The following is a 72,089-nucleotide window of genomic DNA, read 5'->3' on the forward strand; positions in this document are numbered from 1 at the left end:
GAAAAAATTCATCTTAGTGGTCGTGGATTATTTTTCCAAGTTGGTGGAAGAGGATGCATTAGGAAAGATAACCAAATAAAAGGTCATCAAGTTCCTATGGTAGAACATCATATGTCAGTTAGGAATTTCCTACAAGCTCGTCTCATATAATAGAAGGCTATTCTAAGGCTAAAAAAATTAGGAAGTTGTGCCCAAGTTATGACATCTTACAAGTTTTTACCTCCATGGCTCATCCTTAGAGTAACGGTTAGGCGAAAGTCACCAATCAGGAAATCCTTAGAGGACTCAAAACCAAGCTAGACCACGTTGGAGGAAGTTGGGTGGATGAGCTGCCTAGTGTATTATTGGCTTATCACACTATGTCTCGAGAGGCTATATGTGTAACTCCTTTTCATTTGGTTTATGGTAGAGAAGTAGTCATCCCGGTGGAGGTTGTCGTGGATTCTGAACGGAGGTAATTGTACGACAAAGACAATGTCGGTAGATGCCTCATGGAGTTTGATCTGGTGGACGAGGTCAGAGACAAAGTAGCAGCCCGCCTAATAACGTACCATCAATGGATAAAGAAAAACTATAATCTGAGAGTTTGTAGGATCAAAAATTACACTAGAGGGGGGGGGTGTGAATAGCGTTTGTCCCTTTTTTAAATATCACAAGAATACACAGCGAAAGATAAACGAAGAAAAGAAAAACACAAAGAGAATCACTAACATGACTCTTTTTAACTTGCTTCGAAGCCTTCAACAACTTTTACTCCAAGTCTCACACTCGTGAAGTGCTTTTGTTGGGCAATCACTATCAGTTCGAAATTTTTTACAAAGTTTATGTAGAAGAGCTATTAAATTTAAAAATACCAACAACAGAAGAAGAAATTTCTTGTGTGTTGATTGTCGGAGTAGCCTTTCGTTGTTATCGGAGTCTTATCGGAGCAGCATGTGAGTCTGAAAGTTAGAGTGAATGATATATCGAGGTTGCTTTTTGAAGCTTCTTTTATAGCCAACTCGGGATGCTTGGACCACCCCTAGGTGCTTGGACTGCTGACGACGTGGCTGCGCCTCGACAAAACTTAATCTCTTAAATTTCATCCATCTTTAGGCGCTTGGACCGGTCCATGCGCTTGGACCTTGACGTGTGTTGTCCACTCAGTGTCTGCCATATCAGTTGGTCGCTTGCTGACTTCACCCCTTGCCCGGGCGCCTGGACCACCTCGGAGCACCCAGACCTCCAAGCGCCTAGACAAAGTCCAGGTGTTTGGAACCTTTTTTTCAGCCTTTTGATTTCCTGTATCATAATGTTAGTATAACAAGCAATAATATGAAAATGAGCAATATATTTGACAATCTCTAGACTATTGAGTCCTGACTTTGAGTTTCTTTAAAACCCTAGGTTGGATTGACGCTTACTGTTCTCTCAACTAGGAACGCGTTGTCATTGGATCTCTCCTCCAGTTGCTTACCTCCACTTACTAATCGTAAATTTCCTTAAGGTCAGGTCCCTTGACCCATCAAAACTTCCTTCCAGATCTCAACCAATATGAACTTCAGCTAGTTGTCAATCCAACTGGACTTCCTCTTGTCAAATCTCAACCAATCTAGACTTTGTGCCAGCTATTAACCTAGTTGGACTTCAGCTTGGTGTTTCAGTCCTCTAAACCCATCAAATTCATATCCTTCACACTTGGTAAAAGAATTATATCACAACATAATCTAACTTTAACTTTTTATTATATATTAAAATCTGAGTTTGATCATTAGTGTAATCTGAACTAACAATTTATCTCTTTTTTATGTAATGGCAACCTAGATTAAAGTTAGGAAAATAAAGCCCTTTTTGGCTAAGTTAAAAGACTATGCATTAAGTCCAAAAAAATATGCATTAAGTCCTAAACCCGAAGTAAAAGATGATGTGTTAAGTCTAAGAAATATGTAATTTGATTTTTTTTAACTTTAACCCTTATTCTTACTCTCCCCCTTTGTCATATATTAAAAAGAATTAAAGTAAAGTTGAAGTGTCACATTCAGAAAACCAATAGAAGAGTTGAGTGTAATATATAGTGTTACAAATATGTTAAAAATTTACAAATAAGTATTAAAAATTTGGTATATAAATCTTGTAAACAATTTTTTAAATGAATTTTCAATGTTTAACTTTGCAAAAGTCGTTTCAAGGAAAATATTTTCAATATATATATATATATATATATTGAAATTTCTAAAGATATTTTTAAAACTTAATTATTTTCAAAATCTATGTCAGACTCATAACCCCCAAGTGATACCATAAGATTACCCTTAGTTTATTTTCCCTTAAATAGGGACCCAAGGAGGCACTGATGGCGTATATCAAGCAGTTCAACTAGATAACCATGGATGTCCCTTCTGTCGCTCCAGAAATTTTTGTGAGCTCTTTCTCTCAAGAGCTCATAGACAAGAACTTTTTTCTATCCTTAATCAAGAAGCCTCCTAGGGATTTTGACTATTTGTTAGGGAGAGCAGCCAAGTATATCAATGTTGAAGAGGCTCAAATAGCTCAAAAGAAGGAAGTGGTTGCGCCTGCTCCAATTCCAGCCTCAAAGCGCAAGGCTCTTCCTCCTTCGCCGCCATCACAAGGGACCCAGAATGGGCCCTCATCCTCAAGATCAGAGACCTAAAACAGTCTAGCATGTTGAAGTCGTTCGGACTTCATTTGCTGAGCCCCACCAGTGGGTCCCCATTTTCTGTACCTACCACCAATCGGGAACTCTTAATACTTAAGATTGTTATCATTACAACTAGAAGATGCGCCGAGTGGGTAATCAGGGGGGTTCAACATTGACCATCATCTCAAGACAATATATGTTACCAACAGCCAGACGGACCTCCAAGAAGAGGCCCTATGAATGTTGATCAACCTTAACAAAGGCCCCAACAGCAAAACAACCGGCCCTGATTCCCGTCCTATCCGAGAAGAGACCTCCAAACTGGACAAGAAGAGAATTACAATAACGCCACTTGGGGAGACATGGACATGATAATTGGTGACCCGACTGACGGGGACTCCAATAGAGCTAGGAAGTTGCATGTATGTCGATTGGAGATCCACGCGGTTGGGTGCAACCGAGAGGAAGCGCGGGGACTAGAAACTAGTTTCGGTCCTAGGGACCTCGAGGGGATTGAAGTACCCCATGATGATGCCCTGATTATCAAGATAGTAATACCTAACTATAATGTGCATAAGACTTTTATGGATACAGGAAGCTTTGTGAATGTTATCTTCAAAAAGGAGTTCGATTAATTACAAATCGGGAGAGGCGAACTTCAACCCGTGATGACTCTCATATACGGGTTCACTAGGAATGAAATGCAGCCGCATGGATAGACTAAGTTGGTCATCTCTCTCGGGGAGGAACCTCTAATGAGGACTCGATGGTCCACTTTTATAGTGGTAGACGCGTCCTCAGCATATAATGTATTCTTAGGCCAACCGACTTTAAATAAATTCTGAGCCATCGTCTTAATTTTTTGCTAGAAAATTAAGTTTCCAGTCGATGACTTAGTGGGTGAAGCAAAGGAAGATAAGCTAGTGGAGCACAAGTTCTATGTGGATGTCATCAAAACTGAGGACCACAAGGCTCTCAAAGTGCAACCATTAGGGATAAATGCAATACATGAGCCCCCCAGTACTGCTCAGTGAAGAGAAAGAAGAAGTACAGATTTACCCCGGCCGACTCGAGGCCACCACTCGGATAGCCGTTAACTTGCCTCCTGAGTTTAAAATGGAGTTGGCTGCATGTTTGATACGTAACCGAAATGTATTCGCTTAGACACCCCAAGAAGTTACAGGCATATCCCCAACTGTTATAGAGCATTGACTCCATATCTTCTCAAAATGCTCGGCCAACCAAGCAAAAGAAAAGGGACTTCGGTGTAGATCAAAATAAAATCATCCGGGTGGAGGTCGATAAACTGCTGGAAGCTGGCTACATTAGGGAAGTACAATTTTTGACATGGTTAGCTAATATGGTACTGATGTCCAAGCCGGAAAATAAATGGCATGTTTGTATCAACTTCCGAGATTTGAACAAAATATGCCCAAAGGATTATTATTCCTTGTCGCGCATTGACCAAGTGATGGACTCAACATCAGGATGCGAACTAATATGCATGATGGATGCATATCAATGATATCATCAAGTGCCACTGGCCGAGGAGGAACAAGAAAATGTTAGTTTTATTACTACCGATGAGACTTACTATCATAAAGTTGTACTGTTCAAATTGAGGAATGCATGTGCCACTTATCAACGTCTTATTAATATAGTATTCCGAGACCATATTGGAAGAAACATGGAGTTGTATATGGATGATATCTTGATCAAATCTCTCTGAGCTGTAAATTTATTTACAGATATTAATGAGACTTGTAATACCTTGCGGGCTTATGAACTCAAGCTCAACCCTAACAAGTCCTTGCTTGGTGTCAAAAGTGGACGCTTTCTCGGCTACATGGTGCTCGAGCAGGGGATCAAAGCCAATTTGAGCAAGGTGCAAGCCCTTCGGAACAAGGCTTCCCTATGAAATTTGAAAGAAGTGGGTGGATAACCTGGCAAATCATTAATTTATTCTGATTTATCTCAAGATCGTTCGATTGGAAATTACCTTTCTTCAAGATACTTCGCTTAGCCACTAAGTTTTAGTGGGATGCATAGTATGACAAAGCACTAGAGGAGCTCAAGGGCTACTTGTCTAATCTACTTATCCTCACTAAGCCCATAGCTGACAAGTCACTATGAGTATACTTGTCCACTATGGAAGGGGTATGGGGTCAGTTTTAGTGAGGCAAGAAGGTGGTGAGCAATAACCAATATACTTTTTAAGTCATTTATTGAAAGATGCTAAATATCACTACACCACTCTTGAAAAATTAGCGTTCAGGCTTGTATTAGCTATTCGGAGGCTACGTCCTTATTTTCTTTCTTATCCTATCATCGTGTTAATTAATAGTACCCTCAGTATAGTGCTTATTAACCAGAGGCATCGGGAAGGTTTATCAAGTGGATCATGGAGTTGAGTAAATATAATATACAATATAAGCTCCAGATGTACATCAAAGCCCAATCCAAGCCTTAGCTGACTTTGTAACAGAGGTGCAAAACCTAGAGCCTGATGAAACTTTGTGGATTTACATGGACGGATCATCCACTCAGAAATATAGCGAAGTAGGAATACTCATGATATCGCCCCGCGAAGATAGAATGCAGCTATTCGTTTAACTAGATTACCAAGCTACAAATAATGAAGAGGAGTATGAAGCACTGATAATCGGGTTACAGGTTGCCAAGCACATGGGAGCCTCTTGTGTGTTGATATACTTGAACTCCGAGTTAGTGGCTCAATAGTTAGCTAGTAATTTTGTACTTAACAACAAACGACTGAAATTATACATAGAGACCTTTGAAAGATTGAAGGCAGGATTTCAGGAGGTAACACAATAGAAGATTCCTCGGGCAAAGAATTAAAAGGTTGATGAGTTAGCCAAGTTGACGGGCTCCCTTGTTCCTTACATGCTGGATCAGCTCGTAGAACATACATTATTGGTAGCTCACATCGAGCAGCAAGCAAATTTAGAGCTACAAGATGATTGGAGTGCCTCGTTGATTTCCTTCCTCCAGCAGGGAATTTTAGTAGTTGAGCCGGAACAAGCACAAATGCTCAAGAAGAGGTTCGATCGGTTCACCATGATAGGAGATCGCTTGTACAAGAAAATTTTTTCTTACCCTTTACTTAAGTGCTTGGGACTGAGGGATGTGTAATATATTCTACAAGAAGTCCATTTGGGCTCCTGTGAAAGCCATTCAGGTGGTCGGTCACTCGCTAGGAAGATTTTGTTGGCCGATATTTTTAGCCCACCCTGCAAGCTAACTCAACAAAGCTGGTAGCTACCTATTTATCATTTTAGAAACATCAGAATATCCCTCACTGGCCTACAAAACTTTTGAAGACCTCAATCATTTTATGCTCATTCAATTAGTGGGGAATGAACATTGTATGCCCCTTCCCAATGACTCGGCACAAAAAGAGATTTTTGCTAGTTGTTGTGGATTATTTCTCTAAGCGAGTAGAAATAGAAGCTCTAAACAAAATTACAGAGAAGATGATCATCAAATTCCTGTGGTAGAATATATTATGCCAATATGGGATCCCTTACAAAATTATTTCAGATAACGAGAAACAGTTACAGGGACAGAAGATCCGAGAATGATGTTCTAGTTATGAGATTACATAAGCTTTTACCTCCATAACGTATCCTCAAAGTAATGGCCATGCGAAGGCCACCAATCGGGAGATCATCAGAGGTCTAAAGTCAGGTTGGATCACGTAAGAGAAAGTTGGGTAGATGAGCTGTCCAGTGTGCTATGGGCTTACTGCACTACTCCCCGTGAGAGTATAGAGATAACCTCTTTTCATCTTTTTTATGGGAGAGAGGCGGTGGTCCCCGTGGAAGTGGGTCAAGAGTTTGAATGGCCAAGATTATATAATGGAGATAACACTAGCCAGTGCCTCATGGAGTTGAACCCGATCAGCGAGAACTAAGAAAAAGTAGCCGCTTGGCTCTTGGTGTACCGTCAGAAGATGTGACAAAACTACAACCGAAGGATTATCCCCTAAGTGCCAAGTTATAAGCGGGGTTCCTATTGGTGTAATTTGCACTAATGATCTAACTCAGATTTTGATAAATAATAAGTAGATTAAAGTTAGAGTGTTTATAGTCTAATTGTTTTACCAAATGATAATATGCTGGAAGTCCGGTTGGATCCGTGAGACCTGACAACCAGATGAACTCCAGTTGGGTTCGCGAGACCTGACAACTAGTGGGACGACTTGGTGGGTTAAAGATAAATCAAACGAATATAGTGGGTAATTAAAAAGTAAGCAACTAGAGGAGAGATTCGGTGAGGACTCGTTACCGGTTGAGGTAACTATAGGCGTCGATCCAACTTAGATCTATTTAGAAAACCTTAGTTAATACCTTAGCTAGATCCTGGTCTTGGGGAGACAGGATCTAATTACTGCTATTATCTTGCTGTATTATATTAACTTTGTTTTGCAGGATAAACATATTTTTTATTGCAGGGAAGGAGCTGCAAAAAAAAAAGGGAGTCCAGGCGCCTGGACTATCTTCGCCCAGGTGGCCTGCCAGGCACCCGGCGGTCCGGGCGCCCGGGGTTGGTCTAGGCACCCAGACTAGAAATTTCATTCAGAAGTTGAGTTGGAGTGCGATGACTGGACGAACCCACGTCAGCGTTCTAGGCGCCTAGAGGGGGTCCGAGCGCTTGAAAGTGGATAAACTTGACGGATCAAGTTTCGACGAGAGATCGCCACGTCAGCAACGATCTAGATGCCCGGAGGGGTTCCTGAAACAACCCTAAGGTTTTTTTTAATCCTACACGTCATATAACATTCCAATGAAATAAAATGAAGTTGAATGCAAATAATAAACAACACCTCTACATTCAACCCATCATTGATACCAAAAAGAAAGGAAAGTTTAAACTAGTCAAACATTCCGAAAGTCTGAATGTAAAACTATTTTATTCTCTCTAAATCATAAATACTATTTATTTATGGAATTGTAAGGCCTTCAGGAGTGTACTGTCCAGCCCAGTCTGATCAAGGATCCGAGCCTCCAACATTATCAGTTCTTTCACCTGTCACAAACCCAACCTAGTGAGGCTAACTTAGCACCTCCAAACCATCATAGCAAGAATTACATAAATAGTCGTATGTATCATTAAATTTACCTCTACATGAAATTTATCAGCAAAGAACAAATAAACAGGAGAGTAAGCATCTACCATAAATATTAAACCTTGAGCATCATACAACATTTCATGTGTTCTTTAAATCCATTCTGTTATTGAGCAATATCCTTTCGTATTTATCATATATCATTCATGGATGGAGAGGTATATCATATATCCTTTATCCTTTATTCGATTGATCAATCTGTATAACCATGGTACCAAGCGGCGGGGCGTCAGCAATTCTCGTCATTGAGCCGTGGCCAAATATGAGAATCTGATATTGAGGTTCCTCTAGGGCTTTATCCCATAAACGGGATCCCTCTGGGACCTTGACCCTCATAGAATTTCCACTAATTCTCATTATTATTATTATTATTTATAATTTTTGTTAAGGCAACCATGCACAATGACCTTAATATATTCTGTTAGACCACATAAAGCCCAATTAAACATTCATATCATTAACCTATATGAGGCTCAAATAAACATGCATATCATTAACTATGTGTAGCTCTTTAAGCATGGATATTATTAACTATATAAACCTAAATAAGCATTCCTACCGTTAATCCACACTAAGTTCAAACAAACATACATGCCATTAACTACATGTAGCTCTTGAAGCATGGGAATCATTAACTACATGAATTTAAATAAGTATGCATATTATTAATCTACATTAATCTCAACCAATATACATATCATTAACTATGTGTAGCTCTTGAAGCATAGATACCATTAACTACACAAATCTAAATAAGCATTCATACCATTAATCTACATTAACCTCAAACAAACTTGCATATTAACTATATGAAGCTAAATAAACATGAATATTTTTAGCCACATAAACATCCCTACACCTAAATCTCCTTGATCATCGAGTGACTAAACCTTTGTCAAAATCTGCTACACCCCCACACCCCCTTCTACATCTCTCAAATCCTGCTGCAAATAGCCCAAGCAATCCTCCAAACCTCCATTGCTTGTAGTCCTCATTTCCCCCTCGAATCTTGTTGCGTATACCTCAAATATCCCTCAAAGCTTGTTGCCTTCAACCCTCATTTCTCCCTCAAAAAGTTGTTGCACATACCCCAGACAACTCTCAAAATAAATCTGTTGCTTGTAGTCCTCAATTCTCCCCTCGAAAACCTGTTGCATATACTCTAGATATTCCTCAAAACCTGCTGATTTCAAGCCTTAATTCTCCCCTTGAAAACTTGCCGCGTATACTCCAAATATCCCTCAAAACCTCTTGCTTTCAACCCTCAATTCCCCATTGAAAACTTGCTACCTATGCAGATTTAAAGGCATAGAAAGAAAAGGGTATAGGAGGTGCCCTTGTGCTCGAAAGCTTGACGTTGGTGCGGTGATGACGAAGGCAACAATGGGAAAGTCTTTTGGCCTCGTTTTTCCTTCCAAGGTTGGAGTCTCCTCGCCTCTTCTTGCTTACCGCCAAGACCTCTCCCTCTTTTCTTTCCGCCGTCCCCCTTCAAGTCCCCCCTCTCTTATAAGAAATCAAATCCTAGGGTTAAACCCATTCATTATCAATTGGGCTGAACCCATAAGTCCATTAGTTGTCTAATAATGATTTAGCTCTTTAAATTCCAACTTATTGTTAAAGAAAATTTATTATAATCCCCCCTTTGAATTTTCTCTCCTTTTTTTTAAAGAACTGGACTTTACAGTTCTAGGTGCCCAGAATGGGCTTATATAAAGGCTTTTGACCAGCAGCTTCAAAACATCATCTGTTACAACTTTAGTTCTTAAGCACTGCTCAGAGAAGGTTTTGATGATCCTGAAAAGCTGCTCCGATGTCCGACGATTAAGGAACTCGATTCATTCTTTCTTCTTGTCAGTAACTTTTCATTTTTCAATTTGTGTACTGAAACTTTATAATTCAAATATTTGAATTGATAGTGATTGCCTAACGAAAGTGATTGACGATTGCGGGCCTTGGAGTAGGAGTCATCACAGGCTCCGAACCAAGTAAAACTTGACTTTGTTAGTATTATTTTTGTTTCCTTTATTCCGCTGCGTATTCTCAAATTTCTAAAAAAGGTGAAGAACGCTATTCACCCCTCCTCTAGCGTCTTTTCGATCCAATAAGTGGTATCAGAGCCAAGTTGGCTCTGAATTGGTGCAACCACCAATCAGGCAAGAGGGTGATTTTCAAACTTTCTTTTAATATTTATTTTTTGATTTTTGAGCTTTTCGATATAATCCAAATTGATATAATTACCTTTTTGGAAAAAATTTTCTATTGCAAAATACTCTGAATTAGTGCAACACCAATAGTTTTAATACTTTTATTATCTCCCACACTGCTAATCCAAGACTTAGTGTTGAGATTTCTTTTTTCCTCTTCTTTGTGTGCAAGATTCTCTCTCTAAATGCCCCAAACCAAAGGATACAACATCGTTCATCCCCCACTCTTCAATGGAGATGACTTCCCATATTGGAAGAAGTGGATAGAAGTATACCTAAAGATTGACATCGATCAATGGTTCACCATTTGACAAGGATACAGTGCGCTGGTAGACGAAGCAATAAAAGTATCGATTGACCCAGAAAGATGCAATCCGGAAGATAAGAAAAAGGCCTAGATCGACTCAAAGGCAACAAACACAATCTAATGCGGACTTACTAAGGAAGAACTGAACTACATCAGCCCATTCGAGAACGCTAAGGAGCTATGGGATAAACTGATCGAACTATATGAAGGTACAAGTGATGTAAAGGTAATGAAGCGTGACTTATTATTAAATAATTTATTTAACATTAAAATGTAGGATGGAGAAACAACTACTCAGCTACACACAAGAATCAAGGATAATTCTGAACGGGTTCCACCTAATCGGTCACCAACTAGAGAACAGAGATGTAATAAGGTATGTGATAACCATGATTTTGACTATATTATCTTGATTCATAATGCATGTTTTAATGATATTTTTATAGCTTAATCTCACATTTTACATCATATCTCAATATTGCATTTGATTTTGGACCTAATTGCAAATTAGCCAATTTTCATGGTATTTGGTGCTAATATTTGATTCTTATTTTGTAGGCATCAAAAGGGTCATGGACCTGATCAGATCCGACCACATTTGGGCTTAAATCTAGGGCAAAATGAGGCGATCACATCTTGGAGCTATTTGGACCGTTCATCTAAGATTGAGCAGATCTGAGCCATCTGATGAGGATGTGGTCCATCTGACCTAATGAGGAGCAGATCTGAACCATTGATGAAGATCCAGAGGTTTTTAGTCCGATCTGAAGATGTCTCCACCGTTGATCGAGATCAGAGCATTCTTGGCCGTCGGATCAAATCTGAGGAGATTTAAAAGGAGTGAGGAACTACAGTGTTCCGGGGCTCATCTTCCTCGCGACATTCCACTGTAGCTTCTTCTTCTCCACCGCGACGCCGAAGTCCCCGTTCCAAATTCCAAATCAGTGAGCAATTCTTCTTCATCGCCGGCGATTCCCGAGCTCCGGCGATCTTCGTCCGAGGCCACAGAGCGCGGTCGAGGGTGTTTCCCAGTCCGCAGTGTTGGTTCTGCTCCGCCGCAATCCAACTCGAGGGTGTTTCCCAGATTTGGATCTTCATTAGTCACCGGAGGACGAGGGAGGTTCCCAGTAGCTCCGGATTTCCTTTCATCACCATTTCATCAGCTGCATTTGACTGGATCTGATCAGCCAATCAAGTGTGCACAATTCCAGATCCAGCCTCTGTTTTCTCGTGCGTTGAGGATTCCAGCCGGTTGTGAGCCCGAAGGATGTTTTCCGGAGGCTATGAACATTCATCTGGATGAGTAGGAAACTCTAGATTCAAAGGTGGTTGCCCGAAGGATGTTTTCCAGAGGCATCTCTGTCTTTTCGGTAGAATGAAGAAGGTTTTGCTACGGATTTGGATGTGGAATGCTTAGGGTTTTAGTTTTATTATCTTTGTCTTTAAATTGTTCATCACATTGCTCAGATCTATGATCTGATTTACTTTCCTGCAATTCCATTTCTTATTCCTTGTTTGCAACTTTGATTCTCTTTAGATTTCTGCAATTTGAACCAAATTCAGCTACTAACTTAGCGTGCAATCTGAATTTTAAGTAGCTATCTAATTGTAGCTAGCTAATCAGTTTGTAATCTAGATTTTGTTTTGAATTCTCTAGATCGGCTCATGTAAGCTAGTGTTAGTTTCAATTCAAGGAATTAGAAAACTTTTGATCTATTCATTGAATTTGTTTTGATTGTGATTATGCTTGGAAATTGAATGTTTAACTTGAGCTTGTGATTTGTTATCTCTGTTCAAGTTTAGTTATTTGAGCTTAAGAAATTTATTGAAATTGTGATTGTGAATTGGAGAGATGGTTATTGATTTATTTAATTCAATGATGCTTAATTGTTAACAACTTGAATTGAAAGAAGTTTAATCATGTTTAGATGAGGATGAATTATCTTTAATTCTGTTCTTGAAGGCATTAGATGAAGACAAATTGAATTGTATATCAAATGGTGTATTTAATTGACCTTATTGATGTAAGAATTTAATTGGTATCAATTCTAGGATTTACACACATTTACTAGTTAACTTTGGAAAATACGACTTGGGACTCCTTACTACACGTGTTTCATTTAGTTTATGTGAGTTTCAATCTTTATTAATTTGATGTGCCTCGTGACATACAAAAAGGGTTACACCAAATTTTGGCGCCGTTGCCGGGGAACTAACTAGCAATGTGTGTTAATTTTAGATTGATCATTGTGTGATTTTAATTGGTTAGCATTTTTCTTGGTTGATTTGATTGCTTATTCTTTTTGTATTTTCATGTTGATTTGTTCTTGAATTTTTAAGTGCCGTTACTGTTTATGTTTTCATGAGATTGAAACTTAATGCTCTTGAGTCTTCTAACATTGTTTGTTAGTGTGATATGTAAGAACAGGAGATTTCTTTAGCATGGATCCATATTTTCAGAATTTTGGAGGTGGAATGGAGAGTTATCATTTTCAACCTGAGTATCAAATTTACCCAAACATGGATCAACAAAATAGGTACGAGTCATTTTCAAATGGTTTTAATGCTAATTGGGTGGACAATTCATGTTTCAGGTATGAAAGTGCACAAGGACCATTCATTGAGCCATATCCAGCTTACCAGAGTTCATATGGATTTCAAGAAGTTTCAACATCATTTGAACCATATTCTTTTCAACAAAACAATCCTCAGATGGATGAGACAACATGGAAACTCAAGGAGATTATGCAACAGACGAGTGAGTATCAAGATTAACAGTTTTTAAGGATACAGAACATACAGATTCAGTTAGATCAGATTGCATCATCAATAAATCAACTGCAAGCACGAAATTCCAGTGGAGAGATGGAAAGTAGCGATTCTGTCAGGCCTGACCCTACTTCCATTGATTCGCATAATTTTTCTAGTATCTTTTGTGATGATTATGTGATTATGCAAATTTCTGATCCTACTGATTTTGTTGTTGAAGATCTTGTTAGTGATTCAGGTTCTGAACATGTTTTTGAAGATGATTTAAGTGTAGGGGAATGTTTACTGGAAGCATTACCTCAAGAATCACAAAGTATTGAAGATGTAAGTGTAGGGACTTGTGCTATGAAGCCAAGCACCCAAGGATCACCACATGAGGTTGAACAGTCAACAGAACGAGAACTTGAGCATTTACTTGATGAGAAAGAGGTAACATTCTCCACTCCAGGTACTTTGCAAGATGAAAAGGTGAGTATTTTGTGTAATTTTTCAGAAAATTTCATAGAGGTACCATTTATTGATTTTATCAGATGTGATTCATTCATTGATATATTTTATACCCACACTAATGTTCTCCTATCTTCTTTTTACCCCACATGTGTGTGGGAGGTGTTTTCTTTTGTTGATTGTGTAGGAGAACATAAGTTTCCGGAGTGGATGCTTACACTGAACCGCCTAAGACCTCCGGAAAGAATTTGCGATGGAAAAATGAAGAATAAATAGAATTTTTGTGGAATCACAATTACACCTCTACCGGTGTGGATTTTGTTGCTAAATCTTCTTCGACCACCGGAATGAAAGGGGAGTTGGTTCTAATTCACTTGCTTTTGCAATTTTAATTCATAATTTGTTAATAATTCTTTTTGAGAGCATTTCTTTAGTTTCATACTTTGCAATTGCACTTTGTTTTTACATTTTGCATTTTTTTTTTCCACACTTTACTTTCATACTTTGCATTTTATTTTGTTTACATAGCATTTCAATTTGAATAATATTCTTCATGGAAATTTTCTAAGTAATATTTTTAAGATGGTAAAAGTTTCTTAAATTTGATCATCAATTTTAGGTCATTTAACATGATTGGATGCTTTTCTTGCATGATATTGGTTAATTTGGTGGTGGATTTCATATTGATTAATTGAGCTTGATTGCATTAAAAAATACCTAGAGAGGACCACTTAAAGCCTAAACACATTTTATCTTTGTGTGGCATGCACTTACAACAATGAACTCTAGAACTTGCTTAGTTTCTTTTCAAAGTCACAATAGCATATGTATGCGTAGAGATAAGGGATATTTGTCATTTTTTGTTCCCTCATTATTTTAATTTCTTTCTCCACAATTTTCTTGAAACATTCTCATCAAGTATTTTAATTCTTGATAATCTTTGCTTGCCATTCTTTCCATTGGGAGTTTTGGTTGAATACATGATGAGTTAGATTAACTTGGATGGATGCGAAGTTGTAAGTGTGGGGGAGAATTGTATATGCTTGAGGTTCTTGAGTTTTCTTACTTCAAATGGTTTAGAAATTCTGAAGTTGAAAATTCAAGTTGATGGATGCATTGCTTGAAATTAAAGGATGCTGGACAGTTTGAAAGGAAATAATTTTCTTGAAGTGTAAATCTGAGTTTTGGACTTTGAAATTGAAATTCTGTTTGGTGCCAATTCTATAAGCTGCAGATTTCTGATAAGTGAGAAAATCAGATTGTTTGCTGGTCAAAATTTGAATCTGATTGTGCTATTGACAATTTTAGTTGAAGTACATTATAATTCCAATTCTGAATTTAGTGTTCTGTGCTTATGTGCCATTGCTAAAGGATTTCTCTTAATAACACTTTTGTAGAGCTGAACTTGGTTACTGGAGTCAGAGATTTAAATCTGAATTCTACAGAATGCAGAATGAATTAAATCTATGAAATGTAGAATAAGCAAGTGTTGTTAGCTTGAAATGGTATCACTGTGAGTTTAAATTCTGGAGTTGTAAGAAGATCATTTAAGCTATTACTTGGATTTAAATTTTGAGACTACATAGCTTCAATGCACTGCTTAACAATACAGGAGATGTGCAAGTTTGTGCCAAATTTGGAGTTATACCTTGAATTTGATTCCTTATTGATTCAGTGCTAAATGAGAGCTTCTTCCAAACTTAACTCTTCATGATTTAAGTTGGAATTACTTTAAAACAAACAAATGGGAGTTGATTTCAGAACTAAAATGCAGAAATCAGGAGTTGAAATCTGATTTCAGAATCTGTTCGATGAAGCTGTGATTTGATGTATCATCCTTAAGGCACAGTGTGCCAAGTTTTGTTGTACGGATCTGGAATTGATGAAGTGCAGGGATGCGAAACTTTGGATGAAATGGATTCCTTGTTAAATTGAAATTTCTATGATACAAGCTGGAATTACTTTAACTTACAGCTTCGGAGTCATAATCCTGAGTTTTGTTAATGTCCTGCTGTAAGATGTGAAACTAAAATACAATATTAGCATGTATTTGCTTGGTTATCTTTGTACCAAAGTTTATGGAGAATTCTGTCACGTAATTGTTAAAACCTGTTCACTATAGAAACTCTATTAATCCGAGCAATGGTTTCTTATCTGGATTAGCTTAAAGTTAAGCCTTCATTTGTGGAGAATTAAATGAGATATACTAATGAGATTTAACTTCAAGTCTTGGATTTTTAAGAGAAATCAGAAGCTAAAACAACTAGACAGAATTAATGCAGTGTTAAATTGCTGGAAATGGAGCAGGGCACCATTCAATCTCAGTTTCTGAAAACTGAATTGTTTAAGAGATGGACCAATTGTTGAATCATTAGAGCTACTGATACGGAAGACTATGAGCTGTTGAAACGTGGATTTGTTGCTGAAAATCTGATCACGAAGCAAATTTTGAAACTTCCTGAATTCAGAAGACTGCTGTTTAGCAGAAATTTCAGAAGCTTCATGTTTAGTGCCAAACCTGATGTTTTTGTTGCTGCAGATTGAATTTCGCAGAAACTAGGAACATCCAGTATGAAGATCAGAAATCAAGTGGAGTTCCATAATGAATTTCTACAACTTAAAAAATTCTAAAGCTTAGTCCAGAAAGTTGCTGAGTTTAATTACTGAAGTGAGATTAATCTGCAGATAGGAAAATCTGAGCTGTAAAACAGCTACATTTAACTTTTCATGCTGTTGGAAGGTATGAGATTTAGGTTGCTCGTTTATAGGATGATTCAAGATACTAGACTTTCTTGTGATCTGAATTCCAGAGAATATGATTGCATTGCTAATTCAGAGTTCTGAAATTAGACCATGGAAGCTAATTATTTGATGCAGAGATTCTAGAAATCTGAGATTTTGCAGAGGAATGCAGAGAGCAGGAGTGGAATGGAATTTCTGAGCATTTATTCTGAAATTGTTGCTGAGATATATTGTTGATTCAATTCTGAAATCTATTGAATCATATCTTTATAGTGTGTGACTGAAGAGGAGTTACTAGGAATTTGAGCATTTAAGCTGGAATTTGAATTAAACAGAATCAGTATTTCAGAATTCTGAAATCAAGTTTTTGCAAATCTGGAAGGAGTTGAAATGATTATTATGAAGTTTTAACTAAAGAATTCCATAGTGAATGAAAGTCTGAAGAATATCACTGATTTCGAAAGTAGCAAGGAATCTGAAACAGTTGGTGAGTGCATTGGTGCTAAAATAAGTATTTGTATTTTGATGGATAATCTGGAAATTTTAAACCATGTGATCATTGGACTTTGGAAGTCAGCTAATTGCTGAATGTTGATAAATAAGATCTTGCATTTTATTATTAAATTAATATGCAGATTGAGAGTTTGATACAAATAGTGGCACAAGGTGAAAACTGGGTTTGAGAATTGAAGTGAATAAACAATAGGTGACTGAAATTGTGGCCATAGAAGTTAGTATTTGAACTGAATTTGGTTAATGGACTTGGCAGTGAACTTGGAGTCAAGAAAATAGCAGTTGTAAGGAGGTTTTAAGAGCTGGAAGTTTGCAGAAATGCTGGGAATTTCAGAGGCAAAAAACTTAAGCATTAAAAGTGAAATAGAATGTTTTGTATCAGATTTGTATCGGAATGGGGAAGTAGAGACAAGTAAAAAGTGAGTTCAGTGGGAATTTGAGAATGTGAAGAGACAAATGATAATCTACCAGATAGAAGAATAATCGTGTAGGAATTCAGAAATTGAATCTTTGCTGAATTTCTTGCTGAAATGAGAACGTGCTTGCTGATTGTAGCTGAAAATTAGTTTATGCAGATTTGGTTTTAATGCAGAAGAAGCAGTAAGTTACAGAATTCAGTTTTGAGTTGTATCAAGTATGTGCCAAAATTTTATCAGCAAACTTATCGAAATTGAATTGGATTGGAACCTATTGTATTAAGTTTCTAAATTGTTGAATGACAAGAATTTCGATGAAACTGAATGAAACCACAAGAAACACAGCTATTTGTATTAAATCAATGCATGATAAATCTTAGTTAGAGCTATCTGATCAGAGGAGAATTCAAGATTTGTAAGCAGAATGAAATTCTAATGTTGACCAGCCACAGCTTCAAGTGAAGTCTTTATAGTACTACTTTCATAGAGTGCTACTTTCATTATAAAGCTCTATCAATTCTGCAAATGCTATGTTGGATGTTAAATTTTGAAGAGTTTGCAATTTCTTTTAATCTGTTACTTGAACCAGAGGTAGAAGTTGCTGATTTCTGATTTCTGAAATGCTGGAATTGTAAACTGAGAACCAGTTAGCTGAGAACAGAATCTTTGGAAGGTTATTTGGAAATGGTACTTTGGCTGTTGGGATAATAAAACAGTAAAGAAGAAAAGAAAGAATGGTGTGACTGCTGGGGAAACTTTGAAATGGAAGTTGAATCCTTGATATGAATTCAGTGCTATTGTCAGAGGTTGAATCTGGGTAGCAGTAAGTGTATAAGAAATATATTTCTTTGATCAGTGGAGTTTTTAACTATTCTGGTGGAATATGTTGTTTGGAGGTTTGGCATAGAAGTTTTGTTATGCTGTTCATCTTAGACAGTTTGTTTAATTCTAAATGCTGATTATGACCAGTAATGATTAGAAGATACAGAGAAAAGGAGGAGTTTTGGAATCTGTAGTTATTGATTAACTTAATTTGAACTCAAGTTTTAACCAATGCATTGCTGAATGATATTCTTTATCAGTTTAATTCTGCAGGCAAAACTCTCATAGATTCTGATTTCTGAAACTCAAATTGATTTAATCCTGGAACTGAAACTCATGTTCTAAAGTGTCCTGGAATCAGTAGTGTGGAATTGTGTTTGCATATTTGAGGTACTAGCTGAAAAAAAAAAACTGAAAGAGGGTGAAATAGCAGGAGACGTGTGTTAATAATAGGTTGAATTGTCCTGTTAGTGCAGTTTTGCTTCAAACAGTTCAGTACAAATCACTTAAACCTTGAACTTTTCTGTTAGCAACCTGAACTGAATGAAAACTACGGAAACAGAGACAAAGCAGAAGAAAAGAAAATCTGCAGAATGAAGGAAGACAAAGAATGTGGTAAGGAAAGTATCAAGTTATTGGAGGAGCATGATTTGTTTAATTGCCCGAGACGGCCTACAATTTAAGTGGGGGGGAGGGATTTATTCTTCATTAGTTGTTCATTAGTTGATGATAGATTATTTGAGCTTCCAAGTGATAGAATTGAAGTGAAAATCAGTGAGAAAGAAAAAAATTGGCACATTCAAGAGAGTATCAAATGATGAAGATTGAGTATCAAGATTCTTTGTTTGCCATAAAATTCAAGGGGAGGTTAGCTTGATACGTTGAATTGATAAAAACATATGGTATTCATCTCTTTTCACATCGAATTGGTCAACTCATCAAGTATATTCTCCAATACTCTCATCTTCTCATTTTCTTCATTTAATACTTTTCTTTTGCCAATTTCATCCATTTTCATTGTTCTTTTTGCTTCCATTTCAATTCTTGTTGATAAAATCCTTTTGATTCATGTATGCTATGTTTATAGTAGTGGAGAATTAGAAACTAAGCAAGCTTATGGTAGTGAAATGTTGTGAGTTGCATTGAGTTGAACTCCACTAATATGCATTTTTGAGTGTGAAGGCTAGAATAGGTGAATACCTTGTGAGATTGCAACTTGCTTAATTTTTCAATTGGATTGTAACTACCATACCTACTGATTATTGTTTAGATTGTATTCATGATTGTTTGTGATCTTTAAGATGATCTTAGTTAAATTCTTTTTACTATCTTCTAGGTATTGCTAGGGAATTTGTGTGGAGGTGATTTTTAGTTTTCCTTACTTGAACGAGACGTCCAATATTAAGTGTGGGGGATTTGATAACCATGATTTTGACTATATTATCTTGATTCATAATGCATGTTTTAATGATATTTTTATAGCTTAATCTCACATTTTACATCATATCTCAATATTGTATTTGATTTTGGACCTAATTGCAAATTAGCCAATTTTCATGGTATTTGGTGCTAATATTTGATTCTTATTTTGTAGGCATCAAAAGGGTCATGGACCTGATCAGATCCGACCACATTTGGGCTTAAATCTAGGGCAAAATGAGGCGATCACATCTTGGAGCTATTTGGACCGTTCATCTAAGATTGAGCAGATCTGAGCCATCCGATGAGGATGTGGTCCATCTGACCTAATGAGGAGCAGATCTGAACCATTGATGAAGATCCAGAGGTTTTTAGTCCGATCTGAAGATGTCTCCACCGTTGATCGAGATCAGAGCATTCTTGGCCGTCGGATCAAATCTGAGGAGATTTAAAAGGAGTGAGGAACTACAGTGTTCCGGGGCTCGGCTTCCTCGCGACATTCCACTGTAGCTTCTCCTTCTCCACCGCGACGCCGAAGTCCCCGTTCCAAATTCCAAATCAGTGAGCAATTCTTCTTCATCGCCGGCGATTCCCGAGCTCCGGCGATCTTCGTCCGAGGCCACAGAGCGCGGTCGAGGGTGTTTCCCAGTCCGCAGTGTTGGTTCTGCTCCGCCGCAATCCAACTCGAGGGTGTTTCCCAGATTTGGATCTTCATTAGTCACCGGAGGACGAGGGAGGTTCCTAGTAGCTCCGGATTTCCTTTCATCACCATTTCATCAGCTGCATTTGACTGGATCTGATCAGCCAATCAAGTGTGCACAATTCCAGATCCAACCTCTGTTTTCTCGTGCGTTGAGGATTCCAGCCGGTTGTGAGCCCGAAGGATGTTTTCCGAAGGCTATGAACATTCATCTGGATGAGTAGGAAACTCTAGATTCAAAGGTGGTTGCCCGAAGGATGTTTTCCAGAGGCATCTCTGTCTTTTCGGTAGAATGAAGAAGGTTTTGCTACGGATTTGGATGTGGAATGCTTAGGGTTTTAGTTTTATTATCTTTGTCTTTAAATTGTTCATCACATTGCTCAGATCTATGATCTGATTTACTTTCCTGCAATTCCATTTCTTATTCCTTGTTTGCAACTTTGATTCTCTTTAGATTTCTGCAATTTGAACCAAATTCAGCTACTAACTTAGCGTGCAATCTGAATTTTAAGTAGCTATCTAATTGTAGCTAGCTAATCAGTTTGTAATATAGATTTTGTTTTGAATTCTCTAGATCGGCTCATGTAAGCTAGTGTTAGTTTCAATTCAAGGAATTAGAAAACTTTTGATCTATTCATTGAACTTGTTTTGATTGTGATTATGCTTGGAAATTGAATGTTTAACTTGAGCTTGTGATTTGTTATCTCTGTTCAAGTTTAGTTATTTGAGCTTAAGAAATTTATTGAAATTGTGATTGTGAATTGGAGAGATGGTTATTGATTTATTTAATTCAATAATGCTTAATTGTTAACAACTTGAATTGAAAGAAGTTTAATCATGTTTAGATGAGGATGAATTATCTTTAATTCTGTTCTTGAAGGCATTAGATGAAGACAAATTGAATTGTAAGTCAAATGGTGTATTTAATTGACCTTATTGATGTAAGAATTTAATTGGCATCAATTCTAGGATTTACACACATTTACTAGTTAACCTTGGAAAATACGACTTGAGACTCCTTACTACACGTGTTTCATTTAGTTTATGTGAGTTTCAATCTTTATTAATTTGATGTGCCTCGTGACATACAAAAAGGGTTACACCAGTATGCCTTGAACTCTTTTCCTTGAAACGCACTGTGAGCATCTATAGTAGATACCTATAAAGTTTTGAGAAACTTAAATAAATTAAAATTAGATGAGCTATCTTGTGAACTTGAACTCCACGAACACGCTAACTCAAAGCAGATCAAGAAAGGTATTGAACTTTTTGCAGGTTCCTCAAAAGAAGTCAAGAACAAGAACAAATCAGAGTCAGAATCTGAATCTGACTCAGAAGCCGACAAAGAACAACTAGTGAACATGGTCAGAAAAATGTTTACTAGAAGGAAGAACAACTTTACGAAGAAATATCTACAAAAGGTGATCAAATCAAATGATGCAAAGGCAAAGATCACATGCTATGGGTGTAACAAGAAAGGACATTACAAGCACAAGTGTCTAAAAATGAAAGAGGGCAAACCTAAGACAACCAGAAAAAAGAAGACACTCAAAACGACATGGGACGAGTTGTCTTTTGAAGAATCGGACGTCGAAGATTAGAAGCATCACAACTACCTTGCGTTGATAGCATCCTGACTGAAATTAGAAAGTGAAGCGGAGCAAGATGACGAGTCTGATTATGAATCAAGTCATGAGTCCGCACTCATTTCAGAATGCTCGAACGAGGTATGATTATCTTAACTGCTAAGTTTTTTAAAAATATTCACATGTCTTAATAAAAATTAATAAAATCTGAAAAATAAAATAACACACTCCTTAAGGAACAATTTAACTCCCAAAGAAAAACCTCTAACCAAATTCAAGTCGAAAGACTTGAGGAAGAAAACGCTAAATTGAAAACTGAAATAACTAATTTAAGAGAATTATTCGAAAAATTTACAACTAGATCTAAGTACCTGGACATGATACTTGGATCTCAACAAACTATGTATAATAAATTTAGGATCGGATATAAGTCCAGCTTAATAAACAAAATATTTATATCACTCATAAGCCAAAAATAAGAAACTAACTAAAGTCTAGGTTTTGAAAGTGCGCCTAACCATGTAAGTAGAACTCAATCAATTTTATGTAGCTAAAAATAAAATTTATTACCTAAAACCAAATTCAACTAAACCTATAGATTCAAAAACTAAATCTAAATTAAATAAATACAAAATTAATCTAAACTTAAATTATAACAAAATCTATTATAACTATAAAGTAAATCCGCAGAAATCTAAAATCTTAACACAAAATATAATAATTCAAGAAGAGACATCAAATTAGTTGGTACCTCTAAAAAATAGTTTATCCAGCTAGATAATTAGGACTAAGTTAAAAAGGGATAAAAGTTTGACTTGACAAAATAACACTGGAGAAGTTTTGGATGATAGTAGGTTAGAGAAATTTTGTTTATGTATATCTAGAAAGATATGACTTCAACCTGGTGTATTTGGCTTAGTAGAACTAACTCAAGTTATCCTTTACTAAACCGAACTGGTTAGATCAAGGTTTTGTACTAAGTTTAGTTGATAGGACTATTTGAAAATTTTCAAATGCGTGGTTACTCTAATAATGTCCAGGTGATTCACCACAACTTAGAAGTTTATCTAAAGAATGTCTGTTTGTTGAACCCAAAGCTAAACTTGAATCTAACACAAGTTAAACCAAATCTTGAAATTCAACTTAACTTATCTCACAAAATCACAGGATCTATTTGTCTAAAAATTTAGACTGGTGAGATAAATAAGATTAAATTAATTCAAAATAAATTAAATAAAATTATGATTAATCAATTTGAAATTCAATGATTAAGTCCTTTCAACTTATTAATCTATCACATTTGTAAATAATTATGAATATATTATTTTTACCTAAAAATTAAGACCTTAGATTAAGGGGTGGATATTTATTCGGATAATTTTCAATTTCTAGGAAAATTATTTACTTATGTTTTCTAAAAATTTTCATTTTCTTAGTACTTCAAATTTTTTTTTTTTGGCCTTAGCCTAGATCGAACCCATAGAAAATATGATCATATAGATCTAGAAGTCGAGCATCTCATAAACACACTAGGTTTATCTTGATTGTGTATTCAAAAACATAGAATGATGTGAGATGCATAAGCATTTTGCCTGAACTTCAGATGCTTATATTAGTGCATCAACATAAGTTTGGGCAAAAAATATAATAATACATTAATCAAGTTAAGTAGTCATTTTTAAGTAAATTTCTAACTAGATATTAATATTTAACTTGACTAACCAAGTAGCACAGTAAATGTTAGACATTTAAGAACCAATTTTAGATGAATATTTTTAAATTAAATTTTTTATTATTATTTTTTATTTTTAAATAACTTAATTAAAATTTTTAACTTAAATAAAATTTTCAACTTAATTAATTTTTAACTTAAATTAATTTCTTAACTTAAATTAATCTTTAAACAACTTAATTAATAGTCAAATTAATTAATTTTTAATTTAAATTAATTTCTTAATTTAATTAATTTTTAAATAACTTAAATAAAATTTTAATTTAAATTAATTTCTTAATTTAATTAATTTTTAAATAACTTAAATAAATTTTTAACTTAATTAATTTTTAACTTAAATTAATTTTTCAGCAATTTAATTAATTTTTAACTCAATTAAGTTGTCAGATTAACTCAATTCGTGTGTTTAAACTGTTCTTGCGATATGGACATTCATGGCGAATATTCCAAAATCTGAGAAGCAATCATCTATATACATTAGTTTATTTGAACAAACTCGAGCTCGATCTAATCCAACGTTTGGAGAAATCACAGCGAATTTCCCCAAGGAAGTCGATGAGTTGCTGGACACTCCAGTAGCTCGTTCGGGAACGGCAGAAACCACGTTCCGCGGCGAACGAGGCGTGGAAGAAACCGTTTTTGTCGTTGAGCCCTTGTATTTTGCTAATTCTCATTTTTATCCTCGTATTTCTTTATATTGTTATTTGTCCTCGAACTTTTATTATGCTGTCAATCAATTATACGGCCGGACCTATGTATGAGATTTGAGATCGTAAACCCGAATCCGTTGCCTGCTCTTCGTCCACTCCATTTCCGGCCGGCCAGATCTGCCGTCGACGGACACTGCCTTTGCATCTGAGACGCTCCCTCTGCCGTCGGCGATTTCTTGCTGCCTCATCCATCTGGTATGCTCGTGATACTTCGCCTTTTGCGCCGATCCTTACTCGAGCATTAGGATAAAGAAGTTTTTACAATGATGCATCCAGGGAAAATGGTTGATCCAGATGTAGCGCTTCCACAGATTGCGATATTAGGTGCGGGCATCTTTGTTCGCACACAGTATATCCCTAGGCTGAAGGAACTAGCCGATCGCGTGATTGTTAAATCAATTTGGAGCCGCAGTGAGGTATGCGAACTGATTTATCTTCAAAGCATTTTTGTTGTTGCTAGTTTTGAGTCGCCATCTTCCTCACACTATAGGGCATCCTATGTAGGAATCTGCTAAAGCTGCTTCAGAACTTGCCCGAGATTTTGCACCGAACATTGAATACAAATGGGGCGATTCTGGGATTGAAGAGATTATTCAGGACAGTTCCATTACTGCCGTTGCTGTAGTTCTTGCTGCCCAAGTTCAGGTTTGAGTTCAAAGTTGGTGCCTTGGTACAATATTTTGACATTTTTTCCATGATTAAAACAAAATCTCTAGGAAAATTCATTGCCCTTCTAAGATATGTAGCCAATATAAGGTTAGAGACATTGGAGTGAGCTCTAAAGCTGACCTAGATATCACCAATATATATGGGATTTGTGGAAAGAATTGATGTCTCCAATTGTATTACATTCGGAATGGGAATACCCATTATATACAAAATTACACTAGAAGAGAGAATAGGAAACTAATAGCGAATAGAAAACTAATTATTATGTACATAGAAAATTAATATCTTTCTAGCTACATTTCTTTATTTTCTACTCTGTGCTCATAGTTATTACTATTCACAGCTATTCGACACTCCCTCTCAAGCTGAGGAATAGATGTTTTCCATTCCCAGCTTGACTATAAGATCATGAAATCTAGAATTGTTCAGTCTCTTTGTTAGCACATCAACCAATTGTAGTTCTGAAGGGACATATGACATACCCACTAATCCTTTCTTCAATTTTTCCTTGATGAAATGTTTATCAATTTCAATATGCTTAGTCCGATCATGTTGAATAAGATTATAGGTAATATTGATAGCTGGCTTATTGTCACAATAGAGTTTCATGGGGTATTCTCATTTGATTTTCAAATCATCTAGAATAATCTTCAACTATAGTAGTTCACATAACCTTTGAGCAATGACCATAAATTCTGATTCTGCATATGATCTTGTCACCACATTTTGCTTCTTACTCCTCCATGTCACCAAATTACCACCCAGGAAATTACAATATTCTACAGTTAATCTTTTATCCACTAGAGAACTTGCATAGTCTGCATTTGTGTAAGCATCTAAAGCTAGCGTCTCATTTTTCTTGAACAAAATTCTCTTTCTCGGATTACCTTTCAAGTAATGTAATATTTGGTAAGTAGTTTGAAGGTGAGATTCTCTTGGATCATGCATAAATTGGCTTATTACACTCTGTGTTATTAAAGGCGCGCCCGAGGCGTCAGGCGCACAAGGTGCTAGGAAAAACGTCCTTTCCCACTGGAGGCGGGCGCTGTTCGTCAAGTGCACCCTGGTGCCTAGGGCACCTTTGCACCTCAAGTCCTCAACTATGGCGCGATCGTGAACCATTTATGGATTTTTAACCAAAAAAAAAAGCATTTCAAACCAATTTGGTTTGGAATTAGGGCACGAAGAAGAAAAGGATAAAAGGGAAGAAGAAAAGAATGCAAGAAGAAGAAGAAACCTGAATTTGAAGAAGAGTCGCGTCGTCGCCCAGGTATTGTCGTCGTCCGCCGCCGCCGTTGCTGAGTCGTGCCATCGCCCAGGTATGTGTTTTTTCCTTCTTTTTTTTTGTTTTTCTGTTCTTCACTTCTTCTTCTCTTCTTCTTCTTCTTCTGTTATCTTCTTCTTCTCTTCTTCTGTTATTTATTTTCTTCTTCTTTTTCTCTTCTTTGTTTTCATTGTTTAGTTTTTATTCGTTTCTTCATCTTCTTCTTTTATTCTCTTTGTTCTGGTATCTTCTTTTCTTTCTCTTTTTCTTTTTTTTCTTCTTGTTGAGTTGCTGGTTCGTGTTCTTGCTGCTGTCCGGTTTTGTTTGTTTGTTTTTTTCCATTTTTGCAAGTTGTGTTCTTGCTGCCGACTACTGTCCAGTTTTGCCGCTGTCCGATTTTTTTATTTTTTTTGGTCCTGTTCTTTCATTTTTTCCCCCTGTTTTTCTTTTTGTTTTTCCTGTTTTTCTATTGCTAGTATAGTGCTTGTCTATTGCTGGTACAGTAGTTTTCCATTAAAGTGTTTTTTTAATTTTGTTTTTGATTTTTCAGAGCTTTTCCATTAAAGTGCTTTTTAACTTTGTTTTTGATTTTTCAGACTATTTTCTTGTTCAATTATCATAGAAGGTAGTAAGTAATACTCCAACATATATATCAAAAGATCCGACATAAAATTATTTTCAAAAAGTTAATCCGATAACAAAAATGATTTGATTTGTAACTTTTGTCACAAAAAGTTACAAAAGGGGTATCTATTGTACAAAACAACATCTTGTTGGGGGGTTTCAAAATACTACGACTTACAAAAGATGTCCGCCTCATGTAGGTGAAGAAATTAAAATTTTCATGCAGAAAAAGATGGAGAGAAGTAATCTTTCTAAACTTGCGACATTGGACTTTGAGAACGTAGACCCTCTTGGTGATGATATTGATATGGATGATATTAGAGTTAAAGCTGTGCCGCTTATAAGTATAAGTACAAATTCTACATCAGTGAATATGCAAACAAGGCCCAGACAAATAGGTCCAATGGATACGTATTTTGCTCCTAATGTGCAAAAAAATATTGAAAATAGAAAGGGTACAAAGAGACAAACTATGATAAATGAGGCATACAAGAAAGAATTAAGGGAAAAAGCTTGTATGGCCATAACTGCGTGGATGTATGATGCGGCAATTCCTTTTAATGCCGTTAACTATTCAAGCTTCAAAAGGATGTTGGACTTGGTTGTCCAATATGGTGTTGGTCTAAAAGGACCTAATTATCATGAGGTGTGGGTTCCTTTTCTAAAAAAGGCTGTTGATAGTGTAACAAATGATTACATTAAATCGTGTGAAACAGAATGGGCCAAGTATGGTTGTAGTTTGATGGCAGATGGGTGGACAGATAAAAGACATAGGACATGGATTAATTTTTTAGTGAATTTTCCTAAAGGTTCAATTTTCATCGAATCGGTCGATGTTTCTGATTATGCAAGGACTGGAGAAAATATTCAGTTGCTTGATTGATTTATGGAGTGTGTAGGAGAAGAAATGTTGTTCAAGTTGTTACGGATAGTGCAAGTAACAATGTGCTTGCTGGTAAGAATCTATTTAATTCTTTCTTATCAATATGTTTTTTCTTATATATGTTAAACTTATCTAGTTTTCTAACTTCTTTTGTAGGAAAATTATTAGAAGCAAAAAGGCCACACTTGTATAGGACTCCTTGTGCTGCTCACTGCGTTGACTTGATATTAGAAGATATTGGGAAATTGCTTGATTTTAAAGCAACATTGAAGAAGACAATGAGTGTGAATGCTTACATTTATGTTCGCCCCGGCATGGTAAATATGTTGAGGCAATTCACAAGACAAACTTTGTCAGGCGGGTGTCACAAGATTTGCTACTGCTTTTTTCACTCTTGAAAGGATGCACCTACAGAAGCAAAATTTAAGAAAAATGTTCATTTCAAAGGATTTGACAGAGAGTAAATGGGCAAAAGAAGTAGTGGGAAAGAAGGTAATTAAAATCATCATGACACTTAGATTTTGGAGTAGTATTGTGCATATTTTAAAGATATACTTCATCGGCCTTTGCATGCATTATTTGAATCCAGAATATTTTTATTCATACACAGATTCAAATATTTGTGGAGAAGTGGTAAATGGCTTGTTTAAAATTATGGAGAGATTGGTTTCAAGCGCTGCTGAGCAAGATAAAATCACTACCCAGCTCTCTATATATCGAAAGGCAGAAAGGCTATTTAGGAGGAATGTGACAATTATACATAGAAGAGTTGTTGGTCCCTTGGACGGCCAGTTAGAGGGGGGTGAATAGTCCTGCAAAAAAAACGAACCTTCCTCAAACTTTACAGCTTAATAAGAATCAACACTTGCATAAACAAAAATAAGAGATTAAAAAAAAAGAGGGACGAAGGATTTACTTGGCTACAACTGGGGAAATTGTTAATCCAAGGAAGATGAAAGCGTACTAAATTCTCCTTCAGACGGAGAAGTCTCTTTACAGCAATTAAAGCACTCAATTACAGAACTAGACTGAAAGAAATCTATCACAAGTGTTCTGTTTTAGCTTCTGGGACCAAAGTTGTATTTATAACCTTGGTCGGGGCGCCTGGAAGGGTTCCAGACGCCTAGGAGGGGATAAACTTTTATCTCCGTCGCAACGGAACGCGTCACATCACGTTCCAGATAAAAACTTGCTCCGGGCGCTCAGACCCAAGTTAACATCATGTTAACTATTTGGTCCAGGTTCTTTCGCTCCGGCTCGGCTTGCTTGGGTCCGGGTCTTTCGCTCCGGCTCCAGCTCCGCTTGGGTGATCTCGGTCATCCGGAATAGGGCTCACTCGAACCTAATTTCCGGCCTTCGAGCAAACTTCCGCCCCGGCTTCTCGTCCCTCGGAAACGTCGCGCGTCTCCTTCTCGTCCGTCCGCGTACTCTTCCGCAGTACCTCGTACCTCGGATACACCGAGCCCGTCGGTTCTCTCCCGTGACATCCTTCTCCCTAGCTGCGTTTTTCACTCGACTTCTTGTGCTCCTAAGTTTCTGCACACTTAGACACAGGGGTTAAATACCAATAGGACCTAACTTTACTTAGTTGATCACATCAAAACTACCACGGGATACTTACAAACTCCTCCTTTTTATGTGAGCAAACCCCAAGTTAAGTTAGGGTAAACCACAAATTTAACAGTTATAAAATAACAGTTCAAATTTTGAAAGTAAAAAAAATTTGCAAGTATAAAAATTAAAAAATTGTGTTACCCTCTCCCTAGACTTAATTTTTACTACTCCCCTTTTTGATCACATAAAAAATAGGGTACCTTTAAAGACGTTACATGGAAGGTCTAACATAAAAGTCTAAGAGAAAAATTAAAATTTAAGTTTGGATTTATCAATATAAATTTAAAACATTTAACATATATAAGTCAGATAATATAAAGTTGAAATTATTATAAAAAAATTTAATATTCAGAAAATTTAATATTTTTACAAATAAAGTTATTTTTCTCGAAAAAATTAACTTCTAAATAATTTTTTAAAAAAAAATTTGAAAAAAAGATTTTTATAATAACTAATTGCTTACCAGTTAGTTAATTAAATACTTATTTCAATAGTTGGCTTCTAGACTGTGACGAGGTACTAGGCCTTCTTGGATATTAGAGCAACAACTACTTTCTAGACAAAGTCTTTTAGAGAAATTAAATACTTAACTTTATGTCTGAAAGCCAAAAATAATTAATCCAAGTATGATTTTGGAACCCAAAATAAGTTCCTTACTACAGGGTTAACAAAAAATTTTTAGGGAATGTATTTTTGGGATATTTTCCTAATTTGGCCCTTATGGTATTTGAGATACCAGCTAAGTCCTGAATAATTTCTAAAATTAGACGGAATACAAGTTGAGCATGCATGACTTTTCAAACTTTCTATTTCCTTTTTCAATTTTTCATTTTCTATTTTTATTTTATTGAAATGTTTTAATCGACAAGATATAGCCAAGATTGATTTTAGCTCTTTCTTTTCTTTTTCTAACTTATAGCAGTTTTTCGATAATATTTTTATGAATTGAAATAACTTGTCAGAAGGAAGAGTCCTTACCTGACATACCTTATCGATCCTGCAATTTGAAGCTTCCCTTGAAGTGCTGCTTTCTTCTGATATCGCTCCTCTTTCATTGATGCTCTCGATGCTCATTTCGGACTAGCTTACTTTGTCTTTGTCTTCTTGGTGACTTGCTACTAGCACAAGTCCAGCGAGGGCTTCTATCTTTGATTCGGATGACGTGTCGTCCCACGTCGCCTTTAGATTATACTTAGGTCGGGCTGGCTTCTTGTTCTTTTCCTTGTCCTTGTCTTTGCTCTTCAATTTTGATTTTTGGGCAGTTAAGTTTGACATGTTCTTCTTCATTGCAGTGGTAGCATCTTACTTTCCTTTTTCTTTTTGTACCCTGCACTTGATTAAATTTATTAGATTTAAATAATTTTAAAATTTTCTTACCATTAATGCTGTTTCATCATTGTTAAGTGATGTCTCAGAATCTGGTTCGTTCGTTTTAGCTTTGAAGGCAATGCTTTACCTCTAAATCCTTAGAGATGAAATACGCATTTACTAAGATCGACCATTCCGGAGTCCTAGGAAATGCGTTACATGCGTACTTTAGCGAATCTCGGTTGATTACCTTTTCTCCGAGATTCGTGAGTTTGGTGATGAGCTTCTTGATTCTTGAGTGGAGGTGTGCGACGGTTTCGCCTTCTACTAACCGGAGGTTGCTGATCTGGTTCCGGAGCAGGTCCCGTCTCGCTAGTTTTGTCTCCGAGGTCCCTTCGTATAGTTCTAAGAATTTCTCCCAGAGCTCCTTGGTGGACTCGTAGGCTCCGATCTGGTTGACTTGTGGTGGTAAGACGCTCAGCAGATGGAACTCTGCTTTGCCGTTTGCCACGAAGTCGGCTTGCTCCTTCTTCGTCTATTGATATTCTTCTTTGTCTTTCGGAGCTACAAAATCATATTTCATAATTATTAATAATTCAAAATCCGTTTTAAAAAATACTTTCATCTTTTTCTTCCAGCTCACAAATTCCTCCTTGAACTTCGGTGGGTTGATGCTCGGTCCGGCCATCTCGTGTGCTTCGTTCGGCGGTTAGTCCTCCTGAAGCGAACCTACTCTGATACCACTTGTTGGTCCCTTGGGCGGGTGGCTAGAGGAGGGTGAATAGCCGTACAAAGAAAAATGAACTTTGCTAGAACTTTACAGCTTAATAAGAATCAACACTTGCATAAACAAAAATAAGAGATTAAAAAAAAGAGGCACGAAAGGTTTACTTGGTTACAACTGGGGAGGTTGTTAATCCAAGGAAGATGAAAGTGCACTAAATTCTCTTTCAGGCTGAGAAGCCTCTTTACAACAATTAAAGCACTCAATTACATAACTAGTCTGAAAAGAAATCTGTCACCAGTGTTTTGTTTTAGCTTCTGGGATCAGGGTTGTGGTTATAGCCTTGGTCGGGGCGCTTGGAAGGGTTCTAGGCGCCTCGGAGGGGATAAGCTTTTATCCCCATCGTAACGAAACACGCTACGTCGCGTTCCGGATAAAAGCTTGCTCGCGCCTAGACCGTCCGCACCAAGTTCGGGTGCCCGGACCGTCCGGACCCAAGTTAACATCATGTTAACTATTTTGTCCGAGTTCTTTTGTTCCGGCTCCGCTTGCTTGGGTCTGAGTCTTCCACTCCGGCTCTGCTTGCTTAGGTCTGGGTCTTCTGCTCCGACTCTGCTTGGATGATCTCGGCCATCCGGAATAGGGCTCACCCGAACCCAACTTTCGGTCGTCGAACAAACTTCCGTTCCAGCTTCTCATCCCTCGGAAACGCTGTGCGCCTCCTTCTCGTTTGCTCGCGTACTCTTCCGCAGCACCTCGTACCTCGGACGCACCTAGCCCGTCGGCTCTCTTTTGTGCTGACCTTCTCGCTAGCTGCGTCTTTCGCTCGACTTCCTGTGCTCCTAAGTTCCTGCACACTTAGACACAGGGGTTAAATACTAACAGGATCTAACTTTACTTGGTTGATCACATCAAAACTACCACGAGGTACTTACAAAAGTATTATCTCCAGCAGAATGGTGGGAATATTATGGAGCAAATACCCCAAAATTGTAAAAGTTTGCTATTAAAGTGCTTAACTTCACTTGTACTACTTTCGGCTATGAGCGCAATTGGAGTGCATTTGAGCAGTATGTAATAAATATAAATGTATAATACTATTAATATGTTACTTTTATAAGTCGAAAATATTCTTTGCTATTTTATTATACTTATTGTGATTTTTGACATTTTGTAAATTCACAGCAAAAAAAAAAAGGAATAGGCTAGCTCAGCAACGCTTAAATGATTTGGTATTTGTAAAGTACAATCGTGCCTTAAAATTTTGGTATGATGCACATGATAAGATTGACCCCATCTCTTTGACAGATATTGATGATAGTAATGAATGGTTGATGGGTTAGTTTTGAAGGTGATGACTTGACATGAGATGTCGTTGCTAGGGCTAGTGGAGCTGAAGAGCCTGAATATTGTACTAGAGGAAAAAACATTGCATCTATGGCCTCTAGTTCACATGCTAGGCCTAAACAAGTCGAGAAGGGAAATACATCTTCCTCTATGAGATACTCATCTCTTAGACTTAGAGATGAAGAAGAAGAAGAAAAAATTGAATTTGAAGAATATGAAGATAAAGAAGAAGAAGAATACAATGAGGATGATCTTGAGCTTGATGATTAATTTGACTTATTATGCTTGTTTTGATTAACTTTGTTAGTTTAGATTAGAAAGTTAAAACTTGAAAGTTTGAAACTTTTATTAATTTTATCATGGTGTTGTTTTGCTTGTCATATTTGATATTTTTGTGTGTGGAATATTAATAGTTATTATATTTGACATATATGAATGTGTCAGTAGTTTAGTAATCAACATCATGTTGAAGAGGCGCGCGCCTCGGGCTCTAGGAGCCCTTTGTGCCTCGGTGCGCCTCGCGCCTCTAACAACACTGATTACACTCACCATATGCTATGTCCGTACGAATGTGAGCAAGGTATATGAGCCTACCAACCAACCTTTGATACATCCTTTTGTCCACAGTTGGTTCTTCCTTAGCTTCTCCTTTCTTATGATTTGGATCCATTAGACTAGAAATCGGCTTACACCCAATCTTCCTTGTTTAGCTTACAGATCAGTCACGAATTAAAAATTCCTTTGGTAGAGTATGCTACCTCAATACCAAGGAAGTACTTCAATTTGTCCAGTTCCTTTCAAACTCCTCTATCAATTTCTGCTTTAGATCATGTTTTTTCCTTTTCATCATTTCCAGTTATAATGATATCATCTACATAAACTAGAAGAGTCGTCACCTTCCATGTAGTTGAGTGCTTAACAAAGAGAGTATGGTCCCTTGGCTTTGGTTATACCCAGACTTTTTCATGACTTTTGCAAATCTTCCAAAACATGCCATAGGAGATTGTTTTAGACCATAAAAAGTCTTTCTCAATTTACATACTCTGTTACTAGTATCCCCTGCAAATCCTGTTGGGAGGTTCATATAAAGTTCTTCATCATAATCTCCATAGAGAAATGCATTCTTCATATCATACTATAGGAGTTACAGCCAAAGATAGTAGAACTTTGACGGTATTTATTTTTGCAACTAGAGCAAAGGTCTCCTGATAATTTACCCATAAGTTTAAGTATAACTTTTTGCCACCAATCTAGCTTTATCTCTCTCAAGAGATCCATTTGCTTTGTATTTTAGTATAAAAATCCACTTACAATCAACAAAGTTCTTCCCCTTTGGTTTCTCAACAACCTCCCATGTCTTAATCTTTTCCAATGCATCCATTTCCTCCCTCGTGACATCCCTCCATTTCCTTTCTGACAATGTCTTAGAAATAGTGTGGGGAATAGTCATGGTATTTAGACTCATAATGAATGTTTTGTGGGTTGATGATAGATGTTTAAGAGAAACATAGTGAGATAGAGGGTAGAAAGGGTGTTTGGTGCATTCTCTAGTGCCTTTTCTAACAGCAATGGGAAGGGCAAAGCTATCTATTCAGTAGGTTGTAAAGGTGGGTAAGATCTTACCATGATCCCAGTTTTAGGTCGAAGGTTTGTGGTTGAGATTCTTGGACTTGTATCTAGACCTTTCTCCTTGAATACACTTGGGGAATACTTGGAGTACCACAAAAAACACTGGATGGAAAGGAAGATGGAGATGACTCACTAGATGGAATTGGAATAGAAGGTCATTCGGTATGGACTTGAGTAGGAGGAAGATCAAGAGCATTAATGGGTTCAAATGACTCAGAAGTGCTATCTTTTGTCATTGAGATCTCCCCCTGAGGATAGGACTTGGAGAAGAATGGGGTATATTCAAAGAAGGTAATATCAACAGAGATATAATACTTTTGAGATGAAGGATGGTAACACTTGTACCCGTTTTTAGTGGATGAGTATCCAAGGAAGACATATTTGATGGCACAAGGGTCTATTTTACCTCGTAGTGGACCATGGATATGGACAAAAGTAGTGCACCTAAAAATCCTAGGAGTAAGTCCATTTGTGGTTTGGAAATGAGGATAAAAATTGTTGAGGAGTTTTATGAGACTCTTGTTATCTAAGACACGCAAGAGAAGTCTATTTATTATATATGTGGCATTAAGGATAACCTCTCCCTAATAGGATTTAGGGATATTGTTGTGGAAAAGAATGACACGAGTAGTGTTGAGTAAATGCTCATTTTTTCTTTTTGTTATTTCATTCTGTTGGGGTGTATGAACACAAGACGAATCATGAATAATCCCTTGGAAGTAGGAGGATAAGGTTTGGTTGAAGTAATCTTCTGTGTTATCGATCCTAAAGCTTTTGATTTCCACGCCAAATTGATTTTGAATTATGGAGTGGAAATTAGGAATAATAATGTTGGCATCAAATTTTTATTTAAGGAGAAACAATCATGTAATCCGAGCGCAATCATCAATTAAGAAGACAAACCATCAAGCCCCATAAACATTGGGAATATTAGGACCCCATATGCTACTATGAATTAAATGGAAGAGAGTAGAACTTTTTTAGAATGCTTTGCCAATTCGCAAACATCACACTGAAATTCAAAAACATTTAATCCTTAAAAAAGATGAGGAAACATGACCTTTAAAATTCTAAAAGAGCGATAACCAAGACGTTTGTGATACAACCAAATGTTATCTTTATTGGAAGAACTGTGAAAGGACAAAGACAAATTAATTCAAGGTAGTAAAGGCTACTATGTTCCTTAGCAGGTCTAACCCTTCTCCCCGAGTTCTGATCTTGGAAAGCACAATAAGAAGGGGAAACAATGGCATGATAGTGAAATTCAGTAGTTAATTTTTGAACGGAAATAAGGGTGGAAGATAATTTTAGTGCATGAAGGACGTTTTTAAGGATAAGACTAGGGGTAATGTGAACATTTCCAAAACCAGCAACAATAGCTAAAGATCCATTGGCTACTACAAGTTTTTTGTTACTTGGACTAGGGTTATAAGTGTGGAAATTTTGAAAATTGAGAGTGGTATGTGGCACCGGAGTCTATTATTCATGAGTTATAAAAAAAAATTGTTTGAGGTATTCATACAAAAATGGAGTGAGGAGATACCTCAAAGAGCACGCACCGGACGGTTTATCAAGAGAACCCAACAATCCTCGAAGTTTCTCAATTCTATATTGTTGAATCCGCTTAGGAAATGCAAAAATGCAGAATCGGCCATGATGATAAATGCAGAAGTAGAGAATTAGCAATGAAGGCTTAATGCTCAGATATCTTGTGGAAAGAATTAATGTCTCCAATTGTATTACATTTAGAATGGGAATACCCAATATATACAAAATTACAATAAAAGAGAGAATAGGAAACTAATAGCGAATAGGAAACTAATTAGTTTGTATGTAGGAAATTAATATCTTGCTAACTACATCCCTTGATTTCCTATGTGCTCACAGCTGTTAGTGTTCACAACCGTTCGACAGGATTCACTATTTTAAGAATCTGCATTGGGATTCGAACCAGAATATCATGGTCATGGTATTTGAAATTTCTTTATTGTAGGTTTGCTTTGGGTACTGTAGTAGTATAAACTTCCTAAACAATTAAGCCATATTAAGCTTCATTCTGCTTAATTGCCTATGAACTATAGTATAGAACTAATCCACGAGTTTACTTCAAATGGAGCAACAAAGAGAAGATAATTGGTTTAATGGCTAGGCTGGGGCAAGGCAGCAAGGGAAAATAACTAAGGAAATAGCAAGGAGATTTTACTAAGGGATCTAGAACACATGACATGTGCTATATCATTTTAATGATTTGATTAAGCTTCAGTAATGTCAAAAAAATGTTCCTTATTATCTATTTATATTCTAAATACCAGGATTATAGTGGACCTGTGTTTGCATAGTAATAGCATGATGCAAAGTTGCAAGAGAATCCAATACACTATAGACCTGAAGAAATCATTCAATGATCATGCAAATACATATATTTATCATCAGATGATTGGCCAGAGGCGACATAAAGTTGGAAATATTTCCTAAATAGTGAAAGAATATAGGGTTCTATTGACTAAGCCCAAAATGAACGGCTCTTGAACATTTTAAGATTAATTTCAGTTTGTTCCTGAAGATTATTTTATCTAGTTTTGCCCCTCAAAGTTTCGAATATATCAATTTAGAGTTTGACTTCAGTGCATCATTTCAAATTTTTCTTCCAAAGCATCCTAAACCATTTTCTAGAATTTTTGTAATATAGAATGTTTTGGTTGATTAAAGCAGGTGCTAAATTGTCAGACTGGGAACTCCAGGGATCAAACTGAAACTACTAATTGATAAAACATTTCTTAGCCTTGAATCTATAAAGAATGGCAATCTGATCTACAGCAACAACAGAACAACTTACATGATTAACCCTTTAGATATATTGTGCATTCTTATATGATGTGTCAATTCCATTATTGTTCTCATCATGGATGGTTAAATGCTCTTCAATTCCCTCTTTACATCTATCTTCGTGTTTTCTATACAATTAACTTGAAGCTTATTTATATTAGTGGGTTATTTATCATCCAAAAATAATCACTTATAGTAAAGTTAAGATAACAAAACTTGCAGATTGAAGTTTCCCTAAAGATGTTGAGAGCAGGAAAGCATGTTATTCAAGGTACTAAAAGTTTGCTTTATCTTGCCAATTAAAAAGAAAACTCAAAGCCTCTTACTTGAAAGGCTCATTTTAAGAACATTTCAACTTATATGTGCTCGGTATACATCAACTTTCACTTTTCTTCTTTAGTATTTGAGACTAGTTTTTACCTAATACTTTTCAATTTCTCCTGTGTTCTGTGGCTTACAACTTGGTGGGCAAAGAGAAACCTGCTGCTGGATGTAAGTACCTGGTATCCTCAATCCTGTATCATGTATCCAAATTTGTATTTCCAATGTTAAGTCTACAAGTACCAATGTTGCACTATACTCCCTTGACTAGCAATCCTGTATTCTCTAACAATATGTGTTTCCATCAAATTGTAGTTATGATAAATTAGTTACTTCATCCTGTTTTAGACTATCAAATAAGTTTTTTACTTCATCCTGCTTCTGAATGTCTAAGAAGTTATTCTCCTCTTTAGTGTTCCAACTTGTCCTTGTTCAGGATAAATCATACCTTTTTCTGAATTATAAAGCAATAAAATAAAGTATAAATCTTAGTGCTTGTAAATTTAAGGCATTTTAGTTTGCACATTCCAGTGATACATTTTATTTTATTTTTCAGTTAATGTGATCCTAATACATTTCATTTTATTTTTCAGTTAATGCGGACTTTATTTATTCTCTTTTCCCTCTCTTTTTTACCTATGTCTAGCAATCACCAAGAAAGAATAATTTCTAACCAATATAGCAAATGATATCTCATACAAAGTGGTCGGCACCTGCAATAATAAGTTACAATATAGCAGAATCAATTTATTTCGTGCTTCTATCACAACTCATTATTCACTTACCATCACATGAAAAATTATAGACCCGCCAAAACATTTCATACATTATGAAAGAACCTTGATGTTTTGGCAAGAATGTTCTTTGCAGTGTTCTGCCATACTCTCTTAGCTTCTTTAGAGACGACATTCATTTGTCATTTAAACAATTATTTGAATCTTCAGCTGTGAGTGAGGCAGAGGCAGCACTATCGTCCTACAATTCTTTTTGCAATGACCTCCCTCGCCAACCGGTTTGGGCTCTAGCTGAGAATTATCGCTTTGAACCTGCATTTGTTGAGGTACCCACTTTTTGAAATTACTGCCTTCTTTATAAGGCCTAATTAAACACATTCTAACCTTAGTTGTACAGTCCAGAAAATTGTTGAATAGCATTGGTGATATGATGCACGTCCAAGTCAGCATTGAGGGATCAATGAACAGTAAAAATCCATACTTCTCAAGTTCCTGGCGGCGAAATTTTACTGTAAGTGAAGAGTTAATTGGGATTGCCATGAAACTGGACTGTGAAACACATGGTTTAAAGCATCCTGCTGACACTCACTAGCAATGTGATTTTGGTCCTACTGATTACACTCAATATTGTGTTTCTGCTATTTATTTTTGTTATAAATACCACAAAACAAGGCTCATTTTGATCCTACTAGTTCCAGAAGTGGGTAGTTGGAGCATTGCAAAATGGTATGGTACTAGTCAGACTATACATAACTAAAAAAGTAGGATAAGTCAATGAAGGTATGATAATCTGAATCTTTTTTTTTTTTGGTTTGAATGGGAACTTGGTATGATAAATCGAGTTATGGCTTATGACAGGATGGTACAATAGTCATACATCAGAAACAAGTTACTCAATTTGTGTGTTTTGTATCTCTTAAACTATGTTTTAGTTAAACCAAGCCATGTGTACTCGCAAGTTTAAGCGATGATAAAAATCATAGATATTGGAATGTCATAGCTTCATCTTTTACTTTTCTCACACTTACAGGGAGGCTTCATTCTGGATATGGGCGTACACTTTATTGCAGGATTGAGAATGGTGAGGTCAATTCTGTTATAATAGATTTTGACAATTTTATGTTTGGACGTCAGTTTTACTGCAACTTACAAGCCAAGACAGCTGTTGCCTGGCCTTTGAATATTGATTCAGATGCCACAACAAACCCAATCTATTGGTGATAACATACTAGTACAATACAGTTGAGAAAAACAAAAAAAATCTAAATATTTTCTAGGCATACCATTTGGTACAACTCAGTACGCCATTTGGTTTACTATTAGATACCATCCAATCCATTATCAGAATTGGTGTTTGCTTGTGGATTGACCAACCTAATAGAAATTTTCTCTGAAACTCACTTTGAGATTGGTAAGTTGTTCTATGATGCAGTTTTAATTTTTTTTTTATTATTGTATTTATGATAGTTAGGTAACTTCTGTTAAATAAATGAGAAGTCTTGTAATTCTAATAATCATTTCATCATTTTGCTTTATAGATTGTTGGGTGTGAGATCAACATGGTATCTGCCATTACTCGTCATGTGGATGTGACTCTGCCTCCACCTGATAATATATGCTCTCTCTTGTGAGTTTATGCTGCTTCAAATTTCAATTAAGTTTCAAAAATATAGTCACCATCTTTATTCTTAATATTTGCACATGTAGCCAATTGGAAAATGGGTGTGCGGGGGTATTTGTAATGGCAGTGAACTCAAGCTCTCCAAAGGTAAGTAGAGCAATCACTTCTAAATTTCTTGACAAATATGTATCATGAGGTAGAAGTGCTTGTGTAACAATGTTGCAGAAATACTGCATAATGCACGTTATCTTATGTTCTTAAGGGACAACTTTTATTTTAAACTCATCTAACTGCACTGTTTTCTGTGTTCATAGATATATTGGCGTATTGATGGTTCTAAAGGAGCATTGCAAATTGAGCGTGATATTGACAATGGTCGTCATGGCTATATGGTATAATAATGGAAATAAGACTCATTTGTATCTCTTACCAATTCTTTGAGGATGTAAAATGCTTATGCTTATTGACACGTGATATACTTAGAAGAACTCTCTATTTTAGGTTGTAATTCATAGTAGTTCTTGCTTGCTTTTTTTTTTTCCTATTATTATTCTTATTTTATTGTTTTTTTAGCATGCAAATTTATTTTATTATATTTGCAACTTTAGGAGTTTCATTTTAGACCTCAACTTGTCTGCAAGGTTTAGGCAGTCAAGTGTATTCCTTTGTTAGTCCTGTAAAAGGAAATTTTATTATTCCTGTAAAAAAGAGTAGAAAGCATGGAGCATACAGTTACTTGGATTAAGAGTCCATATGCTCCCAAATGTGGCCTAGCAAATGCTCCCATGGAATTTCTTGTTTTCTACTTCGATTACTTGCTCTACTCTCAATTTTGGAAGAGACATCCATGTCTTAAACTGTTTCTTAGTTTCGTGCCCTCTCCCTATGCTTGCTATTTATAGATGTTGGATGTTTGCTCCAACATTCTCATCTTGAATCAACTTAGATATTTTCCCTTCGCATGCCCATTTTTATTGTGAAAAAGAACTGCATTTGGTAAGTTCTACATAATGTCAACTAATATTAATTACTAACTGTCATCTGCAGGTACGCTTTTACACAGCAGGTGGCCATTGCCAAAGTACTTTTTATCCTTTCTCTGGCGTAAATGAGGAATTGAAGGCATTTATTTCGGATGTTTTACAAACCAATAACAAAGTAGGGGGTCCTTTTTTTATTTATCACTTTAGAAATGTAGCTTTTCCTCCCTCATATTCCAAGTTGATCTATAAGAACTATTTAGGAACTTCCATATCCTTTTTTGGCTGTTTCCCTGCATTTATTACTCATAAATCTTATACGCTGTAAAAGTTTGTGCCTAAAATGATTGCTTCAATCTCAAGGCAGAACTAGTGCAATTGAATACCATCTGAAGGTCGACTTAGTAAACTTTTTACACTTTATGCTTTTTGAAGTTCATTAGTTCTGATTGAGAAATGTTTTCTTTTCCTATTTTATCTTGCTATCAATTTTACCTTGCTACCAAACTCATAGCATCAGTGCAACCTTAAATTACTTGCAAATGTGCTCTTGTGCTTCAAGTCTGTCATTTTTTTTTTCAGTATTGCCGGTTAGTTTTATCACCTCTCATTCTTTCTCAGGAGGGTTCATCTGGCCATAACCCCGAAGCTCGTAGTTCATATATCGAAGGGGCACGCGATGTTGCTGTGCTGGAAGCCATGCTTGAATCAAGCATGAAACAAGGAAATCCTGTCCATGTGAAAAGGCTATGATTAACTTGTGTTCAAGAGTCTTTTCTAGAAAAATAAAATCAGTTCTTTCATTTTTGATTTGGTAGAAGAAACTCATATGTAGTATGCCTATAGAAGAGGAGGATTTCTTTTTGATACTTTATGTTGATCCTGGAGTAAAATATGTGTAATGGGCATAATAACTACTGCTATTTGTTACTCTTTCATCTCCTCTTCGTGAAGGTTTTAAATTATTATTTCGTTGAGCCATCTAGGGAGCTCAGATCAATGAGAAACTGCAACCCAAAGAGCTGATGTTTTGTGCCACAGTGGGTGCATGGAGTAGTATAAAGTATAAGACAGGTGAGAAAGGGAAGAAAAAAGTATCGAAATCAATAACACGATAAACTACTAACTTTATTGGTTGTTGACATAAAGAACAACCAAAGGTTTCGTCTTGATGGAGGAAAAGATTCAACAATAAGTGAAAAAAGAAATAATTAATTCAAGGTTGAACAAGACAACTTGAGGTTAGATACAAGAAGACAGTAGTACAATCCCCAAGTAGTATACTTATAGTTGAATAGAATTAGAAGACATAATTACAGAGATATCAAAAATAAAATTTTCTACAGTTGGATAAGTTAATTTGGAGCATTTATTTCACATGTTAATAATACAAAAGAATGATAGCTTGCGGAAATGACTATGGGTGATATCTGATATGGAGATCTGACACGATTAAAATAAAAAAAATTTAATCCTTTTATCTGCATGTAACTCTCTCTTTTCTTCATATAAGGTGATGGTTTTTAAAGATCATCTCTAATGTGTTGATCTTTGAAGATCAGCACTAGTACATCAAACTAACTCTAATGTTGGTGTTGGTTTGTTAAAATCAACTGCAACGTTGATTTTTAAAGACCAGGTGTTGGTTTATAAAAATCAATATCAAGGTGGTGTTAATTTCTACAAACGAATATCAAGATAAAGTTACATTTAAAAATCAACTTCAACGTACTGGTGCTGACATCACCAAATTAGCATCATCCAAGGTGGTGTTGGTTTGTAGAAATCAACACCAAGATGGTGCTGATTTTACAAACCAGCACCAAGGTGGTGTGGTCTTTAAAGACCAGCTCCAATGTGTTTGTCTTTAAAGACCGACACCAATGTATTGGTGCTAGACCAGCACCAACGTGTTGGTGCTGGTCTGTAAAAACCAACATTAAGGTGGTGTTAGTTTGTGTTGATACAGTCTGACCTGGCTGTTGTTTTGATGTTGACACTGATTTAAGTTTGTATCAGATATTGATTAAACTAAGAATGACTACTGATCGAGGTTGATCAGTTGGGAGGGAAAGTTCTGGTGAGTAAAGCCAGGCAAGGGAAATCCAGATGGGTCAAGACATCTAGTGAAAAGTCCAAGTAGGGAGCTTGGCACGGGAAAAGTCCAAGTATGGTGACTTGGCACGGAATGGTCAGAGAGGGCTCGGTAGTTCGTTCTCTGGACCGGACGAAGTCGGAGAGGGCTCGGTAGCTCGTTCTCCGGACTAGGTCAGAGAGGGCTCGGTAGCTCGTTCTCTGGACCGGACGAAGTCGGAGAGGGCTCGGTAGCTCGTTCTCTGGACCGGATGAAGTCGGAGAGGGCTCGGTAGCTCGTTCTCCAGATTAAGTCAGAGAGAGACTTAAGTGGACTTTCAATGGAACATTGGATCGGTCGGTAGACCGATCCAGTGACACAAGAATCAGTGGATCGGTCGGCAGACCGATCCAGTGAAACTAAGTTCCACGGATCGGTCTGATGACCGATCAGATGACACTCAGTAGCACACTGAGTGAAATCTGATCGGTCTGCAGACCGATCAGAAAACACTCAGTAGCACACTGAGTGCAATCTGATCGGTCAGGACCGATCCACACTCAATCTGATCGGTCACTACGACCGATCAGAATGGCCTCAGACCGATCAGGCTGTTGCCTGATCGGTCCAAGGCACTGTGATCGGTCTGGTGACCGATCCACACATTCTGATTTGTTCGCCTTATCAACGATTCCTTCACTGCTTTTGATATATCTCATTCATTTATGTGATGTAATCCTCTGTGCTGTTAGCTTTTGAGTTTGCAGGTTAACAGGTATCATTCCAAGCCTAATTTCAAATTAAGTTCATAAGAGGAATGCGACAAATGGTCTTTCTGTTGGTTTCAGCGACGCATGGTGCATTTCGCATCAACGGATCGCTGTGATCCGGCGATCCGCTTGACTCGGGATTGGTTCGAGCTCGAAGACGCCAAAGGTTGTTGTGATATCATTGGTGTGAGTTCGGAGAATCGAGAAGGAGGAAAAGGATGATCTGAGTCAATATGGCATACTGACATCTATAGTGAGGTTTTGAGAAGCGAGAGGGGATAAAGAAGAACAACAAGAAAGCTTGAAAGAAAAGTCTGCGGTTGTGCGAAGTTCTTGAGCTCTCGGGTGAACTGCGATCTCTGCTTTTCCGATCCTCGCGTGGTTGTAAGCATTTCTATTCTCCTTTGCCACCGAGTTTCGTAAGTCTCGTGCCTTAACTTAGATATTTCTTGAGACTTTGTGGGAAGGTTACTCCACCTAGAAGGAGGATCTTTAGCCGGAATTCTTCCGGGGTGCGATCTACCGAAGATCAAGGAGTCGTCCACCTTACGGACACGCCGAGGAGTAGGGGCAAGTTATCCCCGAACCTCGTAAATCTGTGTATCAGTGTTTGTGTGTTGGTTTTCGTTTTGTTTTAGTTTGCTTATTCCGCTGCGCTAACTAGTTTCTGTGTAGAACTCTCTGCTTAAGTTTTTAAATAGGCTATTCACCCCCCCTCTAGCCATCTAAGATCCCAACAAGTGGTATCAGAGCCTGGTGCTCTTCATTTCGGCTTAACAACCCAAAGAGCTAAACAATGGCCATGAAGGAGGGATTCAGCACCAACCGTCCACCCTATTTCGAGGGAGCAGATTTTCAATACTGGAAAAGCCGCATGGAGTATTACCTCAAGACTGATATCTCCATGTGGTTTTCCGTCAAGGAGGGTTTTACACCACCAAAAGATGAAGAAGGTAAGGAACTTGATTCGTCTAGGTGGTCTACCGAACAACTACGCAAAGCACAAGCCGATGCCAAGGCTATGGTCACCTTGCAATGTGGAATCGCCAAGGACCAACTCGTCAAGGTAGGTCCGTTCTCGAGTGCAAGAGACCTATGGAACAAACTCATCGAGCTCCAAGAGGGAACTCGAGATTCTCGAATTACCAAGAGGGACCTATTCTTGAATCAACTCCAAAATCTAACTATGAAGGATAATGAAACGGTAAGTGAGCTTCATGGGAGATTCAAGGAGATCATCAACGGTCTACACTCTGTGGACGAACGAGTGGAGAATCGCGATCTCGTAAGGTATGCTCTAAAAGCTTTTCCTAGGAATGCCTTGTGGTCATCTATGGTAGATGCCTACAAGGTATCCAAGGATCTTTCCATTGTTAAATTAGATGAATTTTTCTGTGAGATGGAACTTCATGAGCTTGCTAACAAAGGTCAAAAAGAGAAGGGTATTGCTTTGTTTGCAGGACCAAAGAGCAAGGATGGAAGAAGGAAGAAGGAAAAGAAGAAAGAAAAGGAGATTTCCTCATCCACCTCTTCCTCAGAATCCGATGATGAAAGTGGATCATCATCAAGTGAGATGGCGAATTTCGTAAGAAGAATCATGAGAAGGAGCAGGAGATACAAAGGAAAAGGTAAACCTAGTAAACAAAATATTGACAAAACTAATGTTACGTGTTATGAGTGCAGCAAAAAGGGACACTATCGAAGTGAGTGTCCAAAACTTAAGAAGAAGGAGGAACGAGCCAAAAAGAAGGAGGAAAGAGCCAAGAAGAAGAAGGCTCTCAAGGCCACTTGGGATGAGTCCTTATCAAGCTCATCGGAGGAAGAAGAGAAGATGGAAAAGAGCACACGACAATTAGCACTTATGGCAAGGGAAGTTTCGGACTCCGGAAGTGAGGGAGATTCGAGCGACGCTTCAACCGCGGCTTCATCATCGTCGGATGATGAAGAGGTAACCTCTTCTCATATAGAAAAGTGTTATAAGACTATCACTCACTTATCTACATTGCTTAAAAAGTCAAAAACAGAAAATAAATTGTTAAAAGAAGAAGTAAAAACCTTAAGGACCCTTAGGGAAGATGAGGTCGATGACCTACATCTAGAAGTCCTTGAGGATGAGAACAAGGCGTTAAAGGGTGAGGTTGAGAAACTCAAGAAAATGCTTGAGAAATTCTCAACTAGCTCTAAGACTCTAGACATGATTCTAAATGCCCAAAGGACAGTCTACAACAAGGCCGGGCTAGGGTATCAACCCAAGGAGTCGAGTTTCATTTCTCTAATGTCTAGAACTCAACATAGTAGATCACATGTTTCTAGGGCTCATGGAACTAGGAAAGGTATGACCAAGGCATGGGTTCCTAGGTCTTTCGTTGTAGAAGCATTAGGTCCCAAGATTTGGGTACCTAAAACCTCTATCTTCCGTGTCTTGTAGGCATTGGTCGAGGGGGAGCATCTATCAACTTGGTTTGTTGATAGTGGATGCTCCAAGCACATGACCGGGGATAGATCACTGTTTTCTACCATTCAAAACAAAAATAGAGGTAATGTGTCATTTGGTAACAATGGTAGCCTTAAGGTTGTAGGAGTTGGAGACATTCATATATCCGAATGTCTCCATATCAAGAATGTCGTTCTAGTCAAGGGGATGACTTTTAATCTCCTAAGTGTCAGTCAATTGTGTGATACGGGTTACACAATTGAATTTCATTCAAGTCAATGTTTGGTTAAACACATTGACACACTTGACACGGTACTAGTAGGCACAAGGGTTGATAATATTTATCAAGTATCGTTTAAAAGTGCTACTAATGCTTTGATTAAGTGTTTCATGTCGAAAGAAGAAGAGTCTTGGCTATGGCATAGAAGGTTGGCACATGTAAACATGAAGAACATCCGGAAGTTGGCCAACCAAGGATTAGTGCGAGACTTACCCAGCATCAAGTACCACAAGACCAAACTATGTGATGCATGTCAAAAGGGTAAGCAAACAAAAGGTGTTCATAAAGGTAAAAGCACTGTAAGTACATCTACTGCTTTAGATTTATTGCACATGGACCTATTTGATTGCAGTAGTGTAATATCATTGAATGGAAGTAGATATTGCTTGGTAATCGTTAATGATTTTACTAGATACACATGGACTTTCTTTTTGAAACATAAGGACCAAACTATAGATATTTTTATTTCCTTTTGTAGAAGAACTGAAAATGAAAAATCTACAACAATTAAAACCATTAGAAGTGATCATGGTGGGGAATTTCAAAATCATAGGTTTCTAGAGTTTTGTCAAGAAAAGGGATATAGGCATGAGTTCTCTACTCCAAGGACCCCACAGCAAAATGGGGTTGTGGAGAGAAAGAACCGAGTACTACAAGAGGCTGCACGAAGCATGCTCAATGAGTACTCACTACCGAGCTACTTATGGGCTGAAGCTGTGAATACAGCTTGCTATGTGCAAAATCGAGTTTTAATACATAGGTTTTTAGGAAAGACTCCCCATGAACTTTGGTTTGGGAAACCGCCTACAATTAAACATCTTAGGGTGTTTGGTTGTAAGGTGTTTATCCTGAACACCAAGGATCATCTTGGAAAGTTCACGGCTAAGGCTGATCAAGGGATACTGGTCGGGTACTCTCTTACCAGCAAAGCCTATCGAGTCTACAACAATAGGACTAAATTGATTGAAGAGTCCTCTGATGTAGCTTTTGAAGAAATCCCTAACTTAAATGATCAACCAAGGGATATAGGAGAAATTCAATTTGAACTTAGAAATCTAAGTTTGAATGATCAAAATGAAGAACGAGTCGAAGTTGACTCTGATGTTGATGAGCAAAGGCAACAAAGAACTCAATCTGATCCTTTGCCTGATATTGAGTCCTTGCCTGTGCCGAGTGAGACCACTCATGAGGCACCGCCAACACCAAGGCAGTCTAGGTTAGCCACTAGTCATCCCCAAGATCAAATTGTGGGAGACATCCAACAAGAGGTTAAGACTAGGTCATTCTTTAGAAATGAATCTAATGAAGTCGCATTGATTTCAGAGATTGAACCAAAAATAGTTGATGAGGCATTGCACGATCCTGATTGGATCTTAGCTATGCAAGATGAGTTAGGTCAATTTGAAAGGAGCCAAGTGTGGGACTTAGTTCCTAGACCTAAGAAGACCACCATTATTGGAACTAAATGGGTCTTCAAAAATAAGTTAAATCAAAAGGGAGAAGTTGTAAGAAACAAGGCAAGACTTGTAGCCAAGGGCTATAGTCAAGTCGAAGGTCTCGATTATGATGAGACTTATGCTCCCGTGGCACAATTAGAGTCCATTCGTTTGATGCTAGCTTTTGCTGCACATAGAGGTTTCAAGCTCTATCAAATGGACGTTAAATCGGCTTTCTTAAACAGTCTCATCAAAGAAGAGGTCTATGTTGAGCAACCACCGGGGTTTGTGAGTACCGAAGCTCCGAACCACGTATACAAGCTCAAAAAAGCTCTTTATGGGCTTAAACAAGCACCTCGAGCTTGGTACGAAAGGCTGTCAACCTATTTACTATAAAAGGGTTTTGTAAGAGGCCAAATAGACCCAACACTATTTCTACGAAGAGATGGTGAAAACATGTTTGTAGCCCAAGTATATGTCGATGACATAATTTGTGGCTCAAATAACAAGGGCTATTTGAATGAATTCATTTCTCACATGGAAAGTGAGTTTGAGATGAGTCTAGTAGGAGAATTGACATTCTTCCTTGGACTTGAAATCAAACAAACTCGAGATGGAATTTATGTCCATCAGACAAAATACACTCGAGAGATGCTTAGAAAATTCAATATGAGTGACTCTAAGGAAGTGTCCACTCCAATGGCGACAAACACTCGCCTTGACAATGATGAGAGTGGAAAACCAATTGATCTAACGCAATATAGAAGCATGATTGGTAGTCTTCTATATCTCACAGCTAGTCGACCGGACATACTCTTTGCTGTGGGCATGTGCGCTAGGTATCAAGTCTGTGCCAAGGAATCTCACTTAATTGCAGTTAAGAGAATTCTGAGATATCTCAAAGGCACAATGAGAGTAGGACTGTGGTACCCTCGTACGGAGTCCTTTGATTTGATAGGCTATACCGATTCCGATTATGCTGGATGCAAATTGGATCGGAAAAGTACTAGTGGGGGATGCCAATTTTTATGTTCATCTCTAGTTAGTTGGTCGAGTCGGAAGCAACATTGTGTTGCTCTCTCCACGATCGAGGCCGAATATATTGCCATGGGAGAGAGTGTATCACAATTGTTGTGGATGATACACACCCTAGAGGATTATGGACTTTATTATAAGGGTGTACAAGTGCTATGTGACAACATTAGCACGATCAACCTAACTAAAAATCCAATCCATCATTCGAGGACCAAACACATTGAAGTGCGTCATCACTTCATAAGAGATCACGTAGCTAGGGGAGACATTGCACTCACATATGTTGAGTCAAAGTCAAACCTAGCTGATATTTTCACCAAACCCCTTTCGGAGAATGAATTTAGTCATTTAAGGAGGGAGTTGGGAATGTGTTTGGCTCCTTAGGTCCTTAGGACTTCATCATGATCAATAAGGACTATTAAAATGACAAGAGTAATTGGGACAATAATTTGGGCAACTTGGGAACATCTCACACAAACTATAAGGTTTAACAAAATATTTTTGTTTGCTAGAAATGGGGTGAGATGCTAGGATCAATCAAATTATTCAAAATGTATCATGCATCCCTTGAATAATTAGGTTGAAGAGACATAAATTGAGTATGGGGAAGGCCATTACATAATTCATGTGTATTTGGCTCCTAGATCTTACTCATATATTCCAACCAAGGAATCTTGGTTGGACTTTTGCCTAGAAATTATCTATTTATGGTTGTTGGTTGATGTGTTGATTGATATGGTTGTATGATTCATTTCATGACTTTGATTGTCAATACGATAGGTTGTTAAAGGAAATAATATTAACTTGGATATATTTTGACAAACTTGAAACTGATCATAGCAATTCTAAGTCTTAATTAATACCTTGGCTCACTATATAGTTTTATAAGGGTTTCTGAGATTGGAATTCTAAGATTCCAAATGTCTGAGTTTTTGGATTTAAAGTTTGAAACTTTCGGGCTCTAAACAAGCTCAGACCATAAGAGCTCAATTTTTTTTTTTTAAAAAATATATTTGTGGGTGTTGATTCGTAGATTCTAGATTATGAATTTGGGAGATTCTGAATTCTTGAGTTCTGAATTTTTCAGAATTCTCGATAGATAACGGCTCATAATTTGACCTCTGAAATTATATCAGACACTGATTGGTCCAGGGACCGATCAGGATGATGCCTGATCGGTCTCCACGACCGATCAGGAGATTATACGATACCTGATCGGTCTCCGCGACCGATCAGGACATTCCTAACAAGGTTCACTGGATCGATCCAGGGATCGATCAGGAGACACCGGCACGCATCGACCCTTCTGATCCACATCTGATCGGTCCAGGGACCGATCAGGAAGCTCCCTGATCGGTCCCCACGACCGATCAGGACAATCCCTGACCGATCAGGACGTTCCCTGATCGGTCAGGATTTCACTGATCGGACAGCCGTCCGATCATTTCATCAACTGTATACCCATCAGTAACCATTAAAACCTCCTGATTTCTTCTTTTCCTCTTTCACGCGGAACCCTAGCCGACTCCTTCCCTAACCTCACTCTCTTCTCGTTGCACGCCGAACCCTAGACGAAGCTCTAGCCCTCGGAAGCCCTAGCCTAAAGTTAAATGGCACCAAGGTAACTCTCTACCTCCCTAGACCTTTGGCGTTTCGGTTTCATTTCTCACCATATATGTTTTTTTTGTGCTGGTGGCTCCGGTGCTCACTCATTGCCCCATTTTACCACATTGTTGACCCTTAGAAAGAAAGTAGTGGGTGACGGGAGCTCTAAATCTAAGTCACCTGAGAAATCCAAGTCCCAGGCACCCACCCGACCTCAACCTTCCTCCTCTTCAAGGTTCCCGAACCGCCATTTTGAGCAAGCATTTCAACAGAGGACATTCAAGCTGTTTCCATGTCGATCTGTGGATCGAAAGTATATGGATGAATTTTGTCCTTCTGTGTCTGAAACCCTAGCCTATTTTAAACTTGACTCGGTAGTCTACTTAGAAAGGGACATCAACCTTGACATAGTTTCTGAGTTCTATAACAATCTTCATCAGAACAGTGATGGTGTTTATAAAACCCGAGTCGCTAAAAGACCTATCAATTTCTCCATCAGAGAATTTTTTGGGTATCTAGGCTGCCGGATGTGTTCGGGGGATCTTTTTTCCATTTATCCTGATTTACCAGAATCATTACGTCCTCCACTTGATGTCTCACCTGACTCCATCTATGAGTACTTCTTCGGTCATCCTAGACCAGATGACCTGGATGAGTTGGATGTTGACTTTCCCACCTTTGCTGCCCTACAACTATCTGCCCCTGACTATATTCTTTTTAAGATAGTCACAAACTGTATTCTTCCAATCACATCCAAACCTCTTGCTGAGATCCGACCCTATCATTGTTTGATGCTTTATGGGTTACGTCGGCGTCTCGACTTTGACATTATGTCCAGCATCTACTCTTCGATCATCTCATATTCTCGGCCCAGCGGCTCCACTATTTATATGCCTTATGGGCATATAATTACAGATTGGCTCGAGATCCTTCAGGTAGATGTGTCTAAGGGTAGGGTAGTCAAAATGGTCAGGCAGGATTGCCGACTTGGGAAACAGGCATTTTCCAAGTCTGGCATCATTGGACAAAATGGGGGTGTTCAGTGGAAGGATGGGAGAGCTTTGGGTGAGTTACCACGGGGACCTCCACGATAGGTTGCTCCTGTTGCTGCTCCTCCTGCTGCTGACGATGGAGAGGCCGATCCTGATCTGCGCTGGCAGATCGCCGAGCTGGAGAGCCGCTTTGATCAGCATGGTGAGATGATATCTGCTGAGCTGGATGGCCTGCGTATTCGGATAGACCAGCGCTATGATGACCTGCGCGGGCATATTGACCAGCGTTTCGATGATATGCGCAGTCATCAAGTGGTGACACAGCAGTTGCTACTCGGATGGATGGCACGCTACCCGCCTCCGCAGTCTTACCCAGGCTATCCATCCTACAGCGTGCCGCCTCAGGATTTCACCCCTCCTGCCGATGATGGTGATGTTCCTCAGTGTGAGGATGTTGATTGATACAGTTTGTTTGTTGACTGTCTGTATTTTGGATGTTATTTGTTAGTCTTTATGACTGACCTGGATGTTTGCACTTCTGATGCTACTCATATATTTATGGTACTCAGTTTTATTTTTGCTTGCTCTTTATTATATTTCATTTTCTATCCGTTATTAATATGTTGTTCACTTGCATGTCTTGTTTGTCCTTTATTTCCTTATTACTGTCTTATAATACACTTAGAGGGAATTCTCAGTGCTTTAAGAACCAGACAGTAAGGGTTAAGGGGGAGTTCTTTAAGTTATCTTACCTTATTCGCACCTTTTCGGTGTTTGACAAAGGGGGAGAAGATAACTAAGTTTAGATGAATGCAAATTTGATTTTAGAAATTTGATTTTAGAAGATCCTCACATAGTGTTGTATCCGTCTTAGGGGGAGGATCTTGATTCCCCTAAAATTATGAAAATTTGAACAATTCTGATCTAAACTTAAATCGTGTTGTCAAACAACAAAAAGGGGGAGATTGTTGATACAGTCTGACCTGGCTGTTGTTTTGATGTTGACACTGATTTAAGTTTGTATCAGATATTGATTAAACTAAGAATGACTACTGATCGAGGTTGATCAGTTGGGAGGGAAAGTTCTGGTGAGTAAAGCCAGGCAAGGGAAATCCAGATGGGTCAAGACATCTGGTGAAAAGTCCAAGCAGGGAGCTTGGCACGGGAAAAGTCCAAGTATGGTGACTTGGCACGGAATGGTCAGAGAGGGCTCGGTAGCTCGTTCTCCGGACTAGGTCAGAGAGGGCTCGGTAGCTCGTTCTCCGGACTAGGTCCGAGAGGGCTCGAGCGTTCTCCGGACGAAGTCGGAGAGGGCTCGGTAGCTCGTTCTCCGGACTAGGTCAGAGAGGGCTCGGTAGCTCGTTCTCTGGACCGGATGAAGTCAGAGAGGGCTCGGTAGCTCGTTCTCCGGATTAAGTCAGAGAGAGACTTAAGTGGACTTTCAATGGAACATTGGATCGGTCGGTAGACCTATCCAGTGACACAAGAATCAGTGGATCGGTCGGCAGACCGATCCAGTGAAACTAAGTTCCACAGATCGGTCAGGGAGACCGATCAGGAGAAAAGCCCGCAGAAGAGAGAAAGAGGTGGATCGGTCTGTGGACCGATCCACACTCAATCTGATCGGTCACTACGACCGATCAGAATGGCCTCAGACCGATCAGGCTGTTGCCTGATCGGTCCAAGGCACTGTGATCGGTCTGGTGACCGATCCACACATTCTGATTTGTTCGTCTTATCAACGATTCCTTCATTGCTTTTGATATATCTCATTCATTTATGTGATGTAATCCTCTGTGCTGTTAGCTTTTGAGTTTGCAGGTTAACAGGTATCATTCCAAGCCTAATTTCAAATTAAGTTCATAAGAGGAATGCGACAAATGGTCTTTCTGTTGGTTTCAGCGGCGCATGGTGCATTTCAGACATCAACGGATACTGCTGTGATCTGGCTGCGATCTGCTTGACTCCTGGGGATTGGTTCGAGCTCAGAAGACGCCAGTGTTGACTGTGATATCATTGGTGTGAGTTCAGAGAGGGATTGGCTGCAGCGCTGATTTGCGCAGTTTGGACCAGATCTGTGACAGCAGAGATCAGGTTTTGAGAAGCAGTAAAAACAGCGAGAGGGGAACAAGAACAGAACAAGAAAGCTTGAAAGAAAAGTCTGTGCGGTTGTGCGAAGTTCTTGAGCTCTCGGGTGAACTGCGATCTCTGTTTCTGCTACTGATCCTCGCGTGGTTGTAAGCATTTCTATTCTCCTTTGCCACCGAGTTTCTGTAAGTCTCGTGTCTTAACTTAGATATTTCTTGAGACTTTGTGGGAAGGTTACTCCACCTAGAAGGAGGATCTTTAGCCGGAATTCTTCCGGGGTGAGATCTACCGAAGATCAAGGAGTCGTCCACCTTACGGACACGCCGAGGAGTAGGGGCAAGTTATCCCCGAACCTCGTAAATCTGTGTATCAGTGTTTGTGTGTTGGTTTTCATTTTGTTTTAGTTTGCTTATTCCGCTGCGCTAACTAGTTTCTGTGTAGAACTCTCTGCTTAAGTTTTTAAAGAGGCTATTCACCCCCCCTCTAGCCATCTAAGATCCCAACAGTTTGCACAAACCAACGCTAACAAGTTGGTGCTGGTTTCTACAAATCAACACCATCTATAGTGCTGATTTGGTAATGTCATCACGTTGGAGCTAGTCTTTAAAGATCAGCTCTACCTTGGTACTGATTTGTAAAAATCAACTGTCACGCCTCGAGGGTAAGGTTGTCCAACACAAATTGGACATCACCTCCCCTGTAGCAGTGACAAATGAAACCTGTATACAATGTCACAAGGCTACTCACAAGCTATCAACAACTCACACATCTAGATGTAAACACAACCACACAGTTGATAAACAACCACACAGATGGAAGTAAATACAACCACGCAATTGATAAACAACTCACACAGTTGAAACAACACAGTGGAAGTCACAAAATAACGAATGTAAAACTACAAAACAATTAACTGACTCCGAGCCGACTCGACTTGACATAACTAGATACAAAGACACCACAAGTCCAAAATCCACTCAGAAGATACATATTACAAGTATAAGTACAAAACCAATAATGCGAGTGGAAGCCATAATGAAAAAAGTCGCTCGATGTGACATGTGACTGACAGATACTGTCACGCCCCAGAGGAGTCCCTGTCCGAAAAAAAATTCGACAGCATCTTCCCTGTACGGGTGACAATCTGAAGCATTACTACATACAAAACATACCTCAGCCACACTCGGCTGGAATATATATACAAAATATACACAACATAACACGCAGTTTAATATACTCAGCCTACCCGGTTGGACAAAAATGAAATAAACACAACCACACAGTTTATATCCTCAGCCCACTCGGCTGGAACAAAATAAATACACGGCAGCGGAAGACATCAAACGATACGAACGTAAAACCAACAACGACACTAACAAAATTACCTGCAACCACCAGACTAAACTCCAAAAATCCACAGTGACTTGTTCAAAAGCAAAATACGTAAAACTAACATGTCACCCAAACGATAACAAAGCCAAAAAAAAAGAAACTATCCTCGAGTGTGACATAGGACCCAGGACTGACAGCCGACATCTCTCCAAGCATTCATGACTCATCTACCTGTTACCTGGCGAAAGAAAACCATTTTATGGGGTGGTGAGTATTGGAACTCAGCGGGTATAGAAAAGATAGTGCATGAACATAATCAACCAATAGAGAATACCCAAAAGGAATAGTCTCATAAGAGAATATCAGATACAAAAATAAAACCATGATAAAGGTTCATACCTGGAACCATATCCTAGGCTAGATATAGAAAGTCAGAAATGGTACTAATCTGCTACAGTACTGCTCATAACTACAGAGGTAACATGTAAGGTATATAAACATTTCCAATTAATAAACCAAGGTTTAACCACCTACAACGTGAACATATCTCAACATAAGACAGCATATCAGCATAAGTGAACAACAACAAGAAGCAACGTCAACATATATATACCACATCAGCATAAGTAAGCAATAATAACATAAGTAAATAGCAACAGCCAAAGCAGGCATAATAACAGCGTATGCACGGATGGTCACCCCGCCCACCTCTCTGCACCATGACCCCTGTATGGTCGAGAGGCCGGATCAATGACAACTGTACCACCCAAAGGCCGCCACTCCCGCGAGTGACCGGATGAACAGGTGCTGAGTAGCTAACTAGCTACACAGCGAAGGGGGGTCCCTGCTGCTCGTACTCCAGCTACCACTCACACAAGTGGCCGAGTGCGGCACGACAGGACAAGCGACAACAACTCCAGCTACCACTCTCTCGAGTGATCGAGGATGCGGCATGCATGCAATGACATGATGCGAACAATGCAACAGTCATCATATATATATAAGCAGAAACGGGTATGCTACATGAAACCAGCATGCTCAATATCGTACATAAATAAACAACAGTCAAAGCATACAAACATGGTATCTAGTATCTGCTACGGATCATGGACAACAAAAGAGACTGTATAGATATGGAAACGAATTTCTCAAAGATTGCGTGGAAGTATCAAGCGCAGGAAAAATAAGAGTGGAGTCAAGGTAAACAGGCCTTATCCAAAATAATTCATGCACTAAGGTCAAAGTACTAAAAGAAAACAAAGCAAGAAGTACCCGCCTTAAATGTAGATTGTATCAGAATAAATCCCTCATTGTGATGTCGTCTCGAATCACAAACCTGCAATCTCGTAATGTGCAGCTTAGTTAATCAGACTTACAATATTTAGCTAAACCCCAAGATCCAACCAAAAGAGAAAACCCAAGTCTAAACGATCCCTAATTATCCTAATTATGATTAACTTCAATTAATCTAATTCAGGGATCAACTTAGGATTAACCTCATTTAATCCTTCTTATTGACTAGATTAGGTTCATTCATTAATTAACCCTAATCATCTCATGACCTAATTAGATTAGCTTATCCCTAACATTCCACACCCAATTTGGATTTACCTTCAAGCACGAATCAAGGAAATATGTACCCAAATCCAATTGCACCGTCGTCCATCCGTAACCGAAGAAGCTTGCTCCTGAAAATTGGTGGCCGGAACTAGGTAGAGTTGCTAGTCTCCAAATCAGGTACCCTTGATCAGCTGCCCCCTCTCTAACGGTGGACCCCCGACAGCACACATCCATCGGTGGCCAAGGGAAGAAGAAGACGGCGCGCAAGTGCCGGCAATGGAGAGACAACAGGGGCTGGCGGCGCTAGCTCGACGAAGAAGAAAGGAAAGATTCGACGATGCGGCTGTGGGCAACGCAGATGAAGCTTCGGTGAGGCGTCGGCATCAGGGAGCGTCCGTGCGGAGATGGCCAAGGGAGGAAGAGGAAGCCGGCAGTCCGGCAGAGGAAAGGCTTCGGTGCAGAGAGGAGAGGAAGGAGGGTGGAGAAGGGGTCGGCGATGAGGAGATGGCTAGGGCTCGGTGATGCTGCGGTGATGCGAGGAGGAAGTCGGCGCCGGGTGAGGGAGGAAGAGAAGGGAAACGACGTGTAGGGCACGCGGGCAAAAACAAATAAAGGAATAGAAGAAAAAAAAACAAAAGAAAATAAACTTTTCCTCGCTTAAATAAGATAGTTTAAATAGACTTTTTCCTAGTCCCATATTTATCTCCTTAACATACATCATACGAGCTCCAATTAAATCTCAAAAAAAATTCTAAAAATTTATGAAAAATCCAATAAGATTATTTGTCAAATAACCTTATTATTTAATTATTATTTTGTTCGGTATTTTATATTCTCCCCCACTAATAAAAATTTGGTCTCCAAATTTACTACTCAACTCAGGGATCCTCATCTAAGGATAACAACCAAGAATAATGGTAAACTAAGATTGAGGGAACAACCCCAGGTCTGGAAAAGATCTGAACCCCGAGGTGTGACCACTTATTTAAACATCAAAGGATCCACAAGGTTGAAAAGATAAATATTGCCTCCAACCACCTAGAAGCAGATGCACATGTATAATTTTTGAAAATTGAAAAAGATTTATTTGAACTAACCCAGGCACAATTTAAGAAGCGTTGCCACTAGCAACTATTTTAAACCAATGCATAGGGATAAGAATTCCAAAAATTGAACAGGCTCCAACAAGAGCACACACTCAGCAAATTAAATACCTATGCAAGTTTTAAAGCCTTATTGCTTACACTGAACCATTGATGGCAAACCAGGAGGTAGGCTTCTTTGTCATTAAACTTTTACTTCACCAACAAGAGTAAGTGAAGGCAAAACATTGCTCACATGATCCGAGGAATTTGGCCGTCTAACGTGCCTCTGAAGTTAGAAATCATAGGTGCCCAGGGATCCACAACTATAATCACAGTCCAATCCACAACCTCACACCTACACTTGCCAACACTTACCAAATAGATAGAAGACATGCTAAGGGTCTTTGCTTCAGTTTCAGAAACTATTCTCAAATAGCTAGAAGAGCAGGTGCTTGTTAATTCTAGACGGAGTTGATGAAACCTAAAATGTATAAAAACCTTTTGAACACTGGCTAAATTGTATGCCATCTATAAAGTCACACAAGAGACTTACTCGAGCATGTGAATATATAGAGAGAGAGATTATATTTTATTTAGGGAGCGAGGGAGAGCGGAGAGGGAGACGGCATAAGCGAGGGGGAGAGAGATCGGGGAGTGACAAGAGGTCCACCGGAGAGAGAGAATAATAAGAATGTTTTATTTACAGAGAAATCGAGCTGGCAACGTCACATCTGCGCGTCGCTCACGGTCGCGCACAAAGCGTCGCCCAGTATATCAAATCTCTCTCTCTCTCTCTCTCTCTCTCTATATATATATATATATATATATATATATAAAGCCAAGTTTTGGGTTTTCAATTGTCACCTCTAGAGGAGTCCCTACCAGACGAAAATCCTACAGCATCTCTCCTGTACTGGTGATCATCTGAATCCTGAAATACATAGCTCTCAGGGTTTCTCAATCCTTGGCCAACACGATTGAAACATATATGATAAAATAAGTAAACATTACACGCAGTTTAATATAAAACCTACTCCACTACAAAGAGGTAAACACAACCCACAACAGAAAAGCATCACAACGGAAAAACATGGGCAGCATATCAAAAACTTGATATAAAATGCACGAGTGTAAGAACTACACATCACAAGTCTGTAGATCACATAACAAGGAACCAAAGTCCGAAAATAGAAAACCATCTCGACACGGAGTGGGGACTAGCAACTGAAATCTCCTAACGGCTTCAACTTGAAATATGAATAAATCAACGGAGTGAGTTCAAGAACTCAGTGGGTATCGATCAGACATATATAGTAAGATATAACTATCAGTAATAATCATGCAGTACAGTCTCCTAAACAATAACAGGTAATGCAAAACTGAACAACAGAAGGAACTATACTCACCAGGACCCCCTATTCGAACATAAGGGTGTGAACTATACCAACAGGTGCAGGGTCGTCAGACCAAATACGTAATGTCTCCTATATGCATGTCAATCATATGCAACCACCAAAATGCAGCAATCACAAGCAATAAATGCAATCCGTGCTTATGATGCAAATGACATGGTCACCCCTGACGCCAGTCAACCACCTCACATGCGATGGTGAGGTCGAGTGGGTAGGGCTATGACAACTATGCACTCTGCCATAACTACTCCTAAGTGACCGAGTGGACAGGATGCCGTCGAAGTACACCTATCCTCCTACCTTAACTAAATGGGGGAGTCGAAGCTCTCATCTCCCTGTGTCATAGTCAAGAGGAGGATCCCTGTTTGCTACCACGCTGCGTCACCACTACCCATGAGCAGACCAGCGGAGCCTTGACAGAGCAACTGCACACACTCTACCTGATGCACCACTAACCCATGAGTGGTTGTGTGTGCAGATCATGTAACTGGCGATGTGCGCTCAACTACAAAGGAGTCGACAATCGCTCAGCATGCAATCATGTAAAATGGTGCATGACACTAAATCATGTAACTCCTGAAATATCAACCTCCAAATAATATGTATCAAAAGAAAAATCGAGTCCATAACAATAAGCTAGGTATAATAAATCTAGGTACACATGCCAGGTAATAAATCTAGGTACACATGCCAAGTATATCTAGTAACTAGACATGTACCCGGTAATGCATTGTATGTCACTACTTCTATGAACCTAAGTACACATGAAAGAATCAAGAGGCATAAATATAAATGCATAACAGATAACAATATGGGCATACTACGGATATCAAGTAGTGACATACCAAGGCAGATATAAACATAACCATTACTACTAGCTATAAGTATTAACATACCAAGGTAGATATAAACATAACCATTGCTACTAGCTATAACCTATTACGCATATCAAAATGACAATATCAAAAGAGATAAGTCAAAGATACCCGCCTCAAATATAATGCATGCTAAAGTAATCCCACGTCAAGACAGTTATCTCAAATCAATGTCCTGCAAATCACACGATATACAGTTTAGCTAATCACATATAAAACAATTAGCTAAACCCAAATCTAAAACTAATTCGATTAGGTAATCACGTTTAATTCCACCTAATAATCTAAATCTAATTTGATGATAAATCCATCTATAATCCACCAATCAATTGCTAATCAAATCCCATCATAAATCCTTTTAGATCCACTAATTACTAATTATCCAAGCAATAACTGATTACCAAAATTTCCAACATAATCTGATGCACAACATACCCTAATGTGATTGCTCCTCTGTTGCTCACAACCAAAGATCTTAGTGTTGGAAATTTGTGGCCGGAGCTATGGATCACCCACTGATCCTCACATCAATTACCCTAAAATCACAATCTGTAAATTAACATTGCAATCCACTTCAAGCTTAGTTCAATAGCCTTACCTAAATGTATCGACAGATTCCTCCAACCAACTCCCGGCAGCCAAGCATGCGGTCAATGATAGTCCTGGATCGGAGATTGCTACTAGCAGCCGACAACGACTGCTACTGTGGTGGCAACACACAACATCGATGGTGGTTCGTGGAAAGCAGCAACGAGTTGACGGAAGGAAGGGACGCCGGCGTTAATCTAGGGCTAGCTGTGTCCGGTAGAGACTGAGAGTCTGAGAGGAGGTGGCGATACTCGAGGATGGCCACGAGCGACGACGTCGAGCAGATCAGGGGTGAGAAAAAAAAGGAGTCTCGTGGAAGTTAGGGCACGACTCAGCCGGTGAAAGGGAGGAGAGGGTAGTAGCGGAGGTCAACGTCGGTGATGGGATCAGTGTCCGTCGTGCTATGTGGGCGGAGAAAGAAGGGAAGCCGCACGAGAGGAAGAGGGGATCGGTGACGGAATCGGGACGAGAGGGAGGGAGAGGGAGAAGGGATTCGGCGAGATGGGGAGAAGGAAGAGTTAGGACACGGTAACTTATACTTAGGGTTTTGCTTAATCAAACCCTAGGTACACTCCTCAATCAACTCCCACTAAATGGATATTCCAAACAGGTTTTTCTCAAGCCTATAAATTCATCCCCTCACAATTCGTCATATGAGCTCCGAAAAATTCCCAGGAAATTTATAAAAATTTCTAAAAATTCCGTTAGGCTCTGTTTACTTGGGAGAGTGGAAAGCAAAATTAAGGAAAAGTTTTTACGATAGAAAAGTTTTCGTCGTTTACTTCATTAAAATTTTCCGAAGGAAAAGTAATGCAATCCATCAGCGGATAATTTTGGAGCCAAAATCGATCACCTCAAAATCGGACGGAAAGCAGCGGATGGGAAAAAATGACGCATGTACCTCTTTTGCATTCACAAAATTACATCATATACCAAAAAAAAATGACGCATGTAGCATTTTTAACTGACAAAATTACACTATGTACCAAAAAAATGACGCATGCACCCTTTTTTATTTACAAAATTACATCATAAGTATTCACCTTCCTCTATCAAGGTAAACAAGTGTGCAAAGGAAAAGATTTCTTTATCCTTTCTTTTCTCTTCCTCCAAAGATAACTTTCTATCGTTGATTCATTTCCTTTCCTCATCCACACTCTAGTGTAAACATAGCATTAATGTTATTCGTCTATTAACTTTATTATATTATTATTATTATTTTATTACAGTATTTTACATCAAGTTTACTTGATAAAGTAATTAAGCCAAGTCGACCTAAACCATTAAAATAATTATTCAAACTTGAGTTAATTTTTTTTAGCTTGAGTTTAGTCTAAATTTGATTTGAATTTAGTTCGTTTAGATGTTATCGAGCTTTCAATGCAAACTTATTTAGAATTTTTATTTGTTTGATTGATTATTGAACTTGATAAATTTTTTTTATCATTTTAAAGTTCTTAATTTATTGAAAATTTTTTTATTAATGAACATATTTACTGAAGATGGTTAACGAATGTTGTTATGAACATTATTTAAGAACATTATTGATGAATTTTATTTATTAATAAAGTTTATTTATTTAGTTTAACAAATTATTCAAATTTATATATATATATATATATATATATATATATATATATATATATATAGAGAGAAGGGAACATCAATAATTTCTTATAAAATTGAATACTAAATTTATTCAGTTTACCGACCTACTTAAAAGACCGTAAAATATAAATATTTCAATTTAAAGCTACGACCCATTGCATTGGATCCGGAAACCGCGGAACCCGACCCGATTGGCCAATTCTTCTCCCGGTCGGGTCGTGACGGTATCGATGGCAATTTGGCCATGCACGAGTTTGGATGGCTGATAAAATATAATTAATGTTCGTAAAATAATACCTGCGATTTTGTTGGAGGCAAGTTTGGGTCGAGCTATGGACCCACAAATACTTCTAACAACGAAGGAGGTAGTTAAGCGAGTTTATTACAAAATTGTATGACATAACATTTCCAAGTTCGCATTGGCCTCCTATCGGCGCCGTTCCTTCGAAAGCGCACTGCGCTTATCGCGGACGCAATCGCAGGCACCGGCAGCAGAAGAGTCGAGGAGAACAAATTAGATCGTCTCCAGAAGCGAGATTGATCAGCGAAGAATCGTCGCCATCGATGTCGGAGCTCAATATGACGGCGCTTGCAGCCAGTCCTCCGCCGGGGAAGGAGCAGCAGGCTGCCGGGGTGGGAATACTCCTCCAGATCTCTATGTTGGTGCTCTCCTTCGTTGTAGGTCATGTGCTCCGCCGCCACAAGTTCTACTACATCCCCGAGGCCAGTGCTTCCCTCATCATAGGTAACACTTTTTTCCCTCTCTCATACTCTGTTGTTTAATGTTCCTATTTCTACGATCTTTATTCTTCTTATAATTGCTGCTTCGCCTAAATCCCTAATTTTGTAGTTCTAGGGGAAGTGCCTTCTGAATTCCGTTATTATTTACCTAAAATGTGCTGAGGATTTGGTCTACAAGCCAGTCTTTAGACTATGGATCACAGTGGACTATCATGAAATGTTTTGTGTATAAACTAGGCTTATTAACCGCGTATATTCTAGGGTGGCATTGCATAGATGGCATCAGCCCGAACTAGTTTTTTTTTATCTACATGTAAATACATGATTTTATATCAATGATCATGTAAAGCTGGCGGTCTGTTGGATTGAAAACTGTTCTAAACATATTTTGAACTTTCAGTCATGTAGATTGGTTGAAATAAATGAAGTTCATGGTATGAAGTCATGACACATTCAAAAAGCTTCATTTTATGGCAGTAAAAAGGGGTATGGCCGGGGACATTAGCATCTTCTATATTGTTACTGTGGTGGTGAAGATATGAAACAGTATTCCTTGTGTATCTCCAGCACCTACTAAGATTTACATGAAAAAAAAAAACAAAGACAGCATGGCCATGTTTCCTGGGCATACTGACACTTACCCATAGAGCTCATTGAAGTTTCTGACTAGTACATGTATCATAGATTCGTGAAATTATTTTCATTGATAAGCTCAACATAGTGGTTGTTGGTTTTGTATGGATAAAGAGTGATGGATCCTTATTACCATGTGAATAGTGCAAATTCTGGTTACTTATCGCATACTTAGCTGGATGCTTGTTGACAAATGACACATGCAAATTCTGCTTCTTGTTCCACCTCCTAACAACTGACATACAAATTTCATAGATTCAACTATTTCTTTTTATTTTACATATTTTTGTTTCAATAGTGGAATTACTGAAACCAATAATACTGGATCACTAGAATGCTGTTTTTGAATGTATCTTATTAAGCAAGCAAGTTGACTGTAGGCAAACAAGTTAACTCCTAGGACAGCAATAATCATTAATATAAACTAGAGCATATTTGAACTTTGTATCAAGATGGTTTATCATTGCTTCAATTACTTTAGCATGTTCTTTTACTAACATGCTCTAATTAGTTACAAAACATCGAACATCATTCATCATAAATTTAATGTGAAGTTATACGGTAATTATAACTTCATGAACAGATATCTCTTTTGAAGTACCTATGGTTGCAATTTCTTTTCTTGATGGGAATAGCATAATGAACTACTATTTGCCTTGTAATGACAGGTCTACTTGTTGGTATACTTGCTAACGTCTCAGATACTGAAGTTAGTATCAGGTTTGTGTCTTATGCTTCTGTTCATCCGTAACAAGCATATCTTATTTGCAATAATGATGATATTATTGGTCTCTTTACAGGAGGTGGTTTAATTTCCATGAGGAATTTTTCTTCCTTTTCTTGTTGCCGCCAATTATATTATATCCAACTTGTGCATATTATAAACTATTATCTTTTTCTTTTATTTTCAAGTTGAGAAAGCAATTGCATCATTCTAATATTTTAAATCGATATTGATTTTCTTAACTTTAACCTACTCAATCAGGGTTCAGTTTAGCACCGGTAAGTTTTGAGGCTATATCAATCCTGTAAGAATGTACTTGCACTAAAGTTGAATCTGATGTATTATTATGTTTGATATCTACAGAAACCCTTTTTTTCAAACTTCGGAGCCATTGTTACATTTGCTATCTTAGGGACATGTATTGCTGCAGTTGTCACAGGCTTTTTAGTGTAAGAACATTTGAAGCCCATGGTCCTATTTGTTAAATTTCAAGAATAGCACAATTTTATGGGTGCCATTTTTATTTTGTAGTTATCTCGGAGGGTTGACATTTCTGATGTACAAATTGCCATTAGTTGAGTGCCTGATGTTTGGCGCTCTTATATCAGCAACTGATCCTGTCACAGTGCTATCTATTTTCCAGGTATCTTGAACATGTTATTTATAGATTAACTATCTCAGACTAAAGGTTATCATCCAAAAAAAATAATATAAGTATGATATTTTTTGCAATGAGCATCTGTTAATGCACCTACTTTTTCTTCTCACTCATAACTTCAAGAAGATAGGATGAAGATTAAACTTCTGTATTTTTATAGTAGTCTATTTCTTAGCTTATCAATGCCCTTTTGCATATCATGTAAGTCTGTTGATATTCAAAACTTCTTTGTTTGAAACTATGTATGTAAGTTCTGGTGTCAGGAAGGTTTTGTGTGGCAGCTGGAATGACACACCATGTACTAGAGATCAAATATTGGGCATGGTCTGCCCATGAAACCCAGTCAAAAATGGAAAATAGGAAAGAACAAAGAAGAAGAAGAAAAAATAAGGAAAGGATAAAGAAGAATATCACATTGAAAACAGAAACACTGTTAATAAACAAGAACAAACAGTACATGCATGCATCCTTGTCATGCTTTTTGGCTTCCACTACTCAGTTCATGTTTCCTAAACAAAGAAAAATTTCATGGTTCTTATATTTTCTCACCTAAATCATCTAATTCTGAAAATCATAAATAATCATATATTGATAACTTGTCTTCAGATTGCGGGTTTCTATTTTACCACTACCAAATTCAAATTTTATGATTGAACTAAATGATGTACTACTAACAAATAATTCAAATTATCTGCAACTACCAACTGTCCTTGGCTGAGATTAGATAGAATGCATATATGCACTTTTTTTATTTTTCTATATTCATTTTGTTTTTAAGCTTTCATTTACTCTATTTTCCCATGGTTTCTTGTCTTCTTTTTTTGTAGGAACTTGGTACTGACACGAATCTATATGCCTTGGTGTTTGGAGAATCCGTTTTAAACGACGCAGTATGTTCCACTTTTAACATGCTAAAAACTGCTACACATTTTTGCTTCTCCAAGTGATTTTTCTTAATTTTGTTGGAAATGCAGATGGCTATCTCCTTGTACAGGTTTGCTCATGGACTTGAGGATGCATTTCCCATACTGTCTAGTTCCATATTTTCACTGTTTGATAGAATCTGTTTACTCTAGGACCATGTCATCAGTACAAAGTCGCGCTTCCTCAGGACAAAGCTTTTTTGTGCTTGTTCTGAGCTTTCTCGAGACATTTGTTGGTTCAATGTCTGCAGGTTAGGATTACGTCTATTTTTTTTAACTGTTATTCTGGTTGAATCTCACTTCCTCATGGTGAGTTACTGAATCAGTAACCTAAAAATTCTGAAAATTTTGTTTCTCTGATGCACTCTTTTTCATGTAATTACACCATAAATTCTATGTGAGTGAAATCTTGCTCATAAAACAATTTGCAATATGATTAAATAAATTATATACTTTTCTATAATGTAACTCTGTTAATGCCTTTGTATCAAGTCAAGTCCCTCAAAGTTTTTTATTTTTAAGCACAACTAATTCATGTTGCTTTTGCACAGGGGTTGGCGTTGGATTCATTTCTTCTCTGATATCCTTTATCAAGCATTTGTTTGTTCATTCAGTCTTCATTGCTTTCATGTCCTTATTCTATTTTTCCTGTTTTTAGTTTTGTATGGAGCAGGCGCATCTACAGATTCTAAAAAAGTTTTAACAGGTTTCTCAATCCTAAGAAGTAAGAATATAAACACTTTAGGTGGTCATGCTTCTGTCCAAGCTGATAATTATTATGAAGTCACACCAATAATTTGAAATATGTTTTAATTAGAGAAAACCCCTATATACTGCATGTACCACCTGCACCACTATGTATATTGATGAAAAAATTTGGTTTGTCCTTAACTTTCTTCTTTAGGAAAGCACTTATTTCTAAAATCTGTCATTTTATCCTAAAAGAATGAACAAACATTTTCTAATTGTGTTGATGCTTTATTCATCCTTAGAGGCTTTTCAACCCCTGCTACCCTGATCATATCTAGGATAACTGCTTTAACTTGTATCAGTCATTACAATCCATCCATCCATGAAAATTGTCTATATAGATGACAGTTAAAAAAACTTCTTTTCTTTTAATGTTTATTTTGAGATTGTGGCTAAAGAAAGATCAGAAAATGTTCCAACGGAATAGAGTGTTACATACAAGATAAATCTTAGCATGGGTGCATAAATCATAATTTTTATATCCTCTTTAGACAATCACATCTAAAGCATAATTAATTCATCCATTATAAGCCTCAAATAGCATTTATTAATTTATCGTGTTTGAGCAATTCTTTTGAGCATTGTGACATCATAAAATTATTGAATATATATATATTTTTTCTTTTAGGTAAATTTAATGAAATATTTAGCTAAAAAACATAGTCATTCAACATTCCCTGTCCTAAAGAAATGACCCTGGAATTCCTTCCATGGCACAGGGACATGTTACTAACAATATGGCTCGTTTAAGCGATCGTACTATCCTGAATGTGTGCAGATCTGCTATGTTGAGAACAATGTCAAAGAATGTTCCAATATTGTTGTTAGCCTAAACTATGATTGTAGCACTTTATTTTGACTTAAATCTTAGTTCATGATGTATGCCTTTGTTGGGGGTTTGAAAAATTATGCACATTGGAAAAACCTTAATTGCTGAATACCTCTTCAAATATGCTGGATTGGATATTGAAAAGTAAGAATTTTTGTGATTTCTCTGCCTTTTGCTTGGTATCTTTTTCCCATTTAAATAATTGACACACTTTTCTTTCAGCCTTCAGAATTTGGAGTGTTGTCTCTTTGTCCTTTTCCCTTATTTCTCGTAAGTGATCTCATTTTCTGGATTAATTTTCTTTTACAAAGAAAGAAGAAATAAGTGAGTCATGACTTATTTGCAGTTACATGCTAGCGGAAGGATTAGGTCTCTCTGGTATCGTGTCAATATTGTTTACTGGAATTGTACGTATCTCCTCTTTTTTCAATAACTATACTATGACTATTTGTTCTAAGTGTTTGCATTTGTATTTCTTGCAGGTAATGAAGCATTATACATTCTCCAATTTGTCAGAGAACTCTCAACGTTTTGCTACTGCCTTTTTCCACTTGATTTCATCACTAGCTGAAACATTTGTGTAGGAGGATATGCATTGATGCCCTTATCTATTTTTCTACCACGTGTTCTTCAACAAATTCTACCTTCACTATATTGTGTGTTTTTCAGGTTTATCTACATGGGTTTTGACATTGCAATGGAGGAACATAGTTGGTCCCACTTGGGGTTTATTTTCTTTTCAATTGTATCCTTGTCACTTCATTAAATAGAATCTGTTATTACATATGATGTATGTAGCTATCTCTTCCTCCTTAACTTTCATCTTCATTGGTGAACTAGATCTTCATAGGTGTTGCAAGGTATTTCCCTACCACCTCTAGTTCTAAATCTCTACTAATATTAATTTAGCTTAAATTAAGTTGGAGAACAGAGACTAATGCCTTATTATTTCTTTCGACTGTAGTATACGATATCAGTCGCTACTAGTCAGTCTGTTTCTAAATGAATCAACTCATTCAGGTTTCATTTTTTAAAACCAATTGAAAGATTGAGTTATGCTTGTGATTTGGAGTTATTAACCAAAACAGAACCTCGGATTCCTGGTCTGGTGTCTACTGTTACTTGGAAATATATAGTGATTCAACCAAAGATTATGGTTATGAACTTGTGATGTTAATATTTGCTCCGTGAATACGCCTTTAGCCCTTATGACATTGTTTCTGTTATTTCTAATGTTTTTATGGTATTCCATGACACAAGGGAATCAGACATTAATTGTATGCTTTAGTTGAAGAACAACTATGATTATTTTTCTGTGGATTCTTGTAGGCTATTTACCAATCCAAACTTCCAGGATTTCCAAGTTAAACATTTTATTCAGAGATTTTTTGCTGTGAATCATATTACAACTTACTGTCTATGTTGATTTATCTTGAAGGGCTGCACATGTTTTTACTTGTGCCAACTTAGTGAACATGGCTCGGCCAGCAAATCGCAAAATACCTGCTAAGCATCAGAAGGCACTTTGGTATAGTGGTGAGAATTGACTATTTAATTTCCCGGAAGTCCACTTTGTGGTATTCGTTTTTTACCTCTTCTTTTAACCCTGAACAGGTCTTCGGGGAGCTATGGCTTTTGCCCTTGCATTGCAGTCAGTACATGATCTTCCAGAGGCTCATGGAAAAACCATTCTGACAGCTACCACTGCAATAATTGTACTAACTGTAGGTTATCATGCTAGTAATGTTTACAGTAAACCATGCAAACAAGGAACACTGTAGATATTTGTCACTGTTCTTTCCCTTTGCTTTATGATAACCATTTGTTTGCAATTATTTCTAATAATTACCAAGAATTTGTTTCCGTTCAAATGTAGAAATATATATAATGTTACCAAGAACACAACAATGACACAAATTGTGAGTCCTAACTATTTCCTGTCAGGATAGGGTTACCAAGAAAACAGTATAAAAAAAAGAATTTATATTTTCAATAGATAATGAACATGTATTGATAGTGGAAGGCCATCAAAACTAGTCTATATCAAAATATTACTATAATTTCATTAAGCTCTCTTGGTTGATTATATGTGTTTGTCTTGGTGCCACTTTTTATTTAATTGCTTAATGGCTATGACTATTCTCTTTATGGCCTTTGCTCTTCCAATATGAACTAATCAGTAGCAACTATCAAGCTGAAAAAGAATGATCAATAACTTAGTTTTTAATATATATATATATATATATATTGCATCTACATATCTCGAATTGTTCAACATCTTTTTGCAACAAAATGACTTTCATGTTAGGTAATATTGATTGGTGGCTCAACTGGTACCATGCTTGAAGCTCTAGAAGTAGTAGGTGATGGTCAAAATGATACACTGGAAGCCAATTTTTCAGAGGTGCTGTCAGATGACACAGATTTCTTATTACTTTCTATTAACTTTTAAAAGAAATTTTTGGTATGCATTAAATCTTTTGTTATTATCTGGTTTCAGGACTTTGAGAGTAATAATGGCTACAGAGTTCCAACTTACCAAGGAACATCGTCGGGAAGTAAGATAAAGATGAAGCTCAAGGAGTTTCATAAGAGGTTCTTTCAGATTTTAGCAATTTCCTTATGTTTCAATAATACATATTTTTAAGCTGCCTGTTTTGCTGCTGCAGCACTACATCCTTCACTGCATTGGATAAAAATTACTTAACTCCATTCTTTACAACTCAAAATAACGGTGAAGATGATTCTGGTATGATGCCCACACCTTTTTTTTTAAAATGTGAAACAAAGTGTTCAAATATCAAGTAATGAACTAGTGTTTTTGCTCGAGAAATATTGTTATAGTCCTGGAACATTTTGACTAGTAAAAGAATGCATTTATTGGTTTGCAAAAGTATATTATTCTCTTGTATTCAAGGCATGATGTTGTTAATATCGAAATTGTTTAATAGTTAATAGCTCGAGACTAAGCTCTGTGATCTCCAAATATAACACACTACAATAAATATTCTAGTTTAATTCTGTTTGGTCCTTCAGAAATTCTTACTAGCCATTCATATTTATTTTACCATGATATTTCAAACTCACCCTGCAGAATTTAAAGGTGCCATACATCCATCTTTCTCCATGAGGAATGCATATTGCTGCATGTAGTTTAAATTATAACTTAAAGGGTAAAATCTACTTTACCACTTGGACTTTTAGTGTATATTTTTAGTTTCATTTCAACCCTCGAAATTCATGCTTCTAGTTTATAAATCATCACTAAGGTAAAGAAAATATATTCAGATTCTACAAAATTTGCTGCATGATCCAGTGTGTTTTCCTTCTCGTTTGGTTTTGACAGTCTATATTTCTGCACACATTTGAACTTGTAATATAAGATCAACATAGATTAAAGATGATGATTTTGAAGTTGAATGGAAGTGGAAAGAATATCCCTTAAATTTGTTATCGAACTCTTGGGCACCAATACTGCCCTGCTTTGGCTTGTAAGCCCATATTTCGTACCTCTAATAATCGGTTGTTGAAAGATGTTTAAAGAGTCTGTAAACTAGCTACCAGTAGATACCTATGCGTCTTACCATTGTTTTCGTTGCTGGATCCTTTGTTTCAGTTTTGTGGTTTTATGGTTGTATATCAGATGAATCACCGAGGCAGAACACTTGAAGAGGAGGATTCCGCAGTCAACGTGTAAAATTGGCGAGCTTCACCTGCCTTCTCGGTTTTACTACCATCTTTTTTATCCCAGAGCTTCATATCCAGTTGCAGGAGGCGAGCAGGAAGAAGTCAAACTCACGCGGTTGATGGATCAGCCCCTAGCCTTACCACATTTAACCTAGTGAAATATATCTTATGATAGATTGTCATAAAGAAAAACACAGCAGCATAGTATGTAAATGCTACACTTTGTATACACAACCGTTGGCCATTTTGTCAAACTGATTTAAATGTAGTCATAATATAGCCGTCACACATTAATCTCGAAGTCTCGGAAGCGTTGCTGAATCTCTACAGAGCTTACAATATTTATGGCAATTTATGGACTCGGTTTCTTCTTGGAATGGAGCAATTGTGTCAAGTTGATGCCCCAAAGTTAGTATTGAAGAAGAATTTTGTTTCGTGAGTTGTTATGAGATTGAAAATAGAATGATTTGTGGAGCGATGTATTCATTTCGTTGTTTAGTAATATTGCTGAAGTTGTATCAAAAGTGGAATAACATTCAGCATAAGGCGTTGTAGATTGGCAAGAACATTCGGCACACTTGCCTCTTAAAATGTTTTGGTCAATCTAACAATACAACATTGTGCCTTCGCAGATCGGGCCGCTATAGCTTAGCTCAAGTTGCATCCCTAATGGACCATCCTCTCCATCTTAGCTAACCGACTAATGGCGCGCTAGACTCATTGAAGGCTTCATGTTGCAAACTGAAGTGGCACGTACTTAGTCAACTACTCGAGGGTTCATTTAATTACGAACCAAATTAAAGAGAAAAAAAACGAAGAAAGAAAAAAAAACAATAGGAGGGCCATCATGTTTCATTTAATGATAAAAAAAGCTCCTACATTTTTCTTCCACCCTTCAATTATTTAATTGACATCTCCACTTTCATCACCATTTATGTATTTATTTAATTAAACAACACATGGGAAACATATATTTATAATTTTTTTAAATATAATTAATAATGGTGATCAAACCGTTTCCAACCTACCATATCAATGAAGTATGAGAAATCTTGCACGCTTAGTCATACTTCACCTACCTATATCTATATCTCTACCTATAGGTTAGAGTGTCAAGCCAGTCAAGTCGAGTTGAGTCACACGTCATGGCATGGTTGGGTCTCTCGCACGCCATGGGTCAGGTTCCGATGGGTTGAGTCATGATGAGTAGGTGAAAGAAGGCTTGTGTCCATATGAGTCGAACGATCCGAGTAAGGCATCGTAAGCGTGATG

The 72,089-nt window shown here is 37.7% G+C and overlaps 2 protein-coding genes across 3 annotated transcripts; both read left to right on the forward strand.

Moving 5' to 3' along the window:
* The first annotated feature begins 23,963 nt into the window (after positions 1 to 23,963).
* LOC121976701 (scyllo-inositol 2-dehydrogenase (NADP(+)) IolW-like) lies at positions 23,964 to 41,677 on the forward strand. 2 transcript variants are annotated; one of them, XM_042528994.1, is made up of 13 exons: positions 23,964 to 24,349; positions 24,431 to 24,570; positions 24,659 to 24,799; positions 37,265 to 37,313; positions 37,517 to 37,534; positions 38,308 to 38,423; positions 38,495 to 38,608; positions 39,128 to 39,178; positions 39,636 to 39,724; positions 39,805 to 39,865; positions 40,033 to 40,110; positions 40,766 to 40,876; positions 41,320 to 41,677. In XM_042528994.1, exons 2-13 carry the CDS (start codon positions 24,436 to 24,438, stop codon positions 41,449 to 41,451), a joined length of 1,095 nt encoding a protein of 364 aa, XP_042384928.1. In that variant the 5' UTR covers positions 23,964 to 24,349; positions 24,431 to 24,435; the 3' UTR covers positions 41,452 to 41,677. The 2 variants fall into 2 exon arrangements, with proteins under 2 accessions (XP_042384928.1, XP_042384929.1); XM_042528995.1 differs by lacking the exons at positions 23,964 to 24,349; positions 24,431 to 24,570; positions 24,659 to 24,799 and adding exons at positions 26,624 to 27,666; positions 27,751 to 28,086.
* A 20,588-nt stretch (positions 41,678 to 62,265) lies between these two features.
* Positions 62,266 to 71,118, forward strand: LOC121976702 (sodium/hydrogen exchanger 6-like). Its single transcript, XM_042528996.1, has 22 exons — positions 62,266 to 62,617; positions 63,915 to 63,966; positions 64,047 to 64,106; positions 64,224 to 64,248; positions 64,334 to 64,419; positions 64,502 to 64,613; positions 65,456 to 65,518; positions 65,603 to 65,622; positions 65,705 to 65,802; positions 66,103 to 66,131; positions 67,243 to 67,274; positions 67,353 to 67,400; positions 67,477 to 67,537; positions 67,613 to 67,710; positions 67,800 to 67,875; positions 67,971 to 67,990; positions 68,569 to 68,666; positions 68,745 to 68,854; positions 69,439 to 69,534; positions 69,631 to 69,725; positions 69,800 to 69,879; positions 70,774 to 71,118. The coding sequence occupies exons 1-22, from the start codon at positions 62,437 to 62,439 to the stop codon at positions 70,797 to 70,799; spliced, it is 1,566 nt and encodes a 521-aa protein (XP_042384930.1). The 5' UTR covers positions 62,266 to 62,436; the 3' UTR covers positions 70,800 to 71,118.
* The last annotated feature ends 971 nt before the right edge of the window (positions 71,119 to 72,089 follow it).

Source organism: Zingiber officinale, chromosome 4B, assembly GCF_018446385.1.
Source record: "Zingiber officinale cultivar Zhangliang chromosome 4B, Zo_v1.1, whole genome shotgun sequence".
Taxonomy (NCBI): Eukaryota; Viridiplantae; Streptophyta; class Magnoliopsida; order Zingiberales; family Zingiberaceae; genus Zingiber; species Zingiber officinale.

Coding starts and splice junctions, on each gene's coding strand:
- LOC121976702 (XM_042528996.1), top strand. CDS start 62,437: ATGTCGGAGCTCAATATGACGGCGCTTGCAGCCAGTCCTCCGCCGGGG. Junction 62,618..63,914: donor CAGTGCTTCCCTCATCATAG/GTAACACTTTTT, acceptor TTGTAATGACAG/GTCTACTTGTTGGTATACTT. Junction 67,876..67,970: donor GGTTTATTTTCTTTTCAATT/GTATCCTTGTCA, acceptor TTGGTGAACTAG/ATCTTCATAGGTGTTGCAAG.
- LOC121976701 (XM_042528994.1), top strand. CDS start 24,436: ATGGTTGATCCAGATGTAGCGCTTCCACAGATTGCGATATTAGGTGCG. Junction 24,800..37,264: donor TTCTTGCTGCCCAAGTTCAG/GTTTGAGTTCAA, acceptor CAAAACTTGCAG/ATTGAAGTTTCCCTAAAGAT. Junction 40,111..40,765: donor ATGGTCGTCATGGCTATATG/GTATAATAATGG, acceptor TGTCATCTGCAG/GTACGCTTTTACACAGCAGG.